Source organism: Chanodichthys erythropterus, chromosome 15 (assembly GCF_024489055.1).
Source record: "Chanodichthys erythropterus isolate Z2021 chromosome 15, ASM2448905v1, whole genome shotgun sequence".
NCBI lineage: Eukaryota > Metazoa > Chordata > Actinopteri > Cypriniformes > Xenocyprididae > Chanodichthys > Chanodichthys erythropterus.
This window is the reverse complement of record NC_090235.1, coordinates 7,309,026-7,381,114: the sequence shown is the minus strand read 5'-3', so window position 1 is coordinate 7,381,114 and position 72,089 is coordinate 7,309,026. Positions and strand designations below refer to the sequence as shown.

The 72,089-nt window shown below is 37.4% G+C and overlaps 1 protein-coding gene across 1 annotated transcript; it reads right to left on the bottom strand.

Moving 5' to 3' along the window:
- Positions 1-12,234: 12,234 nt before the first annotated feature.
- Positions 12,235-64,315, bottom strand: pou2f2a (POU class 2 homeobox 2a). Its single transcript, XM_067361617.1, has 17 exons — positions 63,244-64,315; positions 28,354-28,419; positions 27,803-27,837; positions 26,695-26,751; positions 25,614-25,727; positions 23,498-23,656; positions 23,414-23,461; positions 22,411-22,522; positions 22,142-22,233; positions 20,727-20,927; positions 20,452-20,593; positions 20,213-20,361; positions 18,875-19,066; positions 18,580-18,628; positions 18,343-18,490; positions 16,653-16,726; positions 12,235-14,687 (listed from the first exon to the last, which is right to left on the bottom strand). The coding sequence occupies exons 1-17, from the start codon at positions 63,344-63,346 to the stop codon at positions 14,380-14,382; spliced, it is 2,049 nt and encodes a 682-aa protein (XP_067217718.1). The 5' UTR covers positions 63,347-64,315; the 3' UTR covers positions 12,235-14,379.
- Between the last annotated feature and the right edge of the window lie 7,774 nt (positions 64,316-72,089).

Below are 72,089 nucleotides of genomic sequence, written 5' to 3'. Positions count from 1 at the left end.
TGTTCCGGAACTCACTGGCTTTCATCGTATGAACAAAAACAGTTGAAATTTCTTCAAAATATCATACAGGTTTGGAACGACATGAGTGTTCCCTAAGATATTCTAGTGGACGGATATTGTGTGCAATGTGGATTCTGCATGAGTGTCTGTACATTAACTGTAAGCTGACATGTATTGTGTCAATGTCTTCTGTGTTTTGTTTTCTTGCTTCTGCAAGTAGTCCAGCCTACAAGTTTGGCCAGCTGATGTATAAAACAAGGCCTTGACTGTAAACGACCTTGTTTGTTGGAACTGTTGGCTTTCTGTTTAAATGCGGAGGACATGGATGAGTAAATTGGCGAGAGTGAGATATCTTACCGTGTCTTCCCTTTTGTATGGTTTTATACAAATGAGCATGTTCAACATGATATGCTCATCGAGGGATTGTGAATGCCTGCCATAGCACACTCCGATATTAAGATAGTTTCATCAATGACAATAACACTAATTGTTAAAGGGTTAGTTCACCCAAAAATGAAAATAATGTCATTTATTACTCACCCTCATGTTGTTCCACACCCCGTTCCACATTCATAAATAGTTTTCTAAGTCCTTACGATGGTTAATTGACTTGTAGTGGTGTGTTTGAAGCGAGCACTAACCCCCTCTGGCACGTCTACGCCAGAAAACAGCACTTGCAAGTTGAGCTTCGCCGACCCGACACAATCTCGCCTCATGTTCACGTTCACGCGAGAGTGACAAAATGCTTTACGGTAATTCAAAAACAATGTATATATTATAAGACAATTTCAAAAATTACCCACCTCCATCGAGATTTCTTGTACTGTATTTGCAAAACTACTGCGCTGGTGAGCATTGTAGTCCAGAGCTGCGCTTGGAGTATTTACGACAGTGTGATTCACTGAAGGAAACTGTAGGGGGAGCTTCGCAAATCTTACGGAGTTCCGCTTTAAAGGCAGGAACACACCAAGCCGACGGTCGGCTGTCGGGCAGCTTTTCTTCGTCGGCCGACTAAGTTTTCTCAGTGTGTTCCGCACCGTCGGCTGAAGTTGGTCCTCATTGGGTTTTTTTCCTGCCAATTCGAAATGTTGATTGGCTGTTCAGATACTGCCACCTGCTGGTACGGAAAGGCATTTCATCTTGTGCAGGCACAGAACAGACGTGCTACTTGGCCGTCGGCTGTTTAGCGTTGGTTTGGTGTGTCAGGCCAACTTTGGACACAGACGCTGCCAACATGAGCCAACCCCGCAGGCTGCTTTCGTCGCCACTAGTTTGTCTACGTTGGCTTGGTGTGTTCTGGCCATCTTCATAACACAAATTAAGATATTGTTGATGAAATCCGATGGCTCAGTGAGGCCTCGATTGAGAGCAAAGCCATTCAAACTCTCAAAGTCCATAAAGGTACCAAAAACATATTTGAAACGGTTCATGTGAGTTTAATGTTTCTATCTTAATATTATAAAGTGACAAAATGTATTTATTTTTTTTCAATAATGACTTTTCAGCAATATCTATATGGGCTGATTTCAAAACAATGCTTCATTAAGCTTCTGAGCTTTATGAATCTTTTGTTTCGAATTATGATTCGGATCTCCTGCTGAAATCACATGACTTTGGTGCTCCGATTCACTGATTCGATTCGTAAAGCACTGAAGCAGCGTTTTGAAATCGGCCCGAATAGATACTGTTGAAAAGTCTTTATTTTGTTTTTGGCACACAAAAAAGTATTCTTGTCACTTTATAATATTAAAGTAGATTGATATGAACTGTTTAAAATATGTTTTAGTACCTTTATGGACCTTGATTGTTTCAATGGCTTTGCTCTCAATAGAGGCCTCACTGAGCCATCGGATTTCATCAACAATATCTTAATTTGTGTTAATTTGTGAGGGTGAGTAATGACATTATTTTCATTTTTGGGTGAACTAATCATTTAACACATTATTAAAGTATACATACACTGTCAATTAGATTAGTGGGGATGTGTAAAAGTAATCGAATAATTGGTGCTGCCTGCAAAACAAGTCAAATGATCTGTCTTGTGGAAGCTCTGTATAATTAGGCTGGATTTGGGTCCCCCCTAAGGGTAGGCCCTACATGACCTACCATTACTACTAGTTAGACCTCAGACCATTAAAATGTGAGTAACAATAGGCTTCTACGACTAAATGCTACACAGGTAAAATAATACCATTTGGATATTTCCCTGTAAAATCACAAACTCTTTAAATACATCACAGGACATTATGTTTATATAATTAGACATAGATTGATCATGAATTCAAAAATAGCTCAAATATACTAATTAATGTCTTTTAATTTTAACTAAGCCTATGGGAAAAGAAGATTTCCTTACGTTAAAAAAACATTTGTACTTGTTTCGCAGCTTCAAACCACTATTCAGACTCACAGCTAACATTCAAATATGTATTCAAAATAACTCACCCATCACATCGGGTTCTGTCACGAAATGGGAATTTAACAGTCAAGAGGTTATTTGAATTCTCACCGCAGACACTTGGTCTGTTTTGCAGGCGGAAATCTTCCCGTAATCTAGTAAAATCTGTTTGCTGAGAAACTGAGGGTCGCCATGTGAAAGCAGATGGAGTTTGCCGTCCATCTAGTGGCTAACATTGGTATTGCACATCTCTGCAAAAATTCAAGTTAATCGAGTCCGTCTATGATCGAGTCAGAATGAAAAATAGGCGGGAAAAAGCGTGTGGGAATCGCGACTCCTTGTTTTCCTAACGTTCTGAAGACCATTAAAGGAAGCTGTGTTCCAAAAATGTTTCACTGTTTTCTAACTGGTCATTAAGCATTTCAAGACCAGACCGACTGGTCTTACCAGGTCAGTGGTCAAGATGATGTTTTTGTTGGCTGCTTGACTAGCTTGAAACTGGTTAGAAACCAATAAACCATATGCAAATGATTGTGTAGGCCTAGATAGTTTCTAATGATTTGTTTAAAACTCACTTTATTTTCAGTGAAATTGAGTAAATGTAGCTACACAAAGTAGCATGGAACTAGGCCTACCATGTTTTTAATATTAAAAAATATAAAAATATATTTTAAAAATTACATTGTAGCATACTGTAGTCATTTACTACTGCCCATTTCAAATGGACTTGCCATCTATGGGCTACTTTTCTAAAACTAGGACATGCTTCATTAATGGTAGACGGGTAGAGGGTAAACAGACTATTAGGGATTTCAAACAGTCCAAATATTTATGCGTCATGTGTTTAGAAGTGACAGCACAATGATGTCACATAGCAAAAGAGGTCAAGAACTGCTTGTAGATGTTAAAAAGAAGTGCTTGACCAATTTTTCAAAACACATCATAACTAGCTTTTAAGAGAGTGGTTCTTAGAGACGCCGGCCTGAAGAGTCATCAGCTTGTTAGTGTTAAAACTTGAAAGTGTTTGGGAATGCCTTACATTCCCATACTTAATGTTTTTCTCAGAAGGACCTGGATTTCCATTGCGTGACAGTTGGCAGGTGTGACTTAAAAGTTCTCTTTTATAACTAACCATTTCTTAGCTAACATAAAATTATCAGTTACCTGTCATTTAGAAGACACATTTATTGAAGGATAGTCCTTCTCGAGTATCATGATTGCTCTGGGGAATAATGATTAGATAGTTCACTCAGAAAATCTGAAAACACAGTTCACCTATACAGTGCAACCATTGTATTAACCCATCAGGCCTTCACCATGAGTCCATTATAATAATAATAAACAAAAAAACAGCTGAATAGCTGTCCAAGAATAATCAACATCAAGCTCCTGCATCAGCATCACATGCATGCGTCGTGGTGTTCACGCGAACAGCATCAGCTAAAACTGCATAGAAGCGCTGCACTGTGTTTACTACATGAACAGTGTAGGGGCCTTCGAAGTGGTAATAACGTTGCAGTCTTTCAGAGGCCAGAAAGCTCATGGATTTCATCAAAATGATTTTAATTCATGTTCTGAAGATGAACAAAGGTCTTAGCGGTTTGGAACGACATGAGGGAGAGTAATTAATGACAGAATTTTAGTTTTTGGGTGACCTAACCCTTTAATATTCAAGGTTCTTTACAAATTAAACTAATTCGACAGCATTTGTGGTATGTTGTTGAATACCACAAAATAATTTCCACTTTTCTTTCCTTTTTAATTTTTTTTAAATCAAAAAATCTGTTACAGCGAAATGAATGGGACCAATCTGTAACTAATAAAAAAAAAAAAAAAAAAGTCACCGTGGCAACATAAATATATGACTGTATAACGATACATACTATAAATGACTTATTTATTTAACCAGGTTTACAGCTACAATACTACAAACTATACCTATTTGCAAAAGAAAAGTTGTGAAATGTGGAGTGCTTCCATAGAATTTTAAGCTTTATATTTCTGCATTTAAAGGTGCCATGAAATGAAAATTGAATTTACCTCAGCATAGTTAAATAACAAGAGTTCAGTACATGGAAATGACATACAGTGAGTCTCAAACTCCTTTGTTTCCTCCTTCTTATATAAATCTCATTTGTTTAAAAGACCTCCGAAGAACAGGTGAATCTCAACATAACAGTTACGTAACATTTGGGGTGTACGCCCACAATATTTGCATATGCCAGCCCATGATCGAGGCATTACACAAGGGCAGCGAGTATTAACGTGTGGATCTGTGCACAACTGAATCATCAGACTAGGTAAGCAAGCAAGAACAATAGTGAAAATTGGCAGATGGAGCAATAATAACTGACATGATCCATGATATCATGATATTTTTAGTGATGTTTGTAAATTGTCTTTCTAAATGTTTTGTTAGCATGTTGCTAATACTGTTAAATATGGTTAAAGTTACCATCATTTCTTACTGTATTCACGGAGACAAGAGCCGTCGCTATTTTCATTATTAAACACTTGCAGTCTATATAATTCATAAACACAACTTCATTCTTTATAAATCTCTCCAACAGTGTGAAATGTTAGCTTTAGTCACGGAGCACTATCAAACTCATTCAGAATCAAATGTAAACATCCAAATAAATACTATACTTACGCAATTAGATATGCTGCATGACGAACACTTTGTAAAGATCCATTTTGAGGGTTGTTATAGCTGTGTGAACTTTGTTTATGCAATGATAGAGTCGAGAGCTCAGGAGGGGGCGGAGAGCGCGAGCATTTAAAGGGGCCGCAGCCTGTATCGGCGCATTTCTAATTATGCCTCAAAATAGGCAGTTAAAAAAATTAATTAAAAAAACTCTATGGGGTATTTTGAGCTGCAACTTCACAGACACATTCAGGGGACATCTTAGACTTATATTACATCTTGTAAAAAAACGTTCGATGGCACCTTTAAATCCTTCTAAAATCAACCCCATTCACTTTCATTATAAGTGTCTGACTGTAAAGGACTTTTATCTGTTTTTAAAATGGTGGAAATTATTTTTTGTGGTAATCGACATAATGGCACTAATGCGGTTGATTTAGCTTAACTTCTATTAAATATTTCTTTAATTGGGATTTTCACATATGAAAAGAATGTTAATTTTAACTATAGGTTAACATAATTCTGAGTTTTCCCAAGTTGGACTCTGATTGACCCTTTGGTTAATAAATTCCAGGTCAGCGTTTTGTGATTTCGCGCTGTACATTTGATGTAAATTCTGGGTTAGCATTATTATTTGCATAATTACAAAATTTAAAACATTGATTGGACAAGTGCAAGAGTCAGAACAAGCCAGCGACTTGGAGTAAGCAAACTCACAGCTTATACTGATTCATTTAACTCTTACATCACTGCACTTCACACACTCCATTTAGTTCTTACTGAACGCCAGAGGTGGTGCTTCACACTGAATATTATCTCTTGCTCAAGCACGAGTTGAGTCTAAAAACAACAAAGTCATTACATGACCTGGAATGTCATGGGGATCCCCTCAATCAACCCCATAACATCCAGCAAACCATCCCTATAATCTTCTCGCATACGTGCAAAGGTTTCAGGTCGAAAGAAAACTTTAATTCACAATACCTTGAAGTCTTTGACAGCCTTGTAACAAATGTTTTTGTTGGAGCCGCATGTTAATGCGTCCTACAGAGGCTGTGGTGCACTGAAGACAAACTTTGTTAGGAGATATTCGTCTGTTTATTCCAGATGCTGCCAGACTGTAGTAAGTTTGTTTACGTACGCACCAGAGATTGTTTTGTTTATGAAAAAGACCAGTGGCTTAATCAATGTCATTCATATGCACATGGTGTCAGTGAAAAGTGTTTGTGACATTCAGTTTGGGCCTATATATGCATCATGTTAGTTATAATGAGTGTTTTCGCTCTGTGTGATGCTCTGTATTGATACCTTGATACCTGAGGGATTAGCACTATAGCTGTGCTGTTTAAAAATAATATTTTCTTGTTCTTCTGATCCTGTACCGTTATAGTATTCTAGTGGCACCCAGAGTGTTCTCGCTCAGGCTTCAGTAAGTACTGTTGTGGCAATATGGACAACTTAGCCACTTTACAGGAGGATGATGGACATGACTGCTGTCCACCCTGCTTAGGCTTGGGACATCAGAAGCAGGGCCTCACTGATGATGCCTGTATGAATTGTAGCACCATGTCGTCATGGGAGCAGAGAGTTTCCAGAGGGACTCTTGACCTCAGATGCACTTCCTCGGCAGGGCAAAGTGACGTCTAAGCATAAAAGGGTGGAAGCAGTGATAGGGCTGTAGTCAAGTCCAAGTCCAAAAGGTTCGAGTCCAAGTCAAGACCAAGTCCAAAGAGGTTCAAGTGCAACTTCACATTTTCAGTTTTTTTAATAGTGTAACAATCACATTCTGGGCTACCAATGGAAAATGTAAAATAAATAAATAACAAGCAACACAAGTGTCACCAAAAAACTGACCTTATTACTTGTCCAAAAGAATCCATAGTAGGCCTACAAAGAAATAAAATATAATAAACCAGTGTTTTTTTTTGTTTTGTTTTTTTGCAATGACGATGACTTGCGATAAAAAAAAAAATAAAAAAAAAAAAAATTATTAAGCATGCATATTAGCTGCCTGGTTGTTTTTAAATTCACTACAGCAGTGGTTCCCAAGCATTTTACAGTCGCGTACCCCCTGCATTTAACCTCCTTCTGTACTTCACTTAATATTACCCTTTTGTTTGTGAACTGTTATATAAAATCAATGTCACGTTTGCAATCATGTGGATGCAGACCAGCCTGAGCCCGAGCCCTAGGCTATTTGTTCTTCATGCTAGTAAGTGCTAAAACACCACTTTTACAATGGTAGCCTACATTAGCCACATTTCCAACTAAATTATTGTGGAGAACGGCAGTAGGCTGCTGCAGCGCGATTTGTATTCTGCATGCAACTTCTCATACGCTGCTTGTGTAGATACAGTCAGTTTGTATGCATGTATGCCCGCGCTCATGTCTATGCTACGTTAGAGCCGACACGAGCGACAGAGAGAACAGAGGCTGCCAGTCTGCAGCCCCACGGCGCGTTTAATGGCACATTTCGTTGCCCATCGCTAAATAACATGTTTATATCAGAAAAAAGCATATTGCTGGACTCAGTCGAGACCAGTGACCAAGTCCGAGACAATAGAAAAACGTCTCGAGTCCGGACGAGTAGTACTACAGCACTTAGCAGTGAGTGCCTCCACCAGTAAGAGACATAAAGAGGATTCTTTAGTCAGAAGAGTAGATGTTTTAACCTCAGAATTTGTCCAGATTAAATCCTTAATACTAAATCTGCTTTCAGGTGAGGCACCACCACTGGTAAGGGAAAATCCCAAAGCCCACAGTGGCAGCTCCCTCCAGTCCCTCCAAAATCACTCTCCCATCTCATGCTGGGGATATCTTGTTGGGGACATGAATTCGCATTCATGTCAAGCATTCCCATTCCCATAGAGCATGAAAACATTCAAGTTTCAAAGGGTAGGGCAATTCTTGATGAAAGGGGTAGCTCTGGGTGGGATTCCCTCTCCCAGGAGATAATGCAGACTGATGCTTCGCTGAATGGCTGGGGGGCAATTTGGCAGCACAGGATGATCAGGGGGAACTAGAAACCCAAGCAAGCCTCAAAAGATATAAATATCTTGGAGCTACAAGCAGTTTAATTAGCTCTGAAGCACTTTGGGCCAGCCCTACTGAACTGCCATATTCTCATCAGAATGGACAATGTCGGTGGTATATCATATCAATCATCAGGGTGGCACAAGGTCCAGCAAGTCTCAGAGTGGCATAGGACCTTCTGACATGGGCATTCCCTTGGTGCAAGCATCAGGGCGATGCATGTAGCGGGAGTTTTGAATGTGGTGACAGACTTCTCGTCCTGCCACAGACCTTCACCAGGAGCATGGAGACTCAATCCACAAGTAGTTCAGATGATTTGGCAGAGGTGGATCTCTTCCCCTCAGAGCCCTTGACCCACTGTCCCCTGTGGTTCTCCTGGACAAAGAAGTCCAATCTGTTGGGTCAGGATGCGCTTGCGTATACCTGGCCAGATCTGCTACTCTATGCCTTTTCCCCAGCCCTCTAATTCTACCAGCTCTCCACAGGATTTTTCAAAGGCACTACAGGATGCTTTTAGTGGCACCGAATTGGCCCGGGAGACCATGGTTCCCAATGTTATGCAGGCTTCTCAAAGGGTATCCCTGGAGCCTGCCCAGGAGACAGGACCTTCTCCTTCAGCTGCAGGGGCAGATTTGGCACCCAACCCTAGATCGGCTGCAGCTTTGTGTCCTGCTGCAGCGGAAGTCTTGTGATATAAAGGTGCAAAACACAATCCTGAATTCTAGAGCACCCTCCACCAGGAATATCTATGCTTGCATGTGGAAGCTTTTCACTGATTGGAGTACACCAAGAGGGTTAAGCATACAAGGCCAACAACCTTATATTACCAGCCGGAATAAGGTGTAATTCGACGAGAAGTATCCTCAACATCTTTGGCAACATTAAAAGGTGTCCCACTAATGAACATTTGTGCAGCGACCATTTGGTCATCCAGTGATACCTTCTCCAGATACTAAAGAAGAAATGTGATGGTGCCTGGTGCTATGGAAACGGCAATCTTGTTAGGACCCTCAACTTCTGTTTAAGGTTAGGAGAATTCTCTCCGTGACCTTGTTGTTATGAGCCATCCAGTGTGAGGCACTGCCTCTGGCGTTCAGTAAGAATGAAATGGAATGAGAGTTACGTATGCAACTGCAGTTCTATGAGTTCTGGAGGACCACCAGAGCACCCTGTCACTCAGTGTCTGGGAGAGAAGATTCTGTAGAGACAGTTTTCTGGGAGTCACAGGGTTAAATAGGGGGATCCCCATGACATTCCAGGTCATGTGATGATTTTGTTGTTATTAGACTCGACCTGTGCATGAGCAAGAGATAATATTCAATGAAGCAGTTACCGCAGTTACATAATGTACGTAACTTGTTTCCCTCAGATGCTGAAACTAAACCCAGTGCAAGTTTATGTGACTATAAAGTGCTTGAATATTTAAAGGTGCAGTAAGCAATTTCTGAGAAATGCTGTTGAATTGGACTGAGTACCACAAAACACTTATCAGCAGCAGGGGGCATAAACACTCATGATGGGGGAGGAGAGAGAGTGAGCAAGAGGCAGAGTTGAAGAAATCTGAAGAAAGACTGTAGAAAGAGAGATGGCTAAGATATTACAAAAGAGAAAATGTCAGAGAAATTTCACAGGGAAAAAGGGGTTATGATCAGGCAAGACCTTTAGGACCCATGTTAATATTAGAAAAGCTTTCCAGCGCGGGAGAGACAGCAGCGGGAAGGCCTGAAAATGGACACTGAGGTTGCATCGTTTCTGCTCCATATGCAAGTAACATTATTTTTCCTATGTTTCACAGAACCGAGATATGCTGTTGTTGTAATGTTAGCTATAGTAACAGGACAGCTTTGAGTGTTTATGTTTGTCTGGAGCTGGTGTGATGCTGGCGACTATGTTCATTTTATGTTCTTCCTTGTCTTTTGTTTGTAATCTTGGCTTCATTTTTCCCAAAGCATTATTTCGCTTGATAAAGAGACATCCACTCTTGCATTGTGTTTGTGCATTTTGGGGGCGGAGCAATGAATGAAGGGGCGTGTTTGTTTGGGTTGATTTCAAATATCAACAGTGTTTCTCAGAAAGGTAGGCATTGTTTACCTTATGATTGTCTGTTGGTAAACAACATTGTGATTTTCTAGCAACACGTTGTTTGTTACCTTTGGCACTGCAAAAGTGCTTCATAACCCAGGGTGTGAAACATTACTTAACCTAAGGTTTGAAAATATTAACCTAGAGTTAAGGGTACACACACACACAAGCTTTTTGAAAGATAAAGAACAGAACCAGACATGGACACATATTTGGTCTAAAGTTGCACTTTAATCCTAACACTTATTGGCTGTTTGGCCCCCTCCCGTCTTTGCCCACCCCGTTCCCACCCCATACAACAGGCACACAGAGAGCGATGAGTAACAGACAGTTCAACAGTTCTGAACAAAATCCAGATTCAAATCCAGAGCGGATTACAAATTCCATGAAGAGCTTCTGAGGTAAGAGCGAGACACACCGACAGAGAGAAAAAAGGATCTTCGCAAAAACGCAGATACAGAGTTGAAAGTGACCATCGTAATGTAGTTAGCATCGTCATCATCAACATCAAATGTCATAAAGAGAAGCGGTTATGTGTTCTGAGAACAAAAGAAAAAGCATTGGCATGTTTCCTGACAACATGTTACGGCAGAACTCTTTGGTTTCAACTCTTGAGGTTTTAGTATGGAAATCTTCCTTTGTTGACCTAATCAGTTACCTTTGGATTGAAGCTGTAGTAGTTGAAGGGAAAAAAAGCAAAACAGGAGAATAAAATGTTGCATTTCATATTCAATTAAACCCAGTAAACTGTCAAAATAACTGAACAAACTGTTCTAAGTACTAATTCGAATGTAGCTAAGAAAGAAACAATGCCGTTTAAGTGTGAGAGTTACCTCTATTTGGCAATGCAGAACAACAGAACATACTGCACAATGACAACGATGCAGTCGTAGACATTCCTGCTGTATATGGTTGAAGAACAGTTTTGCGTGTGCATGTCTACAAGAACGTCCATGCATTTGAGCGCGTCTAGAATGTGAGAGGCCCCGCGGTAGAGGTTTAACTTTGGTATCATTCAGGGCCCTCTACAGCAGAGCCGTCCACACACACCAACACAGAGATATATACAAAAACCAATAATCACATGAGCAACGTACACATAGAAAACCGATGTGAAAACAAAATCTGCCGTCAACTGTTCTTCGACACCGATCGTGGGCCGGATATTTGAACCAGACGTTGGATAGATAATCTGGGGAAGTCTGTGAACCTTTATACTCACGCGAAAAAGACGCTAAAATACCCTCTCCTGAGCAACATCTCCTCTGCTCCCCTTTGTCAAATTCTTAAAGCTTTTTTTCCATCTATTTGGCATTTCTAATCAAACATGAGGTATATGCAGAAGCGTATCTCTCTCACTCTTTTTCCCTCATCCAATGCTTTTAAAAAACAGCAAAATCTAAAAAAAAAAATAAAATTGGAAAAAATTGGAACAAGAGTTATGCTTAAAATTAGCCCATAACTATATATTACATCAAGTTATAGAGACATAGTTTGCAAACTTTTCATCTCTCGAAAGCGGTGGACAGATTTTTTGAAAAGGTGCCCACGGAAACAGTCAGTTTTAGTAGCGAGTTTTGGTTTCAAAAACTTGAGTTTGTCATTAGTTAAACATTGACACTTGTTTTTTTTTTCTGAAGCCACCCCATATTTCCCCAGTTTGGTTTTAAGAAGATTAAAAAAAGACCGAATCGATAAATTAAAATGCTATAAATACATAAATAAGCCAATAAATAAGATGAAGAGTTGGAAACATATAAATCATCGATACACCCTCCCCTCACACAATAAATACAAATTTTCGAGGGAAAAAAAAATCAAAGAGAGACAGTTTAAAGCTTTTGGTCTAAAATCAAGTCATCATCAACATTTCATAAGGACTATTTTTATCACAGCCTTTTTTTTTTTTTTTTTACATTAGCAATAGTAAGCAGTTGAACATAGATTTTTTTTTCCTACAAAATCTATCAAAGCACTAACAGGTACATTCCCTCTAGAAGTGTAACGTCAACTGGATTTCCAGTTGCTTTTAAACCCCATCCCACCCCGTCCCCCACAACCTCTACATTTCTCGTTTGTCCACGTTTTTGTATGCGTCTAAGATCACATGGTCAAAAACAGTTTGGCCGACACGCCGAACGAAAGTTGGCTTAACGGTCGTGTTTCGGTTTGGTTTCCATGCTGGAGATGAGCTTCCACGTTCACACGCACTCACACACACACACACACGTCTCTCTCTTTGCTCCCTATCTCTCCTCGAAGAGACCTAGCACCAATACGGTCTTTCTCCAAGTGTTGTGCATTGGTTAGGTTGCTATTTGGCGTCAAAAAAGAAAAAGTTTTCGCTTTTGGTATTTCTTCAGTTTTGGCTTATCGTTTCACAACATTCGCAATCGAAGCAAAACTTGGAAGCTACATGTTCACAGTATTGTTTCAAACCGCCTGATGAGGGAAACCCCCCGGCACGATCAATTCAAAATGACGAAACACACAAAATATGAAAATAGGCAATACGTCACCCCATTATCCCAAAAATATAAAGCAATGAGACGAGTCATACAGCATAAACAGACAGACCAAGAGGGAAAAGCAATAAAACAAAATATATATGTATATATATATATTCTGAAGTTCAGTTCGATGAGGTTAATAAATATTCTCCCGTCCAGGAAGGAGAGTGAAAGCATCGACTTAACGGAAAGGAGGGAGGAGGTGAAGGAATGATCTTCTGGTCAAAGCCATGTTGAGTCTTTTCACGTCATCGAGTCTTGCTACTCTAAAACATCCTCCTTGTCCACCTCCTGTGGTCCACTCCTAGTATTTGGTTTCATTCCATTGAGTAAAGTTCAGTTTTAGTCCATTGGTTTTGGTTTGGTTTCATTTTTGGTTTAATCCGTGTGTTGGAAAAATAAAAAAAGCGACAACGGTGACATCTCCCCTCCGCATCTCGGTCGTTGGATTCCCCCCTGCACGTTTCCTCGGATCCTCTTCAGTCGCTGCTCCTCTTGCCTGTCGTTCCTTTATTTCGTTTGGCCTTTTTCATCACACATTTTTTTCCGAGGCACAGGAGAGGGGTCCGGAGAGGATGGAGGGCAGGGGCTTGGGGGCTCAGGGGGATTTATTTTAAAATTTGTCCTTGTGTATGTTGGTTTTTTTGACATGTTTGAGGTCTTGTCGTCTGAGCTCTTTTCAGCTGACGCAAAAGGCCAGACAAATGCTTTGGTATCCAAGAAAAGTGTTGCAAAGTTTGAGGCATGGATTCCAGCGGATGATCACTGACGGATAGGGGGAATCGGGATATGCGTCACAGTAAATTCAGTGTATGTGTGTGTGTTTGTGTGTAATACTGTTTAAAGTGGAGACAAAATCCCTCTAAATTCTTCTGTCGTTCTGTGTTTTCCATCTTAAGTTAGACAGGAATGATGAAAATGTCACGGATCAAAAGTGAAAATGGAATGAAAAAGAATGAAAAATCTAAATAGTTGATAGCAGAGGTAGATTGAGAAATACATTTACAAACAGTTTAAAAGAAAGAAAAAAAACAGAGTTTACATAATAAGGGGTGCATGGAAAACAATGAAAATTGAGCAAAAGGTTTTTGGTGTTTTGTAGAGTTAATCTGATCCTGGACAATTCAGGTTTCAAAGTCTTAGGTAAAGCTTTTCTCTCCGATTTTTTGGTTTTGGTTTTTGGTATTTTGGTTTTGGTATTTTTCGTCATTTTTTGTCTTTGTGAGTCTTTCCATTCTTCTTCCATGTGTTTATTTTTTGGTTTCTCTTTCTACCATCCAGTGACACTTGTCAAATGTCCTTCCTTTGTTCCATTCGTTGCCACCCGTTTTCTTTTTTTTGTTGTTGTTTCTTCGTAAAGTCTTTTGGCTCACGACCCTGCCCTCAAAAATCTGTTGATGTAGGTTTGTCTTTTTCCATTCAGAAAGGAATAAAATGTACATTCTCAAAGTAGCTCCGTTGAAGCCACCTCTCCAATCTGAATAGATCAATTTTTTGGTTTAAACAGTCCCCCGTTCTGTTCTCTCCTTATCCCTGTTCTCTTCTGCTCATTTCTCTGTATTTTTGGCATTCAAAGACATAATGAGAGAGAGAGCACAAGAGAGAAATGGAGGGATTGAGAGATGGCTTTGGTTGAAAAGGCGAGTCTTGTTTGTCTTCTTTCTTCCGTCCCTCTGACTCCCCTCAAGTGCAGCAGCTTGGTGTGGGCGTCACTCAGCCATAGCTCCGCCCAGAGGGGGTGGCGAGGCTTCGCCTAATGAGCAGAAGGAGGCGGGGCTTGAGCAGGGGGAGATGGAGCACGAGTCTGGGCTTGCGCCTCTGGCGCCAGGAGGCGGAGAAGCCCTTGGGGTGCCGACCAGACCCATGCCTGCGCTCCTCGCCAAGGGCAGTAAAGTGGGGCGGTTTAGGAAGAGGGACTGGCGCAGACCAGCTCCTGGACCTCCAGCTCCACCCAGGAACATTTGACCGCTGCCCTCAAGAGCGGAAATGGGAATCTGGCCACCACTGGCAGCTAGGGCTGTGAAAAAAATGAAAGAAGAGAAGGAAATAAAAATGAAGATAGAAAATTAGGGCATATATACATGTATATACTAAATAAATACAAAAAACATACAATGGCTGTGCGATGCCCCTTTTCCACCAAAATGGTGCTGGTGCTTGCCGCCCACAAAGCAAGTCTTATTGACTACTAGTTTTTAAAATGTATTTTAATATTTAAAGCTGCAGTCAGCAACTTTTTCTGTGTTAAAAATGTACAAAAATTATGTAATGAGAATATACAACATGAATCCATTTTCCAAACCATGTTTTTGTCTTATCCTGAATCATTATGGTACAGTTATAATAAGTGTTTATATTGGGACTATTTTAGACAGGACTGGTAGGACTCGCCGCAGAGTATCACAGTAACTGCGTGACTCGCCATAGATGTACACGGAGAAAAGTTGCTCCGGCTAGAATGTTCCTCCGCAAGACGCGTGCAGTTCTGTTTATTAACCGCTAGAGGGCCAAAAATCGCGGACAGCAGCTTTAAAGTAATTAAATTCAGTGCCTTTATGTTATCATGTCAGCTTTCATGTAATTTTAATAATATACATACTACTTCTCGAGAGTTTGGGGTCAGTAAGATTTTTTAAATGTTTTTGAAAGAATCTCTTATGCTCACCATAAGACTTAATTTTCCCCACCAGCATTTTTTTTAGTTTTTAAAGTTGCTAGCCAGCACCAGCATTTTTGATCATTTTTACAAAACTTTCATGGCCCCAAGAATATTTTGTTTTATGAATATCTGAACATGCAATATATCAAAAGAAAGAACAAAGTCCCTGCTTAACTTCATGCATTCTTTTTTATTTTTAATCAACACTTGTGTTGGTAGGTTTCATAAAAAAATGCAACATTTTAACAAAAAAAAGCTGAGAAAATCGCGTTTTTGTCAAAGACTACTTCCCAATGGGATTCAGAAAGATGATCAAAACATAGATAGAGTAGATCGAGTCCAAAAACACCCCCAAAGCTTCACAGTCCTATACCTCTTCCTGGGTCAATATTTCATTCATATGTTGTTTAATGTTTGATGGTTGTGTTAGCTAACATGTATAAGCTATGCTTTTATCACTTGTTTATGCTTCTTCGCCTGTGTTTTGATTTGGAGATTTTGTACTCTTTCAGATGATCCGTAACAGCACCCCCCTACCGTATAACAGTGAAAATATGGGTTGCCAGAAAATTCTGTCAATGACGGAGAAGCTTTCTGTCATAAATTACGGAAAATTCTGTCAATGGCGGGGAAAGAGATAATATATTTTAAGAAATGTAATTTATTCCTGTGAAGGCAAAGCTGAATTTTCAGCATATCTCTCTCTCTATATATATATATAGAGAGAGAGAGAGAGAGAGAGAGAGAAAGAAAGAAAGATACACATATACATACATACTACTTATATATACTACTTATATATATATATACACACACACACACAATATAAACAGACAGGGAAAATAAACTGGTTGAAGTAGCTGTTCAACACAACCAAAATAGATACAGGGTGTTTGGTCACCTGCGAGGCTACACATTGGCCCAGAGTTGCCTTTGTAGCAGTTCTAGATTGTGCATCGGCTCCAGTAATGTGTTGGTGGAAAAGGTTTTCAAGAGATGAGGATGAAAATGAGCTCAAGAACAAATATAAGGGAATAGAAATTGCAGGTGCTTTTGAAAGAGACAGACAAGGTGCACAAACACAGTTCTTCTCACACACACGCAGACAAACACATGTATGTAAGTAGTGAGGATGAAGATGTGATGAATATGTAGTGAGAGATTTTCATTTCTCTGCTCTTGTTCAAACACATCCCAGCAGAAAATAGTAGAAGGCTCTTTGATGGTGAATGATGGTAAGGATTCACGGTTTACATTGTATTTCTTTTAATCAATCTGTCTCTATCTACTTTTGTAAACTTTTTCTCGTCCTCCATGACAAACCTTGCATTGTGGCCAGAGGGTTGCTGCTGATGAGGGCCTGGTTCATTCCTGTGCTTACACCCATCATTGTGTTCCTGTAACGTGTGTGATGTGTCATTTACACGTGTCCACAAACATACGCCATTCATACATGCGGAGAGAAGCAAGCCTTTTTAGTGACATTTCAAGAAAATCCATGTCCATCGTGAGTTAGGGTTAGTTTGTGATCATTTCACATGCAGGAAAGAATTAAGACAAGCAAAAGAAACAAAACTCGAGAGCAAGAAATTACATTTACATTCAAATGGACAGGTTTGGAACACAACTGAGAATAGAGATTTCAATGCGAAAACAAGTATAAAGCTGTAATTATTTCACTTCAGAATGCTTAGTCATAATGAAAGCTACTGACAGAATAATGATCTGTTGTAATCACAGTCTTAAGATTTATGATCGCAAAATTTTGAGGTAATATAAAACACTGGATGCTGGATTTATGCAAATATCCATGAATATTAGATGTATCATAATAATAAAATAAACATTCACAATATTTTATGATTCAATTATAGTTAATTGATTTAAACAACCTAAAAAAAAATTATTTTCATGTTTAATAGAAAATTTACTACACATATTTGTAATAATCTTGATCTAAGATCATTCTGCAACATTGGACAGTGAATTTGTGCAAATTTGCAAATATTGTTTAAATGTGTAATTAATAAGAATAAATGAACATTTACAGTATTTTACCATTCAATATATTAGTTTTTAGTTAATTAAATCAACCTAATCAATTATTGATTAATAACAGCAATAATAATAATAATTATAACAACAATATAGTTGTCAGTTGATTAAATCATCCTAAACAAGTAATTGATTGGATTAATTTCTAGTTAAATAATAATAATAATAGTAATAATAATAATAATAATAATAATAATATGTTTGTTTGTTGATTAAATCAACCTAAACAAATAATGATTGAAATAATAATAATCATCATCGTCATCATCATTTTTAATATTCCTGCTCTAGATCATTTATCTTATGTTTAACAATTTGCAAGCAGTTTAAAATGTATAAAAAGTATAATAAATAAGACAAAATTATTGATTACAATATTTTACCACTCAATATATTACTTGTTAGTTGATTAAATCAATAATAATTTATTATTATTGTTATTATTAATAACAACAATAACAACAACAACAATAATATTATTATTATTATTATTATTATTATTATTAATAATAATAATAATAATAGTTTTTGATGAAATCAACCAAATAAATAATTGATTGAGTCAATTTCCTGCTCCAAGACCATTTATCTTATGTAAAACATTGGACATTTGTGTAAATGTGTGTAAATTTGCAAGTATTGTTTAAAATGTCTAATATTTAAAAGTATAATAAACAAGAATAAATAAACATTCATAATATTTTGACTCATTATAGATTACTTTTAATAAATAAACCTAAAAAAAAAAGATTAAATAAAAATAAGTATTATTTATTTAGAATAACATATTATATTAATTATATATTATACTAATTTATGTATAGTAATATATATTAATGTAATATGTATTATTAATAATTGTTAATAATTCTCATAATTAGTATTATCCTTATTTCAAAGTCAAGCAGTGTCCAAAGAGAATCTTCCTGCCCTTTTTGCACATTAAATATCTTCTTACCCTGTGTTCAGGCCAGGGCTGCCGAGACTCTGCGGAGTGGGGCTGACTGTGCTGAGAGGAGGCGGAGTCACTGAAGAAGGGGCGGAGCTCATTGCTGCATGTCCACTGGGGTTGAGGGGGCAGGCCACAGAAGGTGTGGGACTGACGGCTATGCAAGGAGAGAGATTCAGCATCTGTCCTTGTAACCACAAATGTGAAGTGTACAACACTATTATTCATTCTGAATACTCTTCTCACCTGTTGTGCTGAGACTGGTAGCGACCTGAGCCAGTCCCTGACTGGACATCTATAGACAAAAGGAAAGAGACTAATTAACAAACATACAGCTCCTAATTACATTCTTTAATACTTTCAAGAGGTCAAATTTTCATTTTATAGTGGAACATTATTCAAACACATGACCAGACATGTTTCCTTTATTCCACATTTGCACCCATTCTCACCATGCACCATCCAAACAACATTTCAACACCAGCTGTCAGTCGAAATGGCTTTGGGCTAGATCAATCGCTAAAGCCATGAGTGGGTGTACCATGTGCGGGCTGTAGCAGGGGGGTTTGTGCGTCGGTGCCGGGGGCTGAGTGGGCAGAGGAGGGGTGGCGCTGGAGGGGTTGATACGCTTCTCTTTCTGCCGTCGGTTGCAGAACCAGACGCGGATGACCTCTTTCTCCATGTTGAGCTGCTCGGCCATCAGCAGGATTTCCTCCGAGGTAGGCTTCTGGTTCTAAAGGGGGTGAGGTGAGACGAATGAGTACATGAGACATGCCAAACATGTCTCAAACAAGTAAACACTGATTTACTAAGAGTGAGAATGTGCTTTTAGGAATTGTTTTTTCCAAAATTAGGACACATGACCTATAATTGTTGTATAACTGCTGGATTATTTGATAATGAAAATGTTTTGATTACATGCTTTGTTGTGAACGTTTCTGTCAGCGTGATGTCAACCGGCGAAATGAGTTACTCAGAAATGGAAAGCAGCAGCACGAGTCGCCTTAAGTGTATTGGCTGTTTGCCTAGACTTGATCTTAGAGTTTTCCGTGGAAAAATGCATCAGTCTTACAAACAAAGGTGTGGTGCTTACCAAAGAAAAAGTGTGACTGTAGTGGTTTTGTGACTCATGTGTGGCCAACTGTAACTTGAGGCTTAATAAATCTGTCTCGTTTAATTTAAAACATTAAAAAGATCTAGAAATGTGTGAACTTTAGGCCTTGTCTCCCTTTTGGTTTTTAGATGAACCTACTATTATTGCTACTTGTTACCATGTTTATTTTATTTTATTATATTATTATTATTTTATGCATTATTTTGTCCAAAGCAATTTAAAAATGAACATTGCAAGCAAATTATAATAAGATAATATAAAACTTATTATTATTATTATACTTTATTTTATCCATATTGACTTACAAATGAACAACATTGCAAGAAACTTAACTTAAGATATGAAAAAATGTATAACTATTATTATACATTTATTTATAAAAGTATGTTATTTTATTATTTCTTATTTAAGCCTATATTATATGATATATTATATGTTAAATAATGCATAAAAAATATGCTCAAGCAATACTTCTACAACCATGGCAGAAGTATACAGGGTTTAATGTGGTGACATAATTCTTATACTGTATATTGCAATAAATTAGTTTGCTAGTAGACTTCCGTTTCTCCAGAGAGGAAAAAAAATGCATTCAGCATTTTCAAAAAGAGAACCAATATTTTTTTTATCATGAGAAAGCAAAAAGGAGGTCATGAAGCCGAGGTGTGCCATGCGGAATGATCCAAGTCAAATGAATGAGTAATTTGAACAAAATATGATTTCTGTATCTTGCAGCATTTGTGTGTGTTCATGTGTGCGGCTAACCGAGATGAAGTTGCGCTCCAGGGCAATGCGGACGTTGGTCTCGATGCTGGTGCGTTTCTTTCGGCGGCGTCCAGGCAACCCTTCGAAGCCCAGCAGAGGTGAGGACAGTGAACTGGGGCTCGGCAGCATGTTGTCTATCGCCATTGTTTCTATAATGAAAACACATACACAACACATGAATCGTAAAGAACGCCAACATGAAACACCAATAACAAAAAAAACCTGACAAAAACACACACCTGCATCGCTCAGCCATTTCTCCAGCAAGGGTTTGAGCTTGCACATGTTCTTGAAGCTGAGGTTGAGAGCCTCGAAACGTGAAATGGTGGTCTGACTGAAGTCATTGCCGTACAGTTTACCCATGGCCATACCGACGTCCCCCTGCATGAAGACACAGAGCAGAGTTGCCATTTGCTTGTAATTAAATTACAGTAATTAATTACTTAGTAATTAGTTAGACACAATGTTTTTTTGAAGTTAGATTTTTAAAAAGATCTTTCAAACCGTTTCATACCTGTGTGAATCCCAGTTTAATTCGCCTCTGTTTGAAGGTTCTGGCAAACTGTTCGAGCTCCTCCAGATCGCTGGGCTCCTCAGGATGTGGCGTCACCGTGGGAACGGAGCTCATGGGTGGGGCTGAGGAGGGGGCGGAGCTCACAATGCTCTCCACGCTCTTCTCCCTCTGCAATGACCACAGCCTGTCGTCAAGATGATGCTACAGCACAGATTGGGAAAACACACTACTTTCTCAAACACGTATCTGGTGTGAGACAGAGCCTTCCATTTTAAACCTATTCCAAAAGATTGCCTTCATTTTTGCATGTTTTTTAAAGTTGCAAGGAAATTTAGACTAGATTATAATGCACACTACTATTCAACTCATATTATTTTACAAGTATACGATAACATTCAAAAGTATGGTTTTTTATATTAAATGAAAATACTTTTATTCAGCAAGGATACATTAAATTGGTCAAAAAAGACATTATATTTACAAAAACATATCAGGCTTGTCAAATCGATTAAATTGCATCTAACATAAAAATTAGTGTTTACATAATATATGTGTGTGTATATATTATGTATATACATGTGTGTCTTTACACATATATACACATATATACTGTATATGCATAAAAATTGTGTATGCGTGTATACATTTATATTATATATATATATATATATATGTAAACAAACTTTTGTTAGATGTGAATAATTGCGATTAATCAATTTGACAGCAAATAAATGATGTTCATCAAATTCATCAAAGAATCCACAAAAAAATGTCTCACATTTTTCACAAAAATATTATGCAGCACAACCGTTTTTAACACTGTTGATAATAAGAAATGCTACTTGAGCACCAAATCAGCATATTAAAATGATTTCTGAAGGATCATCTGACACTGAAGACTGGAGTAATTCAGCTTTAAATCACAGGAATAAATTACATCTTCAAATATATTGAATTAAAAAACAGTTTTTAAATTGTAATAATATATCACAATATTACTGTTTTTAGTGTATTTTTGATAACAAAAAATAATAAAGCAATCTTGCTGAGTATAAGATACTTATTTCAAAAACATTAAAAAAATCTTACCGACCCCAAATTTTGGAATGGTAGTGTATAGAAACTATGCACAATATGCAACAATTTCTCAACAGGATACTGATTTGAATTATTATATTTGCCAAACTGTACAGTGTACAGCGGAGCACACTGCATCAAATGCAGTGTGCTCAATCTTCCATTTCTTAAGTCTCAAGTAAAATGCCTTCGTTGACTCATTATTAACTCAAGATCTGACTGAAAGCAAAAAAAATTAAACATTTATTCCTGAGATGACAACTGAACACCATTTGCTAACTGAATAAGCAACATGAGGTGGACAACAATGTAGTTTGAAACCTTTTTTTGTTGCATACCTGTGCTTGAAGCCCCAGTCTAGGTGGGGTGGTCAGGAGACTCCCTGGGCTTTGCTGAGGTAGTGGAATCAAATTTGATGTCGAAAGCAAGCCTGAGAGAGAGCATGAATGGCAATTACTCATTAAAGACATTATTGCATGCAAATGTCATGGTGTCACAGAGTCAACTATTATGTGAAATAGTTATAGTGCATACACAGGGTGCAGTTTCAGTGTTTCCACAGACTACATAGTCGTGATAAAATAATGTGTGAATATGCGTGTTTTACCTTGCTGACCCTGCTGAGCCTGGGCTTGAGGCAGCAGGAACTGAGCAGGGGACTGTAGAGGATGACCTGGCATCAATACCAACTGCTGTAACTGCAACAACTGCTGAATGTCCTTCAGAGAGAGACAGAAAGCCTTATGAGGATGAAAAAAGACAAGTGAGCAAGTCAAAACAAGTGAGAATAGGAGAAAAGGTCCAGTTAAGATACAAAGTCAAGTTTCAGAAACCATTTTTTGGAGGAAAATCGCAATTTGCATTGTACTGTAGATCCCTTTACTGAATATTTGAACTCTAATCTCATTTTACATTCTGTAAAAGACTGACTATATAACAATATTTTCTTACACATCACCAGATGTCCGAGGAACAAAAGATGCATATTTCACACATTCGTTAAAAACGTCAATGCATTCAAATTGTACTAATTAAGATTTATTCAAAACTATATTAAAATGGTATTAAATACATTTGAATAATAAAGTGTTAATAATAGATTAATAATAAAGTTATTTATTTATTTTATATTATTATTTATAATTAATTATTTTATATGTTGGAGCGGAACGAGGCCACTGGAGCGATTGCTAATGAGAGACGAGCGCGACACACGTATTGTTCCCTTGTATAATAAGACATATAATATATTAAAGCGTCTTTGGTGTTTCCATGGTTCCTACAAAATAAAACCGGAAATCGAGGGTAATGCGGGTATGATTGGCGTTGCACGGACACGGTTAAAATTGCTTATTTCTCTGGATTTAAACATTCTTGGAAACATCTGGGATAATGTAAGTACACAAGTCAACAAAATATTCAGTTGTAGTGGTTTTTTGATATTTTAATCCAAAAATCTTACATACTGTGCCCTTAAATGAGGTATTGCAAGATCGTCTACATTGTAAGAGTACTGAAAACTCCTTGAATTGAAATACAGGAAAATGCAAATCCAGCCTCTGATCAACAATGCACTTTCCTAAAACGTACAACTGCAGCGCAGAAGGTACCTGGGCAGTGAGCTGGATAGGCTGAGATAGAAGTGGAGGCGGAGCTTGCTCAGGTTTGGCTTGAGACTGGGCTTGTGCTGCTGCCTGATTGGCTTGCTGCTGTTGCGTCTGTTGTTGCTGATTGGCTGCGGCAGCTGCGTGGGCGGCATGCGCAGCGTTTGACTGCTGCACGGCTGCGGCTAACAGCTGCGCTTGAGCCTGCTGCAACAACAGCTGCTGCTGTGCAGGGAGGAGAGCGGCCAGCTAAAGAGAAGAAGAGGAAGAAGAGAAGCAAGGGATAGAAAGAAAAGATGGAGAAAAGAACAGCATCACCAAGCAGCACAGGAAGCGTCTGTAGCACCTTCTCTTAAGCTAGCAGACCCTGAGATGGCATCCACAGCATGGTTAAGTTATGCAGATTATCAACCAAAAGCATGTAGTTGCATTTAGTTAATAGAAGCATAGAGAAAAGAGGAAGAGAGCAATGCATTTCATATTTGTATTTGTTGTCTTTCAGATGAATTATTATGTAATATAAGTTCACTTGTAGAGCAGGATTTTCTAGTCCAGTCATTTTGCCTCAAACTCGCGCTACGGACCCTTTCCAGAGCTCTCAGATATGGAAGTCGGCATAGTTGGGTAAACGTCTATAGTGGTAAATGGTAGACGATAGCAAATATATTTTTTGTATTCCCTACTGCTTCAAAAGCAAAAGAAAACTCCATGACAGCATTTCCACAACTTTCCGAAAGAGAGAAAAAAAATGGCGAGATTGATTACAGAAGTCAGAACTAGAATGAAGTTTGCCATCAACCGTTGTATTAGAAACACTCTTGGAATTCTAGCTTTTTTTTTTTCTCTCTTTTTTCTTTTGTAATTTACTGCCAAGGTAATATAACAAAATGTAGTGTTATAAATGTATATATATAAAAAAAAAAAGTTTAAATGAAAATGTGTAAAACTAGATTTGCGATGTCATCACTGCCTGTGAAAAGGGTCCATTGGTTGAAGTAAAAGTGCCACAAAGCCAGTGTTTAGTTTATTTGGGAATAAATGACTTAATATTGTCTCTGAATATTGAAATGGGATAGGGGAAAGTTTTTAATAATAAAAAAAAAATTGTTGGGAATGAATGAATAAATATATATATATATATATATATATATATATATATATATATATATATATATATATATATATATATTTATTTATTTATTTATTTTTTTTTATATATATATATTTTAAATGATTCATTAAATGTATTATTAATAATATTTATTTTAAAAAGTATTTAAAATGTCAGGGGTGCTTAATTATTGAAGTAGTAAATAATTTAAAGGGATAGTTCACCCAAAAATCACCTCATTTACTAACATAGTAGGAAAAACAAATACTATTGGGGTTGAGATCTTTTTGGTTACTGATATTCTTCCAAATATCTTCCTTTGTGTTCAGCAGAACAAGGAAATTCACACAGGTTTAGAACAACGTGAGAGTGAGTAAATGATGACAGAATTTTCATTTTTGGGGAACTATCCCTTTAAGCCACAGATTTGAAAATAAGACATTTCAGCTTTTAACTAAAAATAATAAAATAAAGTTGCAAGCAATCTAATGTTATTTTAAATAGCTTATTGCCATTTTGTTTCCCCTCAAAGATTTTTCATTCACTTCACTTGTGTACCTGTTTGTCTCATGTGAGTGTGTGTGCTTGTTTTCATGATTTATGGAGGACACATTTGTATAATCACATGGGTATTACACTGGTATTACAACATAAACATGTTTTATGAGGACAGTTCATTAAATATTTCATATTTAAAATAGCTTTAAAAACATACTAAACAATGTTTTATTAAAAATGCAGAATGTTGTCTGTGATGGGTAGGTTTAGGGGTAGGAGAAGTGTAGGGGGATAGAATGTACAATTTGTACAGTATAAAAACCATTATGCCTCTGGAATGTCCTCACTTTGATAACAAAACAAACCTGTGTGTGCGTGCGTGTTTTTGTGTGTGTGTGTGTATTTTCTAGATTATGGGGACAAAAGGATTGTGATACCAGAAATATTGTAGGAAAACAGCTCATAAAATATACAAAATTATATTTAAAAAAAAATAAATCTATGAGGGTTATGTTTAGACAATCATTATGTTCCTATAAAACACGGAAACCCAACACGCGTGCGCGCGTGTGTGTGAGAGAGTGTATAAGCACATACCCCTGCGAGCTGGCTGCCTGCCAGCATGAGTTGCGTGTGTGGTAGAGCAGGCTGAACTGGAGGAGGAGGAGGAGCGTGAACACTGGTCATCTCAGCGGCCTCCTCAGCTTTAACCTATAAATCACATTCATATATATTATTAATAACATATGGATTATAGTACACTATATATGGTACGTATATATGGATTATAGTACACAATATATGGATTATAGACACTATAGTTCATAAGTAAGTGAGGATAGCAAAATAAAGTAAACTGTGACATATTATACCCAAAAATTACATACATACAGTGGACTACCAGTAAAATTTATAAAAATTTGGAACCAAAAATTATTCAGACACTTTGACCTGACCATATTTTTAAGTGTAAGTGTTATCTGACATAATTCAGATTAATTTTTTTCTGACACAGTTTAACTCTGAGATCTTTTTTTTAAACTTTAGTGAATAAACTGTATTAATGAATGAAATGTTCAAGGTGTCTGAATAAATTGGAAGTGGAAGTGCTTAATTTAATTAAATCAATTTAAAAAAATACTACAAAATGTTTATGTGTATAAAATTAACACTGTCATTTGTTACTGGCACAGTTTGCCACTAATATACCAATACACAATGCCATTACTAAATATCAACGACCGATTATATCAACTACCACTTCATGTCTTTTTTGGCAAAAACAAAAACCACACAAGTCCATTTCCATAAACACACACACACACACACTTTCAGTTATTCATTTGACTACTCACAATTTCAAAAGAAGAGGCTTATGTTCTGTAAATATTCATCCAGAGTCGCTCTACAACTGCATCTGCCCTGTGATCAGTCGATCCTTCTCTTTTTACCTCACTTCTGATTGATTCATCTCCTTATATAAGTTTCATGCACACTCTCACACGCTCCCTCTCCTGGTAACTTGTCTGGCATCTTGTTAGGAATGCAGCTCAAACAGACCAAAGTATTCTCATTTGCATATTACAATGTTAACGTATAATTACCCGAGGGCATCCATGTTACCGAAAGCAGATCAAAAACAAAAAAGCATCGGGCATCAACACACAAACACACACACCTTTGTGTTGCTGGGTGCAGGAGACAGGCAGAAAGGACTTGTTTTCATTGGCTGGATCTGAATGAGAAAAAATAATTATGGACAAAATCTCACTGCCTTCAACTGGACAGCTTTAGCTTAATGATCTAAAACAGAGCATATTTAAAGGATTAACAAATAACTGCACTAAAAAGAGGTTTAGAAACTATTTTCACTCAGAAATTGCTAGTAAATTTCACAATTAATTTCAAAGGAACAGCAAGAGACACATCGAAATTGTGAAGTAGAAAAACTGAAATAGTATTTTGGTAACACTTATAAGGTAAGGTTTCATTAGTTAACATAAGTTAATGTGTTAACTAACATGAACTAACAATGAACAAATCATTTGTTACAGTATTTATTAATCTTTATTAATGTTAGTTCACAGTGCATTAACTGATGTGAAGAAACAACTTCTGATTTTAATAATGCATTAGTAAATGTTGAAATTAACATTAATTTAGACTAATAAATGCTGTAGAAGTCCTTCTTAATTCATGTTTACTAAAGTAAGTATTTGTTTCAACTTCAAAAAAATCTTTTTTTTACAGTGCATTCGTTAAATTACAGTCCAGCTTCTTAGTCAAATATCAGTATTAATGCACCATGTTTAATATTCATTCACTGGAGACTTGGAAACATTGTAAAGTTCACTTTTTACCCCTCATATTTTTCATTGCATTTATCCATATTGTTATTGCAGTAAGTGACAAACTTCAAAGTGGGAAAATGAACATGTTAGCCACGGGACTGTCCCTGCATACACCTGGGACGGCATTTGCAAATGACGAATGCTACGCGTAATTAAAAAAACAATCTCACATTATAAGATGCATTCTATAACATACGTTACATAATAAACTAAATCTATTAGCTTTCTTATTAGCTACAGTATGACAGTTGATCTGTCAGTTAATGATACTGATTTTACATACATATTTGTATTTTGTTTTTTCTCAAAATCAAATCTTTGACACCCCTGATCTAGATGGTCAAGTTTTTTGGAGAACCTATTTTTTTTGTATTTCACACATTCATTGAGGTCGAACAACTAAGATCAAATTTGCACTGAAAGATGTTCACTCACCTGATCGCTGGCCTCTGGACTGTTTCTCTCAGAGTCTGTAAACACACACACACACACGCAAGGACACATCAGGTCAGAATAGTGCCTGAGGCTCCAGCCCTCACATCAACAAAAGCATGGTCTGGTTAGCCAGAGGCATTGCATTATTGGAATACCATGGAGCGTTTAACCTGGGTTACTGTATGCTGCTGCGTGTGTGTGTGTGTGTGTGTGTGTGTATGTGTCAGATTGAGGCCACGTCTGACTAAAGTGTTCTGTGTGTGGTTCAGACCAAGTGGAAAATGTGAGAATTATGACAAAACAAAATCTCATCTCACTTACACACACACTAACAAACTAACACATCTAGGAATAGTCATGAATCATAGTAGTGTGCATGATAAAACATGCTTATACATGCAATGTTTTTCTTCCGCAACATCACACAAACTTCTAAATCTCCATGATGACTTCACATGCCAGTAACAATAGTTATATTGATTCTATAGATAATACATATAATAATTTACCATCTACAACATCTTTAAAGACTTGAAGTAATAATTTTTTACCTGTACTATCGACTGGAAACTCGGTCCCCATCTTATCATCATCGACAGCTTTAGACATCCTGATATCTACTGAAACAGAGAGAGGAACTGACTGAAAACACTTCTTGTATCAGCTTTTTTTGTCAGTCATCCTTATAACATCAACCACAAAGGTTAGTTGACAAATAACCTGTGTATGTGTATATATATATGTGTATGTATATATGTGTATGTGTATATACATATACACACATACACATACATATACATACACACATATACATATATATATACACACATATACATATACATATACATATATATATATATATATATATATACACACACACACACACAAAAATACCTAAAATAATATATAAAACAAAAAAATTGCTTATGTATATATATATATATATATATATATATATATATATATATATATATATATAATATATACACACACATATACATATATACACACATATATTCACATTTATATACATACATATACACACACATAAATATTTCTTAAATATATACATTTATGTGTGTATTTATATATATATACACATAATAAATTTACACAGCACACACACATATAGCTTGTGTGAACAAAGCTTTTATTTTTGATGCAATTAATCATGATTAATCGTTTGACGGCACTTTGAAATGCTAAATATTTTTAATTTTCAATTTATGTGATAAAAACTACATCTATAGAATAATTAAAAAAATTAATCTTTAAAATGAACTCTAACATAACATCATAACATAACATAACATAACATAACATAACATAACATAACATAACATAACATAACATAACATAACATAACATAACATAACATAACATAAGCCAAGCTGTAGGTAATAATTAAACCAAAACCTCTAATTAGCAAAACCAACACCTTAGCGTCACAAGTCAATTTCCATCAGCAAAACTATTCAGCGTGCAGCTCAACGGCTCTATCTGTCTTTCCTTTGTCCTTTCCTTTTTCTATTTCATTCTGTTTTGGTCCTGTTTGACACTCTCTTCATCCTAATACAGCACCTGCGCCTCCCAGAGCGCAGCAGGGATGGAGGGGCATGTCCCATCCTGCACGGCATCATTCATATAGACACACACTCACGTACACACACAAGCAAACACAAACACACCCGCAATAGCCGTTAATGCGAGCAGGAGAAGATTTCATCCCGCGAGAGCACGTGTTGCACTTCGCAGGAGGATAACAGCTTTTCTCTTTCTTACTCGTGCTGAAATTGATGGCCACATCAGACCATCTACACAGCCATTTCCAAGAGCAAATTGATTTCCCTGTCCGGTTCACTTATTGTTAAATTAGTTCATATTACACGGCTAGAGCGTGCATGCTGAACATAAAAACTATTATAAAGACTCTTTTTATGGAAGCAATCATGTCAATCAGTAAAAGGCAAAATGAAAATAACACTGTAAACAACATCTTAGCCATTTTAGAAAACGTGCCACAGCATCAAGATGTAAACATACAGTTTGAAAAAGTAATAGGCAATCAATTAACAGTTATTATATAAACATATATGCTAAATTTAAATGAATTTTATCCAAATAAATTTCAGCAACTAATACTTTTAACATCATACAATGAGATGTTAGTATGACTTAAATCTCATCACTAAAATATCTCATTAAAAATGATCAGAACTTAAATGCATAAATGTAATTTACACTACAAATAGCCACACACAGAAAGCAAATTATAAACCTGATATTACGGTAATATTCAAATAAGGTGCATTTTAGTAGCGTGTGATATGTTTCTTGCAGGTCGGTGTGTTTCTGACTCACCGTAATGTTTTTAGCTCAACTCTGCTTGTCCTCTGATCACTCGGTGAGAACAGCTCCTTCACTCTATATGCCACTATGACGGCCGTGGGCGCTTTTTTTGGTGTTTCACAAATTTCACTTGCTTTAGTCATAGAAGGCAAAGTCAAATTAAAGCCACTTTCCAACCGAGGCAAACGAAACCTCCATCCTCCGCCACCCACCGCATTCGAGTGAGTTACTAAATTAGGATGAATTACTCATTGATATTGATAGTCAAATGAGTGGAAATGAAAGAAAAAAGATTGGTCACCTGCTTCCAGACAGTCACACTGGTGAGGTGAACTAGAGATCGTAAGCACAGTGCAAATCACAGTCAAAGTGCCACCGAGTTGTTTTTTCATGATGCAAAGCCACGAAAGGCCTAGAGGGGAGAATATGACACACCGGTTGCATAAAACTGTCTCGCACTTCCTTCATCTGTGTGTTCGACTCGAGACCCTTCACTCTTAAAAATAACCGTCCAGGAAGCTTTTTAAGATCCAATAAGAACTTCTCACTCTCAGATTCTTTAGAAAACCATTGATGTTCTGGTGCTTTAAAAAACTAAGAAAGCCAAATCTGAACCTATAATATAATATAGAGAACTTTTATGATAACTTTTATGATGCCGGGCAGTTTTATTTAACTAAAATGACAATATGTCTAGCTTCTAATAAACCCAAAATAAGTTGGAAATTAAAAATCAGACACGCAATTACTAAAGTCAACAGTAATATTTAAGGAGTTAACATTTATTCATTAGCAATTTAATAAATGTTAATTTCCGACCTATTTTGGGTTTATTTTAAGCAAGCAATATAGTAATTTTTAAACAATAGTTAAGTTAAATAAAACTACCCAAGAGATTGGGCCAAACATTTAACCCAACCTCTGGGTTTTTCCATTTTTAACCCAGCATTTTTTAGAGTGTATAATAAACCATAAAGCCACTCAAGAAACCTACACAGCAAAGGCATGTTTGATAAAAATACATGGTCCAATAAGGCTGTAATAAATTACACATCAAAAGTAAATATCGAGAAACTAACTTAACTTTATGTACACTATAAAAAAAATGCTGGGTTAAAAATAACTCAAGTTGGGTTGAAAATAGACAAATGCAGCGATTAGGTTTTATTTAACCCAACTATTGTTTAAAAATTACTATATGTCTGGCTTAAAATGAACCTAAAACAGGTTGGAAATTAAAAATCAGACACATAATTACTAGACGCAACAATAATAATCAAAAGGTGAACATTTATTAATAAGCAATTTAATAAATGTTTATTGTTTCATTATTATTCATTAAACTTAATAATAAATATTAATTTCCAAAATATTCTGGGTTCATTTTAAACAAGCAATACAGTAATTTTTAAACAACAGTTGAGTTAAATAAAACTCAAACATTTAACCCAACCGCTGGGTTAAAACAACCCAGTCGTTGGGTTTTGATTTTCAACCCAACTTGGTTATTTTTAACCCAGCATTTTTTAGAATGTAGATGTACAATAAAAAAAATAAAAAACAAGGGCCTAATGTCCTGTAAAGGAATCGTCCATATTGATTTCGAATTACGCATTGTTGTGTGTTATGTTTAAGGGTTAAAGGAAGTGTCTGTAAACTGGCAGAAAATCACCAGTACCTTTTCTGTTTGCTTTCCTACAGTGCCTTACTCAGCATCTTCATATAGTAACAGTTTGGTAGCACTTTATTTTACAGTCCTGAACAACATGTGCATACTATGTACTTATTATAGTAATTACAATAACTGGGTAAAAACTAGGTGCTAACCCTGAACCGACCTCTAAACCAACTTAACCCATGCAGTTACCTTATATTACCAGTACTTTCCTATGTAACTACAATGTTAGTCCAAACAAGAGCACGTACTGTAAAATAAAGTTATGGTACTCCATTAAAATGTATTTGATGAACACCATTTTAGTCCACAATTACGATGATTGAACATTTTGTTGGATAAAATACATTTTTACATTTATCTTCAGTCGTATGTGACTCTTAAAAAGGAGAGAAATCATTTCCTTTCAAACACTTACTGATTAAAAATGATGTTTAACTGTGTAGAATAACTGGCATTTGTACAGCTCTTTCAAAGATTGTGGTATATTTCAGTAATGACTGACCTTTATATTCAAATGACACAATAAAAATGACTAACTAACCAAAACCCTCACGAAGGCCAACTGGAAATATCGTTCCGATGAGACTATTTTGATGATATACAAAATAGTGTGAAAAACGTTGAGGTTGATTCACATGCTATTGCTTCTGTGTCAGTATTACCCACAAACCTCTGTGCTGTGTGAGTCAGTCTAGTGTCACTTCGTTTCCTGTTCAAACGTGTGGCCTTCCACTCACTCTCATCTCTCTCTCTCTCTCACACATACACACACACGCAATAACGATAAAGTGAGAGATATTCTTGGAAAAACTCAATCAATCAGCATCGGTCACTTCATATTAAAGAGTATAAGGCTGACTGTCATGTTCTTAGAGCCTTTGAAAGCTCTTCTATTTAAATAATATATATTTTTTTAATGCACATATTAAAATTGGAACGCATATAAAATACCTTTAACACGCTTTAAGTCACTTTTGATAAAACCATCAGCCAAATACATATATTTAAATAAACGTTATTGTAAATATGATTTTGCATATGAAATAAGTTAAATTTGATTAAATTTAGATTTTAATTATAGCTTTATGCATGTTATTTTGACCAACTAAAGCTATAATAAAATGTTTTCACTTTAATAATCGACGCTTGCATAAATTTCATTTCGTAAGGGTCACTGAACCTTTTTTTTAGTTAATTATTATAAAAAAAATAAAAAAATATTTAAGGTAATAAAATGCTCTGCATATGATTAATAACAATATTCAAATAAATAAAATGTTATTTTACATTATACACAATAAAACACTTTAGCTAAGGTAAAACACCTCAAAAGTAGGTTCATTTTTTTGTTTAATTAATTTTGCTGCTATTAAAATAGTCTAACAAAGGCAAACACTGCATATATTGCCCTGATTGCAACTTAAAACAATCACGTGAACATCTAAAAAAAAAAAAAAAAATAGTACGGCGTACAGTAAACCCACGCACAAACAAAACTAACACCCTCTCAGTCGCTCACTTCACCATATCTCCTCCCACATTCAAATCTAAAAGCTCCTCTTTTATGACAATATCTGACTTCTCCATCTCTAGCTGCTTATTTTAACTGTCATATCTGTGCTATTGGGTTGTGGTTTATTTATTTGTAATCCAGCGTGACTGCCCAATGTCTGCTTGTTGGTTATAGAGTGACCTTGAGTATACTATATAAATAAAACATATACTTCACTGATTTTTCATACTCTTCGCCTCACCTCTCATAGATTCTTACATAAGAAAAGTGTACACATTGTTTACCCTGCACCAACATACATTACACCTCATATACAAACACACACACACACACACACACACACACACACACACACACACACTGATATTCAAGTCTCTTGCATTCCTCTGGAGATTTGCCCCTGACATTTCATTACTTTAGGCCTCAGTCCAGTTAGTTTTGATGTCCTCTCATTAGCAGAGTCTGTTAGTGAAGGCGAAGCTAATTAACCTTGCGGCCCCCTCTCGAGAGATCATTAGAGGGAAGGAAAGCGAGAGAGAAAGACACCGACTTACCTGGAATTCAGACATTTCGCCATAGCCGCCATTTTATAAATAAACCACAGCCTTCTGTCTGCTTCTGTCTGAGCCCCTCAGGTTTATCAGTGTGCCAGACTTCAGTCCACCTCACAGCACCTTAACGAGCTGGCCAATCACTGCTCTCGCTGAAGAGTTTATGCAAATTGCTGAGTAAATATTATTTGAATATTCAATTCCATTCTCAACACAAGGCAATTGATTCAAACTTGAAAAGTGCTCAGCTGTGCCAGTTCAACTAATTGTCACATGAAAGAATGAATGAGATAAGGGTTCATACAGTCACTCTCTCCTCATTTCCCTCCCACATTTTCTCTCCACCCCCAAACACTGGTATATTCACCCCCTACACTTCCTCTGACATCTGTGAGCACGGCTAAGAGTGAACAACACACACACGAAAAAGGAAAAAGTTATTATCAAGAGACAGATCAGGTAAAATAGGTGGTTATTCTTTGTTGTTTTGTTGTGGGCAGTAATTAAGGCTGTTTGAAGTGGTGTAACTAAATGTTGAGAAAGAGAGAGAGAAAGAGCTCAGAGCTCTAGTCAGCATAAGAAAGTGCTGGGGTGGCTGGAAAGTGCTCATCACAAGAACGAAAAACAAGTGTATATCATTTTCGTTCTTCACACGCATTTCTTTTCCACTGCTCGTTCTCAGTGCACTAAAATTACTACATCTGCCCAGCGAAAATGAAACTGAAATAGCGCGAATAAACCGCAAGAGGGCAGCGGTAGCTTTAATAATCATGCAGGAAACCAGCTTCACGAGCGGCTTTACACATCAAACGAGCGATTTCCTGTGATTTTTCGACTTTAACTTTTTTTGTCATATTCATTTTACATGAATTATACTGATTAATAAAGCCTCTATTAAGTGTAAATGGATTTTTAAACTTAAAAGGGAGACCAATAGGCTATTAAACCTGCACGAGACTCCTCACAGGTCTAAAGGACGTTTCCCTCAGATATTTCCACCTTTTAACTTTTTCGTCGTCATGTTTATTTTACATTTTTCATGAGTTTAAATCCCGTGTAGGCTAAATAGGTTCTACTTCTGAGTTCTGTGAATTAAAACTAAATCAGTCTCACGCTGGACGAGACGTGCAAATGAACGATATTATAAGACGTTTACTAGTTTAACTTCTTCCCTGTCCGTTTCAATTTTACGGGTTTTATCACGTCTAGTTTAGATTTATATTTGAAAAGCTGATTTTTTTTTTCCAGAGTAAATTGTGTTTATGACGTTCCGTGACTTATAAGTAACTTATATTAAGAGTTCTAGGCATTACGCGATTTAAATGTTAATAGACATTATTTGGGATACGTAAAACGATGCTCTGAGGGACAGACGTAGCCTATACAGTCCGTTCAATATGCTGTACTGTCTATATCACGCCTAATTTTCAAAACACAGTTTTTTTGTCATAGAGAAATGGCTTATTTTCAATGTTGTAGCATGTAAATAAATAACACTCAACAGAACACCACATTAAACGTCTATTCCTCACAAATATGGTGTCTGAATTGTCCTTGACAAAACATTCATTTATTATGTATGCATTACATAGTACAAATACTACTACAAATTTTGAAACATTGTTTTTTTTTTCTGTTACACTAACAATTTAACCATGCAATATCCAAACTACCATCAATCACCTACTTGCATTTGTTTTGAAAATATATATACACACATTCACACATACACAGACTCCTCACACACAGGACAGTTGATGCGTCCTCTAGCATAAACCTTTTACCCCAGCGCTCATAATGGATCTGTCTTCTGAATATGTGTGTGTGTAATGCTCAGGGTCACGGTCAGGGGTTTAGCAAGTTTTTGGGCCCCCTTTTATGTATCCCCCCAAGCTCTTCAGTAACGCCTGTCAGGGCCGTGACAGACGGCGTGTGGGTGTGTGTGTGTCCATGCGAGGGACTGAAAGAGGGATGCTGGGTGGCGTGTGTTAGGGTCAAGGGTCACTCCGCTGCACACCCTCCTTCATCCCCCCTCCCCCTGGTCTTGCCCCCCTTGACCTTTGGGGAGGCCAGTGAGGGGTACGTCTGCCTCGGAGGAACAGGAGGCGGGGTCTCTCGCAGGGACAGCTCTATAAATAACGGTGGCCTGAGGATCATAGACTAGTTGCATTGCCTCAATTAGTTTTGATGTAATTAGGTGCCAAAAAATGGGTACGCAAACATATTTATGTACATTTTTTTTGCTACAGCATGCTTTTAATATTAAAACTGACATGCAGGAGGAAAAAGACATAAAAGTTTGTACACTGTAAAAAGTGGTAACCTGCAATTGGAGTTTTTTTTACCTGATTTAAACCTTAAATTTACTTTTGTTAGTGTTGCCCAATCCAAGTCATAATAACATTTTATTTAGCATTTTTTATTTAATCATTAAGATTAATTATGACAACATAAATACTATTTTTGTCTTGGATAAAATCAATTAATTTTGACCCCATTTTGTAGGTTTACATTTTGCCATACAAACAAACAAAATGTATATGAAAAGGAAAGTCTATAGGGTTAATAATTTAACAGACTTCCATTGTAAGTGCAAAACTGCCCAACACATTATTCATTTGTGTTAACAAGGTTAAGGAAGTGTCAAAAACATTTTCGGTGGTAATCAGGAGCACAAAGAAACACCGTCCATGGTGCTTTATCCAGGAATACTCCTGTAATCCAAACTAATGCAATACCAAAACAACAAATGCAGGTCTCTAAAGATGTAGTGCAAACACACACACACACACACACACACACACACCTTTCCATACTTCAAGCACAGCCGTGACTCCCCCTCGTCTCAAGGAGAGATGCAGAGGCAGGTTAGGGTGTTAAATCTTATCGGCTGTTGACCTGATTTAAAGACAATGGAGCAGAACAATGGAGGGTACAGGTTTAAAAGTAGACATCTCTCGCACTTTCTCTCTCTCTCTCTCCCTAACCGAAATATACTAATAAAGTTGCATCATGTTCTGCTCAGGTTTTGTATTCAAGATTCAATTCAGACATGGTGCATTTTAATAATACATTTAGTTACATCAAATATACTATATGTGTGTGTGTGCATTTTATATTTTATATTTTATATATATATATATATATATATATATATATATATATATATATATATATATATATATATATATATATATATATATATATATGCACACATATACAACACATTTTTACAACAAAAATTACAAAACTTTATGGTAACTCTAGGCCCCGGTCGTTCAGTATATTTCCTTCTCTCTCTCTCTCTCGGTACAGCGTGCAGCAGTGCTGGTCAGCTGCGGTCATGACATCACTGGACAGCACAGCTCTCCAATAGGACACCTAGCCACGTTGCCAGGCAACAGCAGTGAAAGACCTGCATGTGTGTGTGTATGTGTATATGTGTGTGTGAGTGTGTATGTGATAATCAAACTAAAAACCTGAATGTTCTGTGTTCAAGTAATAAGTTGGTTTGGTTTTTGTTTGGACAAACAAATTTGCTCTCTAACCTGTTACATTTAAATATCATAACGCAATTCAAACAAAGACGCACCGTAATTTCTGACTGCCATAGAGTAATTTAAATATATCATGTAGTGGACAACATGCATTTTAGTGAACTTAAATATTTTGAGGTCAAAAAAAAAAAAAAAAAACATTGTTTTTTAATGCACTTTTAAGAGGCTTTTCAGCTCTTATGAATCTACTGGGGTTTATTTGTATTAGTGTATTGTGTGTGTGTGTGTTACGGGCAGCATGTCGGGAGTATTTTCTTGGCCTCTAGCTGTGGTTGTGTGTTTCAAGTGCATCTTAGCCGCACGCGTTTCTAAAAGCGGATTTACGTAAATATATTTGTGCTCGAGTATGCGCAAGCCTCTCCGGCGGTGGGCATTTTGTATTTGTGTGTGTACGTGAGCGTCTCTCGGTTGGTATTTTGTATTATTGTGTGTGTGCGCCTCTGCGCCTGCCGTCTCAGGAGTGTATATTATATCCGATACAGTACCTCTTTCGCGCACCACATATTTCTGGGCCGATCGATACCTCTGACTCCCTACAAGACAATAATCGCTCCTCTCCCCCCCTCCCCTGTATGGCTACCATTATTACCACCCTCCCCGGGGGAACGCACAAAACAGGGAGGGAGGCCCTTCCTCCATCCCTCTGTCCGTCCACCCCGACCCTCTGTCCTTCTATTATTTCACCCTGACAGGAGGTGTCAGAGATGGAGGGATGAAGTGGACGATGGGAAAAATAAAAAAAGAAAGAAGTGGCAGCAACCGAATTAAGATATGAGTAAACGCAGGACAACAGACAAAGAGAGGAGAAGAAAAGTGAGTGCAGGTGCATTGTGATTGTACAATAAAAGGAGGAAATGACAGGAGAAGGCAACGAAGATTTACACAGCTGTCTCCTAATAAAGGATAAGAGGGAAGGCTCAGACGCGGAGAGAGGCAGCGTATAATTATGACCCTCAAAAGCGCAAAATTTCGAGAATTCTAAATCATACGGCAAGTTCAAAGAGCGTACTGAATCCGACATGTCTGCGAATCCCATTTGGGGGACGGTGTCTGTCCGTGACAGAATCTACTAAGCAACTAAACAGCATGATGTATGTGTTATGGGGGACGGCAGATTGCTTGGTGTATAGGTTTATCGATTGCACTGGACTTAAATTGGCTCTCAATTAAAGAGAACACTTATTTGACCTCTTCCTCGCCGCCTGTGCCGCACGTCTTTCTTTCTTTTCTTTCCTCACCTGCACATCCATCTCTCTCTCTTGCTCTAAGGCTACGACCTCAAACCTGTTCCGGCCTGCTCAAACCCGGCAGCCGGTCCCTCTGCATGCCTCTTTCATTTCGAATGGATCCTGCAGAATCTTTCACCCACTATCAATCCGGTTAAAACTGCCGAGATGAATTATTAAGTTTATTTATTCAAACACTATTAATAATATAAGCAGACACAACACCTAGACTCGAGGCGGATGGGGAGAAGTGCGTGAAAAGGGAGAGAAAAGGTGTTGTACGTAGTAGTAGTAGTAGTAGTTGGAGGGCTAAAAAAGGTGGAGGGAGAGGAGAAGGGAGGGTTAGGAAATTGGTCTGGCTAGCGGAACAGCTTTTCACCCCTCTATCCCCCCTCCACCACCACCCTCCCCTTCTCTCCCCCATTCTGCTTTGTATTCTGTGGAGATGACAGGGAGAAAGCTTTATTGCTCCGAGTTGGTATCGATCGGGGCCCCTCTCGGAGGGCGCTCAGACCTGCACATATTGAAGGCACTTTTGCAACGCCGGCTTCCTCCCCCCTTTCCTCTCGTTTCTTCTTCTTCTTCTTCTCTCTTTCTTGTTTTGCTTCGCTTTCCCTCACGCACTCTTTCTTGCATCGTTTATGCGGCCTGGGGATTTAAAAATCACAGTTTCGAGGCGCTTCGAGAACTGGGTTGTATTTACCCGAGTGCGGCGGGGAGTCGAATCAACAGCGGGCCTCGCAATTCAAACATGGATGAAAACACACAAACTTACAGATCTCTTATTCCCTCGTCCTCAGCCTAATTTCTTCATTCCTGTCTCTTTTATCGCCTTGCGCACTTGGCTAAGCGCTATTTTTGATGTGGGCTCAACAAATGTCAGCGTTCCTGTGAAGGGAGGTGAAAAAGTGACAAAAGGGAGAGAAATCGACAGAAAGATACATGCTTTTTTTGCTCTTGGAGGATCGAAGGCTGTTTTGTAAGGTAGTTGCGCTGTTGTCGGCTAGCGCGGTGATGCTAACAGCACCTCAGCATCTGAAAACATAGAAAGGCTGTGTGGAAATAGACTGACCGACAATTCCCCTGAAGAAGGGAGGGAGGGAAAAGAGAGGGATAGTTGGGTGGATGAAGGCCCCCTCTACCCTTCGCTCGTGCCCTTGGGCAAGGTTTTTCACCCATGGTTCCCTGGGGTGTGTTCAACCTCTTCTCCTTCTTCTGTCTTTCTTTCGTCCATTTCGGCCACGGCACCTGCGCTTCTTTCGAGAGCCATTACAGGTTATTTAACAAAACTCCATTTTGAATTGTGAGGCTCATGGCCACATTCATTGTCGGACGGCATCCTAAGCTCTGGCTGAAAAAGGTGGCCACTCTGCTGTCTAATTTTACCTCGCCCTCTCCATCAGCCTACCTTTCCACCGCCTCAGTGCCACTTATGTTCACTCACCAAATGACACACACAAACACCCCCATCTCCCCCCATCCATCCGTCCATCGCTCGCTCACTCTCTTTGTTGCTACGTCGTTGGCTATATGGTCGTCAAGCATGGCAATTTTGCCAAAATCACAGTGAGTGTGTGTATTTGAAGGGGAAATGGCAAGATATGTGTTTCTGTGTTAAAGATGTTGAAAGGGGAGTGCGTGTGTGCTCAATGTGGCTTAAAAGTACTTTGTGAAGTCACCTTTTGATTTGTAGTGTGTTAGGGAACTGCACTTTCTGTCAAAAAGAGCAAACAGAACTGAAATAGATCTTATTGCGGATTTAAAAATAAAAGGCCAGAATAAAATAAAGAAGTAAAATCATAAAAATGTATAAAATGAATGCTACTGATACTAGCTTTTTCACAAACTCAACTTAAGAACAGGCAAAATTCTCACTATCATGAACTAAAATTATTTAGAAGTCTTTTCTATGAGTTATGAAATTTGCTTAGCTCATTTGTTAAGTTATATCCTTATTTTTAAAGTACTAAGCTTTAAAAAAATGTCTTATCAAAGTTACAGTAAGAACTATATCAGATCTTTCTAAAGCTGTATATGATGTGGTGGATGCAACGAAAGCATGTTACATCAACATACAGTAACAACAATATGGATGTTTTTTTATGGTGCCTTTTAAACTATATACAGAAATATATATATATATATATATATATATAATTTTTTTTTTTTTTTTTTTTAAATTTAAAATATATTAAATGGTGTTTATATATATATATATATATATATATATATATATATATATATATATATATATATATATATATATATATATATATATATATATATATATATATTTATTTTTTTTTAAGTATCAACTTAAGTTTAAAAATGTGTTATACCTCATATATATATATATATATATATATATAAAAAAAACACCATTTAATATATTTTAAATTTAAAAAAAATAAATAAAAAAATATATATATATATATATATATATATATATATATATATATATATATATATATATATATATATATATATATATATATATATATATATATAAAATATTATATATATAAATTTTTTTTTATTATTATTATTTTTTTTACAGTGTAACCTAAGTTTAAAATGATTTATATCTCAGTGAATATTAAAAAAAGCATCAATATTATTCTGATTATTTAAAAAAAAAGAGACTAAGAGAATATTTCTGTCATTGCCTGCATGTATGTCTGTGTATGACTATGTATATGTGTGCTGTCTCTTGATTGCTGGGTTGTGGTCGTGCTGGGTGCCAGTGTAGTGAGGTGCTGGGTGAGTGGCACATCACCAGCTGAGAGAAAGAGTGAAAGAGAGAGAAAAATGAGGAAAGGAAGAGAGCTGAGAGGCTTTGGAGAGCGCCGGTCCCCCGGCCGACCGCCATTTCACACTGGTGACCAACACAAATTGGATCAGGCCGTGTTCTCATTGCACCAGCAAAAAATCAGACGCACAAAATGGCTGAATCTCCAGGACCGCAATACTGGACACTGGACCACTGACTAATGAATAGAGGAAGAAATTTGTATCACAAAGTGAACAAATATAAGGAAATAATGTATGTAAAGGCATGTATGTAAAGAAATGACAATATATTTATGCAACATGCACAGTGTAGTGACCTACTACCATAATGTTTTATAATGCAAAAGAATATTTCATATTAGAATAATAGAAAATTGAAATATAGGGGAGAGGAACTTTTTTTCCTTCATAAGTATTTATGCCCTTTTTTGCCAATATAAAGAGAAAACGGGGAAAGTCAGACTTCTAGAAAGCCAGTGTCACTTATAGACCTGATTGGATTAACCCTAACCTAACACTTCATACTGTGATATTATTGGTTAATATTATTTTTCCCCACGCATGCTGCCCAAGTTACATTAAGTTAATCAAGTCATGCGGTTTCACAGGCAGGGAAAGTAATGACAGATTTTAAAAAATATATTTTCTTTTAAAAAATACATGCACTGATGAATCGTGCACAGTAAGACCAGGGGGCATTTATTAATAAAGTAAATGGAGAAGATATTGATTTAATGTTGTCTTTAACACATGAATGCTATTATATGTAGCATTAACCTGACAAAGAAACAGATTCTCCTGCATGCTTAATGATGCTCAGAGATTTAAAGAACATTTTTCAAGTTTTGTGCAAAAAAAAAAAAAGATTTCATGATAGCAATTCAGTTCTGATTGAGTGAACACTTCCATTCAAGCCATCTCTGAATTGTCAACCTCTAAGCAATGACACTGAACACAAAACAGCTCCATATGTAGATTCATATTCATGCATATGTAGAGTCCTTCACTTTTAAAGATTTATAAAATCTCGACCTGACAATATTTAGAGGAATGCTGCTTTTGAAAAAGACGTCCTTGCCTTTTCAATAACCTGTGACGTTTGTCATCAGGTGTGAATGTCTGAATGAGTTGGAATCGAGTTGGTCTGAAACCGCCTCTGTAAGAAAATGCTGATAAAAAGTCAAATTGACTGTATTGAGGATGCTAAGCCCACATAATACCCTGTAAAAGTTGTTTAGCCAAGGTCAATGGTAGATTCACCACATACTGAACATTGTATAGGCCTACGTGTTTGTCATCAACTGAATCAGCACAATGATATATGTACCCACTCTACCAAGCAAGTTGAATTCACTATGTAAAGACATTTATTTACAAGTATGAGGCTTGAAGTTGAAGCAATTTCCTCTAATCAACTACAATGAACTACTAATTAAGTACGATATAAAGACTACGTTTCTGAAATATTTAACTCTTAGAATGACACGGAGCGAATGTCAACCTAACCTAAATGTTTCATTGCGCATATTTGGTAATGCGTATTTGTTTATGCGAGAGCGTGTAGTTGTGGTGCCACGTGTTCGGCGTGTTTACACTGGGAGAGAAGGGCACGTGGGGCGATATCTCACGGCAATCGATGAGAGGGGGAGTGGAGGGGGGGGGGAAGGAAAAATCGGTAAGGAAAGCAGGTTATCTCCCGTCATTAATGGGGGGGAATCCCGGGTAGGTGGGCCCTGTGTGTGTGTGTGTATGTGTGTAAGTTGGGGGAAGACCTGGATTCATTGAGAAAAAACACAGACTGTTTGGCATCGGGAGAAAGCAGACAATTATCTGTATTGATTAAAGCCAGCCAGCCAGCAGGCTGAAGACAGAAAACTATGACTAGATCAATAGAGAGAAGGGGAGAGAGAGAGACACACATACTGAGAAAGAGAGAGGGAGGACGGCTGCGTGTATTGTGGGGGTACTGCAAATAGGTTGTGAGTTGGCAGAAAAAAAGCTGAGTGATGCAACAGTTGTACGAAGCAAACGGGACCGGAAAAGACACTGAACACTGGGGTGGACAAAGAAAGGAAAGTGTTTCGTTAAGTCAATGGAAGTAAAACAAGGAAATGAGAGTTAAAACAATTCCAGCATTTGTCGTTGTTAGCGAACACTAAAAAAAAGTTCTGCGAAGAAATCATTAAAAAAAAAAGTTGCTCTGCTCATTCTTTCTATCCTTTTTATAATCACTAGAAAAGCATTTGAAAATCAATTCAAACTATTCAAAAACTCAAAAACTCTTATAATTAGCATCTTGACAAGATTACAATACATTCAGTTTAATAATCATAGCACAGACCAGAGATTTTAAAATTTAGATCAGAGGAAACCCACAAATTGGTGGTAGAAGGTTTGCAGAAAAGTTTGAAGAAAAATTGTGTAAAATTGCAAATTATAAGTGTCAAAAATCATATTTAAATAAATACATTGAATTTTTAATTAACCAAAATTATTTTATTCTATTTACACCCCAAACCTTTATGTGTCTCTTTAGTACTATAAAGGTTGGTAGAAAAAACTCCAGTGTAAATGTTTTCAGATAATATAATATTCTGTTTCTCAATATAAATGGGTCTTTACATGACAATATATGCATTTATTTCCTCTATATAAGGGTCTGTGGCATCAAAAAGTAAAAAAAAAAAAAAAATCATGTGGCACAATTAAACCTTCGCCAGGAGTTTGACAGGCAATTTTTACCGATAATAATGCAGAATCCGCCATTTTGTCCAACAGACAAACCAGACATGAGAGTTAGTAGATCGGTGGACTTGAAAAATGGTGCGTATTGACATCTTGCCAAGTTTGAAACAACATACCTTCTGATGTTCATTCATGTTTATTTTGTGCTATACCTAGTAGGAAGAGATGATCGGTTCACATACCTCTTAAACTGAGGCACTACAGCAAACTGTCATGACACATTAAAGCGCTACAAAAATGATATACATTTTATTATTATTATTATTTTTTTTTTAAGAAATTCAAACAAAGACTTTGTCTTGTCTGTTGGCACATAGGGCCCTATTTTAACGATCTAAACGCAAAGTGTAAAGCGCACGGCGCAGGTGCACTCGGGGTGTGTCCAAATCCACTTTTGCTATTTTAACGATGGAAAAACGGTCCGTGCGCCGGGGCGCATTTTTGAAATGGGTTGTCCCTATTCTCTTAATGAGTAATGGGCGTAACGTTCAATAAACCAATCAGAGTGTCATCTCCCATTCCCTTTAAGAGCGAGATGCGCTCGTGCCATGGCGGATTGATATTTAAATGGCGGAATTTATTGGCGGAAAAGCTGAACGCTTTTCAAGCGAAGAAACCGATCTGCTCGTGCGCGAAGTTAAAGCGTGCGAGTAGATCATCTACGGGACAAGCAGGAATCCACCAAAGCTTCCCGAGGTGAAGGCGGCGTGGGATGAAATAGCAGTGATTGTGATATGTGCCTGAATACACCTCTTTTTTAGACCAGCGCGCTAACTGGCGCAAATGCATTTACTAATTTAAGGACGTGGCACTGAACCGGAAAACGCGAACGGCGCCGGACGCAAACTAGCAAACACACTTGCGCTGTGCTCCAGACACAATAAGCCTGGCTTGAGTCACACTTTTTTGTGATTAACACAAGGTTATCAGGCATTCAGCATAAATCACAGCTTTCCACCTCTTGTACTGAGGAAACAGATGGACAAGGTGAGAGGTGTGGCTACACGTTGCGGTTATTAGTGACAACATGAAGCCAGATTAACAGACAAGAACTAAAGAAAGATGTGTATGTTTACGTCTCCTGCTGCAGTTGTGTGCTTTGTATGTTGTGCAAAAATACATCTTTCATGATTAAACTTGAAAGTCAACCCTACTGTGCTAGTGTGTCTAACAAGCCACTTCAAAATCAGCAACCAATCACACACACACATAAACAGCTGGACACACATATTCAATTATGGCACACTCGTACATTGTAGTGCACAAGTCTGGCCTGATTACTCTCTCTCTGTGAGGGCGTGCGTGAAAGACAGACAGAGAGAGAGAGAGCACAGGTCTTTCCTGAGCTGTAAGGCCTGGGAGAAATGGAACTTAAATGCCTCTCACTGGCTCTCAAACTCCAGTTGCCTTTATTGATGCACTGGCCTACTGCCAACCAGAGGCCTTTTCCACTTCAAAGGGTCCGCGTTCACACACACACAAACACACACACATACATTCGTCCTCACCTGTGAGCATGAAATGCACTCCAACCTCTATCTGTACTTCAGGCCTATATCCATGATGTCCACCTCCATGTGTAATCTTAGATATAAAAAAGGCCACTCAAAGTGCGATTCAATGTGCAATTCAAACCTCTATCTGTCATCTGAAAGTCTATAAAACCCCATCTATGCAGTGAGCGAGCAGCACGACAAAACTAAAACACTCCCATTATAATCGAAGCCGTTTCAAAGCGGTAGGTGATTCAAATTTTATTTTGAGGCTTGTGGGGATTTCAATTTGATTTGAAACTTTCAGTCATTCAAATTCAACTCAAAAGATTAGTGTTGTACTGACTTCGCTACCAAGTCGGAACTGAAATTTAAAAAATGTGACGCTTTGAGCGGATTCGTAAACACCTCTGATTGGCCATTGTGTTCACACGCTCATCAGATATGTCTGTTATTGGCTACAATGATCAAGGCAGGGGAGTGTCTGAAAGCACACAGAAGTAAATTTGAAAGCGTTTTAAAAGCGGGAGTGATTGAAAGCATGTGTCTAGCAGTGGACCGGTGTAAACACGTGCTTTCAAATGCTCCCGTGTGTATCTGTGTAAGTGCTCAGTGAAGAGCTTCGCTGATGTCTATTTGCAACATGTTTTTGAAGCGTTGATCATTGTAGCCAATCACAGACATATCTGTTGAGCGCGTGAACATAATGGCCAATCAGAGGGGTTTACGAATCCGCTCAATGTGTCACATTTTTAAAATGTCAGTAGTGAAGTACTGAAGTTGTACTTTTAACAACACTACAAAAGATTGCATTCATTAGAATTCAGTTAGGATCTTGAATGGATTTGAATATGATTCAAAATTTACAGTGATGTAAATTCAATAAGATTGCAATTAGTTTTGAAGTTTGTAGTAATTGAGAGTAAATGAGAATGTTGCAGTGATTCAAATTGGATACAAAGTTGCAGTGATTCATATTTGATTCAAAGTTGCAGTGATTCAAATTTGATTTAATGTTGCTGTGATTCCCATTCAGTTTGAAGCTTGTATTGATTCAAATTCAATTCAAAGCTAGTAGTGATTCAAATGCATGCATATTTGCACACTTATATGTAAAAAGAAAGGAAAAAAAGTGTTCAATCGTAGAATGGAAATGTCCAGAAGTGAAAATAGAAAATTAGATCTACTATGAGCTTAGTAAGTGTATGCTGTCGGACAATGCACAACACAAAATATACACACAAATACTTCCGCATTCCTGCTTCCATATACAAATTATGTAAAAATGTATTTTATTCTAAAAAGGGAAAGAAAAAAAAAAGTATAAATATTGCAACACTTCCCTAAAAACGAACATTCTTAAACTACATGAAAAGGTAAAATAAGAAACTAAACTGTTAATTAATTAATTATATGCATGTATACATTAATTACTACATTTGCATATTCAATGATTTTTTAAAATGCACCAAAAATACTGTAAATGCACAAAAATCCACAGGCACTTCAGATTTCTTTAGCTAAATAAACATCTTGATAAGTTGTCAGCTAATATTTATGCCATAAATTATAAAGATCAGTAGAAATGCCGCTACATTTCAGTCCCTTTCAGGCTCTACAGGTTCAAGATAGAAACTCCGCACTCTGTGGATCCCAGAATTCACAAATGTCGATACGACCCACATGTCTACGCCTCAGCCTTTGCATTTCAATGCAGTTTCCTTTTCATTATTTATGACTCTTTTACCCACGTCAAAAAAAGCACGGGCCTACACCTCCACACCTATCCCCATAGTAACCAACCTCACAAGTCCTGTATATGCACAGAGAGCACCCCTCACAGAGCACATATATACACAAGAGTGTGTGCGCGCGCGTTTGGACATACATGTATGCACAATCGTAATGGGCTTCCTGGTGTCCTGGGGAGAAAGTGCAAGAGGTGAGAGTCTCCCCATGCCTTTGAGAATAGAGTGAGAAACCAGACTACCGCTGAGTGTGAACAAGCAGGGACAAGAAGCTGTCGTTTCTTATGGAAGCATGACAGTCTGCATACAAGGACATTATATATAAATATAAAGTTTTCTGTTGAGCATTTTTCTAGTTTAACACCTTTATTTCATTGCCAACCATATTATCAGCATAACCGTTTCAGTGAAAACTTTCAAATTTACATGTGCTTCTCTTTTGCTTTTATGACAGCAGCACTGGAGCTGACATGAACAAAACCTGACAATCATGTTCTCCAGAATGATATGAGAATGATCCATGGTAGGGCTGCACGATTAATCGCATGCTATTCTCACGCGCATTTCGTCAGTAAAGCCGGTTCCCTGATTACCGCTAAATCACCATCACCTGCTTTCAAATGAAGCGGTATTTAATAGACAGAGCCGTAGATCACTGAAAAGCCACGCAATATCGCGTTCATATCGCAGATGAATCGCCTGCGATAATGAACGCGATATTGCGTGGCTTGTCCGTGATCCACGGCTCTGTCTATTAAATACCGCTTCATTTGAAAGCAGGTGATGGTGATTTAGCGGTAATCAGGGAACCGGCTTTACTGACGAAATGCGCGTGAGAATAGCATGCGATTAATCGTGCAGCCCTAATCCATGGTCACAAATATGATTTATTTTGTGAGCTTAGAGTGATTCAAAATCATTTTGAGGTTTGCAGTGATTGCAAACTCAATTAGATTCAGATTTGTTTGGGAACTTACGGTGGCTCAAATTTGATTCAAAGTTGCAGTGATTCGAATTTGATTTGGAGCTTTACATTGTCACAAATGTTTTTTAAATTCAATAGGGAGTTTAGAGTAATTTAAATTCATTTTGATGTTTGCAGTTGTTCATAGTCAATTAGGAGGCTGGAGTGATTCAGATTTGTTTTGCAACTTGCAGAAAGTGATTCAAATTTGATTTGCGGTTGCAATGATTCAAATTCAGTTTGCCGCTTTCATTGATTCAAACTCAATTCAAAGCTTTGATGCTTCACAAGGTCACAGATCTGCTTGAAATTAAACAAAAGAGAACACTTAATTTTGAGGTTTGCTGTGATTCAAAGTAAATTAAAAGTTTGAAGTGATTCAGATTAGTTTTGAAGCATGAATTGATTCAAATCTGAATTTTTTCCGCACAAATGAACCTTAAAGCGATAGTTCACCCAAAAAAAATAACTTCTGTCATCATTTATTAACCATTATGTCGTTTCAAACCTGTATGACTTACTTTCTTCTATGGAACAGTAAATGAAATATTTATGTTAATGTTAAAGTTTTAACTGTTTAAAAAAAAAAAACTTCTTTTGTGTTTCACAGAAGTAATGCAAACAGGTTTGAAATGACATGAGGGTGAGAAAACGAACAGAGAATTTTTATTTCTGGGTGATTTTTTTTCCTTTATTAATTTCAAATCATAAAATTTCTTTGTTTTACGTTGCTCTTTTCCAAATTTTGAATCCCAGATTTTCTATTGATGGTAATACCCAATATCCAAGTACTATAGTACATCACAGTGCTAATCCATTAGGATAGTTTGGAATTGTGTGTTCTGCGTGTACCTGCCCCTGTTCAGTGGTCATGCTTTGGCCCATCGTCCCCTTTTCCTTACTGCCACTTGGACAATAGCCTCTACTGAGGGACCCCACCACTGCAGCTTACACTTAATGAACAACAACCTATCCATCCCCCCCCACCATCATCCATCTATCTATCTATCCCCCCAATCACCCCCTCCCACCCGCCCCTGCCCACAACCACTGTTGTCCACTGTTCACCTCATCCATAGTAGACGGTATTGATTTTCAGTGGGGAAAATAAAAAAGGCCATGAATTTTAATGCTTTCTGTCTCTCTCTCTCTCTCTCATACCCCCCCCTCCATCCACCTTTTTTTTCACCCCTTCTTCTTCTGACCCATCCCTCTGCTACATTCTTTCCTGGGGGAAGGATAAAGGAGAGGGGGATGGGACAGTGAGGGAGGGGTTGGTGGTGTGGCGTTGGGTCATTTCTCATTTCCGAACCCTGGACGCTCACCTCCCCCCCTCCTGTTAACTAGCCTTCTCATTGCAGAAACGATACGGATGGAAACACGCAACAACCTCTCTGGACGCTTTTCATCAATACGATGTCTGTGACTCTATTGATGTCTGTAACTCCTCCTACCTTGTGTTAATTAAATAACACAAACAATCAGCATTATTTAATTATGCAAATTAATGTTAATTAAGAGATTATACAGCTACAAAAAAAAATTAAATGAACAAATAAAAAGTTATTTCAAATTAAACCAACCTACAAGTGAAATGTCAAATAAAATGTTTTCATTTCACTTAATTTTTTAAAAAAAAGTCAATTAAACTATATTACAGTAATATATACTATTATTATATTTCAGCAAGTCAGTAAGAAATTAATACTTTTATTCAAGCAAGGATTAATTATACTGATAATGTGACAAAAGATTTCTATTTCAATACAAAATGTTGTTCTTTTGAGCTTTATAGTCATCTAGTCATCAAAAAAATCAGTCTCTACAAAAAATATTAAGCAGTACAACTCTTTTCAACATTAATAAGAAATGTTTCTTGAGCAGCAAATCAGCATATCAGCATATCAGAATGATTTCTGAAGGATCATGTGACACTGAAGTAATGCTGAAAATTCAGCTTTGCCATAAGAGGAATAAGATGCGTTTTAAAATGTATTAAAATAGAAAACATTTATTTTAAATTATAACTATATTTCACAATATTACTGTTTTTAGTGTTCTTTTTTTTCCAAATAAACACAGCCTTGGTGATCATAAGACTTTTGTTCCAAAAATGTACTGACCCCAAACTCTTAGTTTCAATATTCTGCTATTAAAATAATTAAAAAAGCTGATTTCAATAGTCCAAAAAAGCAACAGGTAGCTATTTCAGTATAATATATTAGTGAACAGACGGACGATATTAAATGCATTCTTGATAACAATGTACACTATGCTAAATGACAACTTCATTAGCATTAGTTCATGTGAGATTTTTCAAACAATAAACTGACTGGAAATGCTCTATTATGTAGCATTACCTAAACATAGGCTCACTATTAATGACCATGTTTGTTGCTGAAATGACACTAAAGCACAATGTAGACAGATACATCGTTCTCCGAACACTCCATCAGAGTGACAAATGTTTTAATAATTCCAGCCGTGAAAAATGACACGCACAAATATACCATTCTTAAAGTCGTACAGCCTCAGAGCGAATGGCCACATAGTCCAATTTACCATTAAGTGCATCAATACACATAATTGTAATCTTTGTAATTTCCAAACAGATAAATAAATGGGTGAGGAAAAATCCTGAAGGTAAGACACATGTGGTGAGGCTCATAATTCTGACAAGCACATCTTTTTGTGTTATTTTCAGTGTGTGGTTTCTCACCGCCTTCTAATATAAAAGCCGAGAGGATGGACGAGAAATGGACAAAATTGAGGGAGTAAAAAGGGGCTTTTAGGACAGAAAGCACAGTTGGCGTGTGTGTGTATGAGAGCAAGTTTGTATGCGTGTGTGTGTGTGTTAAAAGAGGGGTCTTAAAAACTGCATCTACAGATTGTACGTACAGAGTAATGTTTCATTTCCTTCCACAGCTATACAATAAACGATTATCATCTTCCATGGTAGAGTATTCAGCAGTCAGTTGTCATCAAGCAAAATTTTAACAATTTTCAGGAAATATTATAATTAAGTTTAACAGAGTACACTAAAAACGTGTGATTTAGATTGTAGTTAGGACATCCAGACTTAGTAGCACTAATAATATATCATGTCCTTGAGATTTGTCTTTTCTACAGCTCAGAGATTTCTGATAACACATTAAGAACTCATTCATGTGAAATCTGACAAATTCTGCCTTTGTCCCGATCTCAATCCTCCCCTCTTTTTTATTTTCAATCCTCAACTCTGAGGCCACTCTGATAATCATTCAATTGCACCATCCAAAGAAAGGACATCATTCGGTCAAAAAACATTCAATGAGTTTATGTGTGTCAATATGTTTTGATTAATTTTCACCCTTTACATGCGTCTCTTTTTTCACATATCGCTCACCTCCACCTCTCGTATCGTATTGAACCACACAGAGGGAAAGCATGTGAATGTGTGTCTGCTGAGCAGCTAATAATGACATTTGTGCGCGAGACGCCGTGTTTCTTTTGCGTGTTTCCACAGTCTGTGCTTCTGTGACATGCGAAAGGTCATTGGTTGTGTATTGCGGTATTTACTAACAGCCAAGTATTTTGTGGTTCATTCGGGTTATTCTTGCGTGTTTTGATTAATCTTGTAAGAGCTGCTGGACTTATAATGAGCACTGGAAATTGAGGTCAAACACTTTCGAAACACAATACGTATGTCAAGAAATCCTATGTGATTGCCACACAAACATTTATAATGGATACGTCACCAAAACTGCACAAAACATTACATGTACCACAAGAACTGCCATTTCTTCATCATTGTGAACTTTCATCAGCTCAGTTTAAAATAAGGGTTACACTTTATTTTAAGGTGTCCTTGTTGCAATGTAACTTCACATTTAAGTACTGAGTAATATTAATTAACAGCATGTACTTCCTATATAATTAGGGTTAAGGTTTGTTTTAGGGTTAGTTATATGTATGCATAATTTACTGCTATTACTACCGTATGGAACATAAGGACTCTGTAAAATGGAGTGTTACCAAAATAAGCAACATTATATTCAACCTAACCACAGTTGATTAACTTAGATTTTTGAGATGAGTTGAGGCAATCTCAATGATGATTGCAAGCATTATTACAGTGCAATATCTCCAAATTTTGAATTCTTTTTTAGTTGCACATCATAATGTTGGTTCATTCAGGTTTGCTGTTATTCTTTCTTGTTTTGATGAATCATTCAAAAGCTTCCAGACTCATAACAAGCATTGCAAAACTGGTCAAACACTTTTAAAACGCATCAATATGTAGGTAAAGAAATTCTACTTGAACGTCACACAAACATTTATAATGTCAAAAACACACAAAACACCACATTTAAATCACAAGAATTGTGCATTTGTTCATCATTGTGAACTTTCATTATCTTTGGTTAAAGGGATAGTTCACCTAAAAATGAAATTTGTGTCATTAATTTCTCACCCACCTCATGTTGTTACAAACCCGTAAGGCCTTCGTTCATCTTCGGAGCACAAATTAAGATATTTTTGATGAAATCCGAGTTTTTTTTATTTTTTTATCCTCCATTGAAAGCAATGAAATTACTGTCATTCAAGGTCCAGAAAAGTAGTAAAAACATCATTAAAATAGTCAACGTGACTAATGGTTCAACTTTAATATAATGTGAAGCGACGAGAATACTTTTTGTGTGCAAAAACAAAACAAAAACTACGACTTTATTCAACAAATTCATCTCTCCCCTGTCATTCTGCTACGTTAGTTATGTTGTTATGACGGGAGAGATTAATTCATTGAATAAAGTCGTAGTTTTTGTTTTGTTTTTGTGCACAAAAAGTATTCTTCATAACTTTAAGGTTGAACCACTGTAGTCACGTTGACTATTTTAACAATGTTTTTACTACTTTTCTGGACCGTGAATGATGGTAATTTCATTGCTTTCAATGGAGAATAAAAAAAACCTCTCGGATTTCATCAAAATATCCTAATTTGTGTTCCGAAGATGAAGGAAGGTCTTACAGGTTTGGAAACGACATGAGGGTGAGTAATTGACAAAAATTTCATTTTTGGGTGAACTAACACTTTAAAACAAGCTCACAAGTCAGTATATTAAACCCAACCACAGTTGATTTACTTGGATTTTGGAGATAAATTGAGGCAATGATCTCGATCTATTGCAAGCATCATTACAATGTGCAGTATCTCCAAATTTTGAAGGCTCTTTTGGTGCATGTCATAATGTTGGTTTATTCAATTTTGAAGTTATTTCTGCTTGTTTTGATAAGCTGGTGGACTCACAACAAGCATTGGAAATTGAGGTCAAACACTTTAAAAATGCATCAATATGTACGTCAAGAAATTCTATATCGGAACATCACACAGAAACATTTATAATGCCTACATCACCAAAAACACACAAAACACCACATTTACACAGCACACAATTGTGCATTTGTTCATCATTGTGAACTTTCATTAACTCTGGCTAAAATAAGCAACACAAGTCATTATATTCGAACCAAGTTGATTTACAACATTAAAATAGTGCTTTTCACACTGCGCTTAACCCCAAGTTATCATCGTTCTAACCCAGGGTTTAGGAATGTTCAGTGTGAAACACCATCTTATGAACACCCAGGATTAATTGTTAAAAGAGGATAAATTATGAGCAGTGTGAAACATGAAGCAAGATAACCCAGGATTCTGTTTACCCAGGGTTTAGAATTACAAAGGGTTAACTTTTTCAAGTGTGAAAAGCCCTAATGTGCAATATCTCCAAATTTTGGAGGCACTTTTGGTGCACATCATAATGTTGGTTCATTCAGATTTGCATTTTTTTCTGCTTTTTTTTTTTTTTTTTTTTTTTGATTAACCATGTAAGAGCTGACGGACTCCCAGCAATTTAATTTATCATAACATCACAGAAACATTTATAATGGTTATGTCGTCAAAAACAAACAAAACATCACAGTACCACAAGAATTGTTTTGTTTCATCCATTTGTTCATTAACTTTCATCAACTCAACACAAGCCTTTATATTCAATGAAACTACATTTGATGTACTTGGATTTTGGCAATCTCAATGATCCATTACAAACAACATTATGATGTGCAATATTTCCAAATTTTGGAGGCACTTTTGGTGCACATCATAATTGTTGGTTTCAATTCAAGATCATGGTGTATTAAGATACTATAGGCAGAGGTTTCCTCAGTCCTGTCTCAATGCAAGCGGCCCACGAGGCCTTGAACTTGAGACGGCGAGTGAGTCAATAAGAAAACAGCGCTTTTAGAAAGACGGGACGAGATGAAAAATAGGAGAGGGGGGGATGATGAGTGGCTGCATGTGAATGGAAGGGGGCACGAGAGAGGGGTGGAGGAGGGGTAGGGCTGAGACGTGGGTCAGGGGTCAACTTGTCCACCCCCACTGCCCCTCATGGGCAGACAAAGAGAGGCGAGAGGGGTCAGAGTGCACGGCTGAATGGACAACTGGTGAACACACTCCAATCGGGGGCGTCTCTTTAGCCACATGCAGAAAAGAGTGTCTTTCATGCTCACAGCGCATCCTTTTGAGTCCGTTTGAACTGGTTGAGACATTCAGATTCTTTTCAAGGCATCAAAAAAGAGAAATTTGAATACAGTCACCCTGACAAGAGTCTTCTTTTCAAGAGTTGCTCTAGAAGTTCACGTATGCGTGCAGACTCTTTTGAATACGCTAATGCGACTGGAGATTTCTTTTGTTGCCGTACGTTACGACTCAAAGAAAACGATAACAAATCTCCAGCTAAATATAGACACAGTACACTCGCATGAGTGCATGTCACAACTCCCTCATTATCCTAAAACATGCACCGCTGCCGTGCCGGCAGAGGTCAAGTCCACTTACGGTCGGCGCTATGCTAGCTATTTATCTTATCTGCGGGATTAGCCGGGCTGCCTGTCAGGTAAACCACACCCCGCACCAACTGCACCATTCCCGTGGTTACCCTCTTGGGTAATCAGCACGAGATTTCTTTATAAAATTATGCAGCTGACCGGCATGTATACTCACCATATTCATCTTGCATATGGAACAGGGAAAGATGGATAGACGTAGGGAGGAGCAGGAGTGATGGGGGTGTCACCTGACCTAGTTATTCTCAACATACAAATACATATTATTCATATATACACAAATCAGAAGTGTCATCATGAGTAAATACAGAAGTGCATTAGGAGATTGGAAACATTGCTTTCTACACATTTTTACCTGTGCTATTCTTCTTTGAAGCCAAATTAATAACATGATATGATATGATCAAATTAATCATGTATATCAATATTTGCTGAAATAAAAGCCCACCAAAATAATTCAAAGTAGCAAAAAGTGGCTTTAGAAGTCATTATATACTTTGTTTGATTTCTGTATCATTGAACATAAGCCAATCACTGACCTACAGTCCACATCAATACATTTTGCAATAGTGTTAGTCATTTTTCTGAAGTAGACGGATTCCATCTGTACCATTTTTTACTTGGTCTATGTACACTAATGTTTAAAAGATTTTTTAAAAAATAATTATTTAATACCTTTATGTAGCAAGGACGCATTCAATTAATCAAAAGTAACCATAAAGAGACATACAAAGCCTTATAAAGTAAAAAGTCATTAAACTTAAAACACACACATCATTTGATTCCTGCGTTCTTTTTCATCCAGCTGCTTTTGAACTCTACAATGTTGAATGGCTCCTTACTCATTCTGTGTTGCCTGATCAAGATAAAGCAAGTGTGGTTTGGTCACTAGATAACTAAATGGTGATAACTAAACACACCAAGGTCTGGGAGTGAGAGAGGATGTATTTGATACCGCCCTATATATATATATATGTATATTTTGAAATGAATAAAAAGTGATTAAATCACACAGGCCTAAGAAATATAGAAGAAAGCTAGTTGAAAGATGGTAGATTTCAGGGTCAAAAGAATGAAAAGACCACGAAAGAAAAGAATAAAAGACTGTTAAGTGGACGTACAACAAAAAACAAGAAAATTAAATGTTGAACTTGGACACTTGTCTTTGTGGAAAAACATAAACGAATACCTTGACCTAACAATGTGTATGTATGGTGTGTATCTGGCCCTCAGCATTCCTTTGGGCTCACTAGCAAGTGTTGAATTTTCAATCATTCCTTTCAACTTTCAATAGATTTTTTTTCTAAAAATGTTTTTGATAGAACTTTGCAATTCAAAAGAGTTCGTCTGTGATCTTTCCATGAACATGTGGGCTTGAATAACTTTCTATAAATTCACTTGGCCACATCCACTGTCGAAAGTGTGAAAGAGTACATGTTCACATTGTGCGTGAATGTGTGTGTTTGAAGGAGGGGGGTGTAGGGTAAAGATGCGGTTACTTTGAGAAGATTGAAGCGCAAAAGCACTCAGATTTATTAAAAGCTGCCGCTCACGCCTGCCTCTCTCTCTCTCGTTTATTCCGCACCATTGTTGCAATACCCCCTTCATTGTGTATACATTGTGGAGGGATATTAAATTTCTCCCTTCAAACCTGACTGTAACCACTACACAGCCATGGGGAAGGGCAGCACGTCCCTGAGGTCCAAACACACACACACACACACACACACAGATACATGCACATGCTCATTTTCATACAGCTTGTCCATCAAATTAAACCGGGTGGTGAAAAACCCACCCAAAACCGGGCCACTCTTGGTCCAGGAGCTGATATGAAATGCAGGGGTGGGAGACAAATTCAATCAAACAAGCTCTGGTTGTTACGAGCCCACGTTATTACTTAAATGGCCACATCGCGGGTGGTCGGTTTATGAAAGACACACATATGCACTCTGAAACCTGCATGGTGAACCCAGATCAATCCATCAAAGTGAATATTAATTCAAGCAAGTTGGAATTAAAAAGCAATATGAATGTGTACCTGATTGTTTTGCATTCATCTGCCCTTGGTCTTTACCTAAAACACAAAGTCAACAGCTAACCTTCTGATCTACATGGCGCACAGTCACTATCCTTGACCACAGGGCTACGGTGGCTTTCTCGCCATGATAAAATATGTGAACCCTGACTCTTTCCCTTTAAAAGAGTGGGATTTCCTCTCACAAGGGCTCAAAAAAGTGGAAATGAGGTGAAGAAAGCAATGTAAGATGGCTCATATGTGGGTCCACAATAAGAATTGTGTATAGGTGTAAATGTTTGTGGTTTTTTTTCATGGGTAAATGTGTGTGTGTGTGTGCGTGCGTGCTGAAATCTAATTCTTAAGCTTAATTAAGAGGCTGTAAGACCCTGACCTCAATGACGAGCCCTACAGCTATTCACATGCTGCTTCCAGGACGAGAAAAAGAGTGATATTTATCTGTAAATAAGGCATACTGTACAAACAACTAGTATAAGAGTGAAAGGTTGATTGAGAATAGACTGCAAAACAAAGCTTCTGAGGATTCTTACTGGACTATTACCAAATGGACTTTGTTTTCAACTGGGTAAACCATCTTGGTTATGCTTATTTGGGCTGGAAGACCACCCTAGACCAGCAATAAATGAACACCTTAGGCCAGAAACAGCCTCTATGCAAGATGCGAATGCACAGCTAATGCATTGCAAACATGTGGTCCTGCTGTACATATAAATATTGCAGAATATCCTTTCTTTATGCCATTATTGCTTTAAAATGTTCAGAATTAAAATGTGTTATTTCCAGATTAAAATGCCACATTTTTTGAATGTGGACCCCACTGTATTTGCATTGCCTTATGAAATTAGTTAAGGCAAAGTATGTGTTTGTACATAAAGTTTCATACATTTCATACATAAAATTTTTTAAGGCTTTGAAATAATCGTTCACCCAAAGGTTCCAAAGGGGCTGGTTTGCAGCATTGCCATAGAACCACCATTTTGGGTTGCCCAAAGAACAGCTCTTTAAAGAACCATTTTTCTTAGGTGTGCAGAATATTTTAATATTCTGATTAATCTTTTTTCACTATAAAGAACCTTTTGTGCAATGGAAAGTTTCCACTTATGTTAAAGGTTCTTCATGGAACCATAGATGTCAATAAACAACCTTTAATGTTTAAGGTTTGATCTCAACAGTTCTTGGTCACCATATTAAGCAGTGTGACCATCTTCAAAACTTCTTCTGTGTTCTATAGAAGTGAGAAAGTCATATAGTTTTAATGTGAACTATTCTTTTAAACTGGTGTCCCTTGGTTCCCCAACAATAGAGACATAGAAACATAAAGGGACAGGTCACAGTTGACCAGTGAGAGTGTATTAACATGGCCGTACCGTGTAATTTGGTTTATGAGTCTGATAAAAGTCCATCGAGAGAAAAGAGAGATTGTGATATCTTGCAATATGACCACCGGATTCCATTTCAGACGGTTGGACCGTAATAGTGCTCAGTGTGTTAAGAGCTATCAGAAATCGGCCAACACACTGTCCCTCCAGCGATCATTACGCATACGTCCTCACCTACACACCAGCTAATGCAAACACACACTACAGCAGGAAAAAAAACCACTTGGCCCTGTCAGATATGGGGTATTGGAGTCCGAATGAGGTCCATTTAGTCGGCAGTGGTCTTGATGGTGGTCTCCATCGCAGAGGTGAGGGCCGGCGCAGGGGAGAGAGTGTTTACCTACATCCCTTTATTACCATCTGCTTAATGGCCTATGAATGTCTCCATGGATACTCAAGAGAGAGGGAGAGAGAGAGATGGATGGAGGGACAGAGATGGCTCCGATCGGAAAGGTAGGCTCTCAGCAGGGAACTGCTGTGCGTGTGTGAGTGCGTTTGTTTTAATGCGTGTGTGTGTGTGTGTCTAGAGATACTTAGTGCAATGAGTGCAGTACTTCAAATGATTTCAGTTTCCTGTAAGTGCAAAAAAAACATAAACCAGTGGATGTGTGTGTTGATGCGTGTGTGAGTTAGCACAGGCGTGGAGGGTAAGCCTAGGTGTCGGGATGGGGAAGAGAGAGGTGGTTTAATGCAATAAAGCATGTTGTATTGACATCTCTGTTGTGTCTATTGATTCCCCATTATGTCCCTAACAAACCCGGGTGGACATTTTGTCATTCGCAATCACGTTAGCACTGGGACTCGCCGACGTTCCCGCTCAAATCCGATCTATACACACACGCGCGCTCTCTCTTGCTGAGGACGGCAGGGCTGATCTTCCTTAATCAATACCTGTTTGAGGTTAAAACACTTTACGGCGCATCAAACTGTAAATTTGTATCAGTGTAAACACAGCTCGCCTGCACAGACAGACACATGACGGAACCATTGAGTGACCTGATCGCATTTGACCTTTAACCTCAAGCAGACCCCTAAATTCTCCTAAACACCAGCTACTTGTATTGCCCTTTTCTAGATTTAGACTGCAACATAAAACTATTTTGTGGTTTTGCCGCAGCGAATATGCTGTGGAAAAATTTACTGCATACGAATCACAAAAACGTATTATTCCATAAAAGAGACCCTTAAAGGGGTTTAGAGACTGCATAAAATAAGAACAATGGGTTACACTTTTTTAATGTGTCATTGTTATTACAATTTAATTACATTTAATTTCTGAGTAATCAACAATGTACTTACTACAGGGTTGAGATGAGGGTTTGGGGTAAGTTATTAGTTAATATAGTAACTACGTCTAACCTATGTAACAAGGACACTGTAAAAAAAAGCAACAATGGTTGCTCATAGTCACAGCACCAGGAGAACAACATGACAAGGCCTAAAAAGATGATAATGGACCTATTAAACCTCTCTATAAGCATTCGCTCCCAAGAGCTAAAAACACATGATAAAAGTCCAAAAGTCTCAGACCTCAAGTAAAAATGGTACTAAATTTCTCTTTTATTATAATCTTTTATTACAATTATATTATCAGCATAATTTGAGAGATAAATTTAACTAAAATCAGAATTTCTTAGAATTTTGTATATTAACCTGACTGTGCCCTTCAGCTGGCATCATAACATTGTCATGTTATATTATTGCTATATTTTGTGATCTCAAAATAAGTAAAGAATACTAAATATATTTTTTTCAACATTTCTACAGATGTAATTTAATAAAATAAAAAAAAACATATTTTAAATGTCGTCTCATTCAGACTTTTGTACCAAACTTGGTCCAAAAAGCAGAAAAGCCAATAAGGATAAGTTGAGTGAGGGAAAGTATATTTATTTTCAAGAAGATAGACACTATTGAGCGCACTGGTTCTTTTAGCTACAGTGGAATTCACAGAACCAATGTTTTGTTGGTCTGCATAGCGTTTCTTTGTGAGAGTGCGTTACATAATTCTGAAAATGTGTGAAATATTTGATACAATTACAGGCAGTTTGTTAAATTAATCATTTAAAGATAATAATGTTTGCAATATGAAGTTTTGCTATTTACTAAAATGAACGCTGACGCATCAGTAATTTGCTAGAAAATAAACACTTCCCAACAGCCTAAGCACTCACAGTTCCATTATAAATATAGTGTGCAGACTATCCCAATCTCCCTGACGCCAAGATTCTTCAGTAAACACTCAGGGTAAAAACTGTAAGATATCTTTATGGTCATCGCCAGGAAAAACCTAGTAAAAACTTTGAACCAATGCCCTTGATAGTGTCTATCATCTAAACATAAATGTACTTTCCCTCACCCAACATAAAGATCCTTACTGGCTGCTCTGCTTGTCACTCTGACCTCTGCAGCATTTAATGTCAGCTGTGGCGCCTGGTGTCCATTTTGAGTCTTATATTATCAAAGAAGGCAAAGGTATAACCTATGGCATAATTTTAAAATCCGAAAAGGTTAAAGTCTTGAAACCACGTGGCAACCTAAGACCAAATGCATTGAGCTCACTTTTCAGTCAGTTTAAATATATATATAACAAATAAAATGTGACAAATTGAGCGATAATGTTATTTCGAAACAAACACACAAGTGTCAGAAAACACTAAACACAATTACACACTCAATCAATAATGCATCTACTAGTAGAACCTGTTCAAAATAAACTTGCTGCAAATTTAATTGTATTCACTATATTTTTTAGGTTTGCCATTTATTAATTTTAATGTTTTCCCCCCCTGCAAATTTAAGAATAAATGTCACTGTTATTCCAGGAATAATACTTCCTAGCCAATATAGAATCCCCTCTTTCTTGTCCTGCCTCAATATCCTCCAGTTCACTTCTGACATGAAAAGACAAATCCTATAGCCTAACCAACCAGCCTCAAACGAGCAAGCCAATCCAATTTTAACACTACCTGCATTTCAAGAAAGAACATCACCATGTGGGCCCATTATGTGGTGCAGCTGACGAAAGCTTAACGTCTGGCTCTTTGCTCATTTAGGCGCCTGTAAGTAATTAAAGACTCACACTCTTATTTCTTGAGGTATAAACCTTATTCAGGGCGGACGCCATATTTACTTTCTGTGACGACGCTGTGAGGGACACAGTCTGTTTAATTGGTTGTATTATTTTTACTTTGCTGTTAATCATTCTACAGATACGACAAGAAAAATACAGTGATAAACAGGTGTTATAAAAATTAGACTTTACCTTTATAGGCCCAACATTTTGAGGGAAACTACATGTGTCCCTCACAGCCTCGTTTTCAATAACAAAAAAAGTACATCGAAAATAAATATGGCGTCCACTCTCAATAAGGTCTATGGTGTATCCACTTTCTAGTATTTAGTTCTTAGAGTTAAACATAGCGCGAAAAATTTCCTTTTTTACATTTTAGTCGCTGTGTGCTGATGTGCGACGTGTTTAATGTGACAGATGATCTATAAGTGGCGTATACATTTAATCCATCTGCTGGTTGGAAAATTTCCGCTTCGTTGAATGCCAGACGCTGCGCGCACACATTGCGCGTACCCGCCCCCTCACTAATGCAGCACTTTAGAACCAACACTCCTTGTATACAAGAAAAAATACGATGTTCTTTCCTTTCACTACAACTACAAGAAACATTCTTGGTAATACTTTGCATTACAGAGTCATGTTACACGTTTTATGTTATCAAGTCTACTATAATAATTTTGAAAAAAATAAATAAATAAATAAACTACAAGCAGCTCCACAGAATTGGCTATAAATTATTCCACATGTTGTTTATTTGCAATACTTATGACTGCAACATGAATACAACAATTAAGAGTCTAAAAATTAAAGTTATCTATGCCTTTTTTCAAGGTTTGGACTACAGTTAGGTGATGACTGTAATTTAAAATTAAATTAAGCTAATTATTTAACCCTAAAGTGAAAGCTCTTAAAATCGACAAAAACATCAACAAATAAAGTGACATTCAGTCTCATCATTCTCAAACTTGTCGTTAAATTCACACACTCGCTCTGTCCTTTTCCCCCCTAGCGTCTGTGTATCGATCTCGGCGGAATCGATAAATTACCATGAATATTCCCTGAACCGGTCGTGAGAAGAGAGTCAGACGGCAGATGGAGCAGCAGATACGGGGAGGACAGAAGGATGAAAGAAGCCAAAAGAGGCCGAGACTAACCATTCAAACAAGGGCAATTATGGGCAGACGTCTTTTCACCTCAACCAGCCTTCATTAATACACACTAAAAGTGGCACATTTTAATGATACATACACAAACGGAACTTAAAAGGATCTTGGCATTTTTTATAAGAAATACAAAAATATGGAACTCATTCAGACGGTTGTCTGGGTCTGAACAGGTGTTTCGACTCCACATTTAGTTTTTTCCCTTTCTTTCTTTCTTTCTTTTCAGTAGTGAGAAAAAAAGAAAAGCTGTTATCGACATTAACCAGAGGAAGGTAAAGGTATCTCTTACCGGAGTTACCGGAGCGCAGAGGCAGCGGAGACTTGAGTCGCCAGGCGCTGAAATCAGGAGCGGTTCTCTGAAACACTAACGGCACCGGCAAGGGAACAAACATGATCCGTTGTCGTCTGGGCTTTTCTTCTATGGTCTCTTGTATTTGGCGCTTGTCTTGAGTTTCTTTTTCTTTGGTTGCTTTTTTGTCAAGTAGACTGTGTTTTGAGGTTGTTTCTTTTTGGTAATAGTTAATATTTGGTTTAAAATGTGTAACGTAAGTAAACTGCTCAAGCTATCTTTACATTTTTGGTATTGTGCCTCTCAGTCATTACTGCTTCCTCAGGGATACTCTATCTCGGACTGACACACAGACGGATAGTCCGGATCTTTCAAAAGGTCTAAATATATATTAAAAGTGTTCTGTGGTCAATAAACACTTGGTTTAACAATTGCTTAGCGGGAAAATCCGTTAATATAACCAGCAAATTTGAATAACAGGACGTTAGACGTACGCTAGCAAATGTCAAACCGTTGGTTGAAACTGAAACTTTTTAAAATTCAAAACTCACTTGTTGTCGTAACTCATAACATTCCCTGGGTTTTGCATATCCCGCGCGAGACCAGGTGTGCGGCCGGTAAACGTCACAATGGCCTTGTGCGCGCCGCGATCCGGTTCCACTTTGGTTTCGCTTTTTAAACAAATCTCGAGTCAAAATGTTGTTCACTTTAGTACAAAAACTACTTGGCTCATTACAATCAATCGCGGTTGCTGGCTTTAAAACGGTTTACAAAGGTTTAACAGGAATATTTGGTTTCTCTATTTGGTTTCTAGCTCTCCTACTGTGTGGATCACATTGCATGCATTTCAAGCAGCATATTATTATTATTTTTCTTTTTGTATAAAATATAATATAATCGCTTAATATATTTAAGTAATCACGTACGTATAAGGCTACGCAGCGGCTCTACACGCTCCCCCTTTCGTATCCACTCACGAGCCAGTAATTAAAACGCAATCAATCGATAAATAAATGAATGAGCAACACTGCTTGCGCACGAAATGTTAAAACTGAACGAAAAGAAAACAACACGGTACCCGTTAAGCGGAATTCAGCTCTTTGGCTCTGTCCCACCACCATCCGTCTGTGTGTGCGTGTGTGTCCGTTACGATAGTCCCGTTATCTGGGAACCCCGGTAGCTTGCGAGCTCTGTCCGCCTCCCGGTACGACAGCAACACTGAAACGAGAGGAGCAGCCGCTATACTCCCCCCGCCCCCCTTTCTCTCCCTCCATCCATACCTCCCCCTCTCCCCTTCCCTTTTTTTTTTTTTTTTTTACTAATCCCATATAAGGCAAGCTATCCTGCGTATTGATCGCTTGATTACTCTTCATTATGATGACTCTGATGATCGCGGTGGGCCGCTGATCGATAGGCTTACACACATTCACCGAGTGGCTTACATCAGGTGATTATATCCTCATCTACATGCAGGTATATGTCTGTGGAAAAGATACGGTCGATATAAGCGACCGTATTATGGAGAAGACATTGATATGTTATGGTGATTATTTAACGTAGCTAGCTGATTACATTGTGAATAGGCAACAAATAGAAACCGATTATCGCTACCTCACAAAAGTTTCATTTGGTCTATTGCTGGTCTAGGGTTTCTCTCCCTCTCTCTCCCTCCCCGATTCTACCTTTCATTCCCTCTTTCCGACACATTGAATGCTGTCAGTAATAAAGCTACAATCTATGCCGCGCACTTACACTCCAGATTATTGCCGACATAGATTTTTTAAATAGAAAAATCTATACGCTAAACATCGCAGTCAATACGGGAAAAATCGAAAGCGCAGCGCTTGATCCCCCCCACCCCTACCCCCAAACTCACACTCGCCCCAATCTTCCTGTCTCTATCTATCTAACTGACTATCTATTCTTCCTATATCCGAGGTGAGAGATTTTATATAGCCTTGATCGATTATTGGCCAGGGTATCATAAGAAAAAAATACATACAACTTCATTTGCTTAACTGATTTGCAAGATACATTAATTGCTAGCCTATTTGACTTTTTTTTTTTAAAAATACCATACTATTTTTTTTTTAAATATATTTTTTCCTGCAACACAACAGACTCACAATGGTTCCTTGAGCTTTATTGTCCCCAAGCACCCCCTCCATTTGACAGATGACATCCGCGTGTCCAACGAGCGAGAGGGGGGAACGGAAGAAAAAAAAAAAAAAAAAAAGAAGCGACAAGTTGTCCTTCACGAATCCCCCTCGCCTGAAAGGGCACGCGTTGCGAACCCCCCCATCCAAACTCCTTCCAGACAAAAGCAATTATTTCTTGTAGAATATAGTGTGTTTTGCGCGTCTATAACGCGGAGAAGGAAGAAAGGTGTGCAGACTGAAACACAGTTTCCAAATATGACATTTCCATTTGGTTACATTCAATGGTCAGCTCATAGTAGGTCCCCGAACACCAGTAGCCATTATGAGTGACATGTCATCATTTTAAAAATAAAACTAAAAATCAAATGCACATGAAAACTCCTTTCAGCAAAACTATTGCAAATGTACCATGCCTCAACAAGACATTATTTAAAATAGTTGAAGCACCTGCCACAATGTATAAAGCGAGAAGAAAATAAAGTCACTGTAAAATGATTATGCACTTTTTTTATTTTGCCAGATATTAATATTATTTCTGGCCTCATTATCACTATTTATGTTGTTCTTGTTGTGATAAAAAAATAATAAAAAAAATAAACAACTTGGCGATCAATAGAAATAATCATTACCCAGTGCACATATAAAAAGAAACTTCCTCCTGTGTGTGACTGGGTGGGTGAACCAGACAGCGATAGTGAAAGAGTTCATCGTTAAATGGCAATGTCATGTTGACAAATGCGTTGGTTGAATTAAATTCTCTCTCATCAATAACAAGGCGCCCCAATCAATACCAGCTTACAATTATATCAACACCCCCTCTTGCTGTAACAAGCAGCTAATACTGTGGCTAGGACACATTCCCACTGCGGTGCAACCCTTGTACACACACACTGGCACACAGAATACAATATCATTCTTGCTCACAAACACAGACAGATACATAAAACTACTCTAGATTTCATTTACACAGACACGTACAGAATATAAATGTACTCAATCTTTGCGCTTATTACGCATATACACATCTCTTAATCACAAAGATGAGTAAAAATGATCAACTTTTACTATACTTTAGCCATCGTCTGTTAAATTCCTGAATGATGGAGTTAGAAGTGATTCAAGCAGGGACTCGCACACTTTCTCTGTTCAGCTGATCTAATGATCAGTGCTGACATGTTGTCAATACCCAGCTCAAGACTGCCAATACCCTTAATACAAATCCATCCTCCGTGTCGCTCTCTTTTAACACACACGCAGTTGGGTAATAATTGCACAGTGCTAATGTTGTCTACTCTTTATCTTCAATGGACATTGGATCTTGTCTTCTTGACAGATAGCATGCTCATCAACGGCAGGTAATGTTGGGATTTGTAGTTCTTTATGATACTTCTTGTTTAATGATTTATAATTTGATAAAGTGGCATCGTTAAAGGGTTAGTTCACCCAAAAATAAAATTTCTGTCATTAATAACTCACCCTCATGTCTTTCAAAACCCACAAGACCTTTGTTCATCTTCTGAACACAAATTAAGGTGTTTTTGATGAAATCCAAGTTTGTTTTTGTTTTATCCCCCATAGAAAGCAATGTAATTACCACACTCAAGGTCCAGAATAGTAGTAAATATAACATTAAAATAGTCCATGTGACTATAGTGGTTCAACCTTAATGTTATGAAGCGACGAGAATACTTTTTGTGCGCAAAAACAAAACAAATATAACTTTATTCAACAACTTCTTCTCTACCCTGTCATTCTCCTATGCTGTTTACGCAGTGAATGCAGTTCAGCACTTCCGCATTTACGCCCGAACGCTGGCTTCTATTAGCCGATGCTGTTCACATGAGCAGCATGACGAATGTATTCAATGCGTCAATTGCGTACGAGTGCGACAGGGTAGAAAAGAAATTGTTGAATAAAGTCATTTTTGTTTTGTTTTTTAGCACAAAAAGTATTCTCGTCCCTTTATAACATTAAGGTTGAACCACTGTAGTCACATGAACTGTTTTAAATGTGTCTTTAATACCTTTCTGGACCTTGAATGCAGTAATTTTGTTGCTTTCTATGGGGATAAAAAAAATATCTTAATTTGTGTTATGGTTTGGGTTTGGAACAACACAAAGGTGAGTAAATAATGACAGAAATTTCTAATCCTTTAACATCTGGGATGAAGGGAGAAGAATAAGATATTCAATTATCAATGTAGTTAATATTATAATGACTTTAAGTATACCACAACAAATGTCCTTTATAATCTCAGATACAGTCAGCCTGTACACTATAGGCTGCTTACATCTTTTGCCTCGTTGAGCTTTTCTTGCATAGCCTTCCAAACACTCTTACAATATTTCGATTTCACACATTTGCTTATGGGGGCTAAAATTCACAAACAAGATTTTTTTATATTTCTTTATTAATGCATCCTTTACAGGACCCACCACAAAAAGTCTTTTTCATTTCATACAGATTCTACCATCATTCCACGCTATGCTAGCTTTAACACGATCAAAGACTTGGGAAACAGCAGCTGAAGATCCAGCAGTCAGCGCTAGTAAAAGACATCGACCCCCAAAGTGCTGGCGATGTGTCTCGCCCGCAGCGGCCTGCAGCGGCCTAATGCTATGACATGGACGGGGCTATCAGTAGCGCGCAGACTAGCTTGAGAGGGGGAGCTGATTTTGCCCCGTCAGAGGCCTGCTGAATATGTGATCCACCGTTACAGCGGAAGAGGATAAAGCCCCAATACCCCGTCTGTGATCTTTATGGGGTGCCGAGTGTGTGTTTAAGTGTGTGTGTGTGAGGCAAAAGGTAAAGCATGCGTGTTATTCTGAGCATGTGTGTGTGGTGGGGTAAATAAGTGTGAGCTATTATATATATCCATTGTTTAGACAGCTGATTTTTACTTTTGCATTAAAAATGGATGTATTTGTACTAAATTTTGTTGAAAAAAATCATTTCACTATATAAAAATGTGTATAATAAATTTTTAAAAATCACTATAATATTTAACACTATTAATATAATATTTATTAATTCATATAATATTTATTAAATAATTTTAAAAAAGGTTTTCAAAGTAAATTTTGATGATTTAACTAATCAAACATAAGTAAACATCCAGTGACTCAGTATTTATGAACCACCCATTTCATTAGAGCCACACTTACTTTCCAGGTAATTCTAATAAGTTTTTAACTCCTTTTGAGGGTAACAATATGACACACTTAACAGATTCCTCCCCTCTCTCTTTCTCTCCCTCTGTCTCGCCTTGTGCATTGAGACTGTGTGTGGGTAGATTTAGAACCGAGATCAATAAGAAATGTAGAAATCAATGCACTTAGCACTAGGAAATCAATGGGCCCTAATCGGGATGCCGATGGCACAAGTCAAAACAATTAAGAGAGAAGAAAAATGTTTAACAACCTCTACTCTCTTGCTTACACAGTGAAGACGAGAGAGAGAGAGAGAGAGAGAGAGAGAGAGGGAGAAGGAAAAAGGAGAACGAGGGGAGCAACGCCGATGAGATTACAGCTGGGAATCAGGAAGCTGAAAAGCTGAACATTGATAGAGGGAAGTGGGCGAGGAAAAGTGATGTAGAGAGTCAATGAAACTGGTGGAGATGAAGAAAAAACAGAGGACTATGACATGTAATTATCCAGCAGTGAAGAAAAGGCAGAAAAAGTGGACGGGAGAGGGGAAGGGAGGAATTATTTGACACAAATAATGAACGAGTGCTGGCGAGAGGACTCAATTATGGAAGACGGCCAACCTAAATGGACCATCACACAACTTTAAATGGTGACTAAGCAAATTAGGGTGTCAAAGGTTAGCGCGCATATCCGCGGCCATGTTTTTTATGCGCGAGCGTAGCAGTTGGTTCAACGGTCCCATCAGATGGTCAAACACAGGGGCGCTCATCCATGGGTAAGCATGTAAACCTAGCTGTCAATCAAAACAAGGCCCAATTACAGACGCACCTTGACCGAGCCGCATCCAGCCAATCAGGTGAGGCAGAAGCAAAGCAAAGCCTCACCCTATGAAAGCATGGGATAGCTATGGTGGCACAGGTTGACTAGGAGTGGGTGGGTTGTGATTTGGGGTCGATCAATACCTGAACCTCATGCCGACCTCTACCTCATTCTTAAGGCGAGGGGTAAATCAATGCGGAAGGGTCTATGACTCCTGACTAGTGTATGGATTGGTGAAGTGCCAACTAATCAGCGACTTACTGAATGTGACACCACACCTATTAACCTACTGATATGACACTTGGCAACATGAACAAACATGCACATGAAATTACATATTCTCACACTCGAACAACATCAAGACACAGTAAACAAGACAATACAGCATTAAATAATTTTTCCCCATCAAGTTCAAGAAATCAAAAAAAAAAAAATACAATATGTATATTTTAAAATGCATTCAATTGCAATTATTTGTAGCTTAACAAGGTAGACCTCATTGCAGAAAAATAAACAAAATGGAAATTAAATACAAAAGAGAAAGAACTGAAGGAAACAATACACGAGGCACGAGAGGACAACTGCAGGGAGTGTGAGTGAGTGATAAGACGAAGGAAAAAAAAGGGGAAGAGGAAGCAAAGAAGGTTGTATCAAAGGAGGTTACAGCATTAGGGGCTCAAAGGCGAGGGGGGGATACCTCTGATATTTGGGATTAGAAAACATGTGGTGAAGTAGGCAGGGATTAAGCAGGAAGAAGGAGAAAGAAAGAAAGAGAGGGGTGTTTGGGGGAGGAGAAGTAACAAAACCTATAGGAGTGTAAATACTTAGTCTGGAGAATTCTGCGGTTAGCGTTTTTTTCCTGGCTTTGCATTCCCGTGTTTGTGCCTTGTTTCTTCGGTCTAATACTAATCTTACACACACACACACACTGTAAAAAAGAATTGCTGGTTTAACTTAAAAAAAGTTACCTGGTTGCCTAAAAATTTTGAGTTCACTGAAATTAAAAATTTTGAGTTAATACAATAAAGGCGACTGATTTAATCAACAGAAACTCAAAATATGATATCTGAACCATATTAATTATTGAAGATTTGACAAAAGAAAAAAATGTTTGATAAAAATATTTTTACACACACACACATATATATATATATATATAATAAGCATATTTTTAGTCTATAGCCTATTTTTAATGTGTATATTTTTGTTATCTGTTTGTGTGTGTGTGTGTGTGTGTGTGTGTGTGTGTGTGTGTGTGTGTGTGTGTGTGTGTGTGTGTGTGTGTGTGTGTGTGTGTGTGTGTGTGTGTGTGTGTGTGTGTGTGTGTGTGTGTGTGTGTGAGAGATAGGTGATTGTTGCTGCTAGTGAAAATTTACCACTTCTAGCTGTTGAAAAAATATACTACATTACACAACATGACAAAACTCACACTTTGTGAGAGGGAATCGTATTTAGGGGAGTCATTATTACTGTAGCTTTCTCAAAATAAATAAAAAGAAGCAAAAGAAAATAAGATATACACATCACTCTCTTTTTATGGTATTAAATAAAAAAGCAATATTTAGTTGAGAAACTGGTGTAGATTAAAGTGCAATTCATGATGCGACATTTACTTAACATCCTCACACAAGCCTCTAGCTGGACATCTGTGTGTGTTTGTTTCTCTTTATGTGTGTGTGTGTGTGTGTGTTATGGGGCCGTGGGGGTTGATGTTTAGGCACTCTTGAAGGTTAGGTTCAGTGTCAGTGGTCAAGGTCAGGTGTTAATTCATGAGAGCGAGTGAGAGAGGACGACGTATAAACAGAGAGTGAAAATCTAGTTAATATAAAAAGACAATGGCAGAATCTGACCAAAGGAAAATTCTCACAACACCTAAGATGACAACATCATGACTGTTAGATGACCAGTCCCAATGTCAATCGTTTCTTCTTTCTTTCTCTCTATTTATCTCTTTCTTTCCTCCCCTTACCAGTTTGACCACAGGGGTCAGCCTGCAGCGAATGAGGTCATTCGTCTGGGATGAAATTGACCTTCAACCCCTCAACTTGATCGCTTGCCCGCATTCTAACCACCTGGACAACCAACCAGCACAGAGCTCACGGAGCAGGCGTGTGTGTGCATGCGTATGTGTGTTTGTCGCAAAACAATCAAATCATTTTATTCATTCTGCACATAAAAAATTGATGGATAAATGTTTTACAAACCTATGTACTGGCAATGGTAGAGAATAATACCATCATTTCAATAAAGTTTTAGATTTAACTATTTAGATTTATTTATTTTTTTGCATGTTTGAATAAAGCAAAAACATAAGACAGCTTACATAAAACACACACACACACATGCATGCACAGTTGCACATGATTTGGACTCTAATATAAGCACACATTGAAGACAGGAAAATCCAAAGCAAAGCATCAGTGTTGGAGGTCAATACCTCACTGACTCTCCTTATGATCAAAAAGTCAATGATCAGCTCAAGATAATCAAAGCTATTGATTAAACAGACCAAATATGACATCCACTACAGAGTACACTGTTTCCATTCAATGGTCCATGTGTCCAGCAAAATGCCACCATGAAATGTCATTATTTAATATCTATAAAATGCATTATATTAGAATATTTTCTATTATACACTCACTTTTGCACATTTGCTATTATTTAGCCTATAATTTATATTATGCAATTATATAAGAAAATAAAATCATTCTTGATACAA

Bases quoted from the DNA above. Each gene is read 5' to 3' on its own strand.
- pou2f2a (XM_067361617.1), bottom strand. From the start codon at position 63,346: ATGTTTGTTCCCTTGCCGGTGCCGTTAGTGTTTCAGAGAACCGCTCCT. The intron at 20,594-20,726 runs GTATGAAACGGT...GTCTTCATGCAG, and splicing joins TTAAACTGGGATTCACACAG to GGGGACGTCGGTATGGCCAT. The intron at 20,362-20,451 runs GTGTGTGTTTTT...TTTTCATTATAG, and splicing joins GAAATGGCTGAGCGATGCAG to AAACAATGGCGATAGACAAC.